At 30.0% G+C, this 72,089-nt stretch overlaps 2 protein-coding genes and 3 non-coding genes across 10 annotated transcripts; 1 reads left to right on the top strand and 4 right to left on the bottom strand.

The window, feature by feature from the left end:
• Window positions 1-37,286: 37,286 nt before the first annotated feature.
• Window positions 37,287-38,879, bottom strand: LOC119599977 (enhancer of split M1 protein-like). The gene is made up of 3 exons (XM_037949962.1): window positions 38,556-38,879; window positions 38,283-38,459; window positions 37,287-37,340 (listed from the first exon to the last, which is right to left on the bottom strand). Exons 1-3 carry the CDS (start codon window positions 38,845-38,847, stop codon window positions 37,303-37,305), a joined length of 507 nt encoding a protein of 168 aa, XP_037805890.1. The 5' UTR covers window positions 38,848-38,879; the 3' UTR covers window positions 37,287-37,302.
• Window positions 38,880-41,468: 2,589 nt separating this feature from the next.
• Trnas-aga lies at window positions 41,469-41,550 on the top strand. The gene has a single exon. It is a non-coding gene; the product is annotated as a tRNA-Ser (tRNA).
• Window positions 41,551-42,620: 1,070 nt separating this feature from the next.
• On the bottom strand, window positions 42,621-69,579 carry LOC119599971 (abhydrolase domain-containing protein 2). 6 transcript variants are annotated; one of them, XM_037949949.1, is made up of 7 exons: window positions 69,163-69,579; window positions 68,485-68,756; window positions 48,430-48,599; window positions 45,464-45,631; window positions 45,143-45,329; window positions 44,723-45,072; window positions 42,621-43,229 (listed from the first exon to the last, which is right to left on the bottom strand). In XM_037949949.1, the coding sequence occupies exons 2-7, from the start codon at window positions 68,637-68,639 to the stop codon at window positions 43,048-43,050; spliced, it is 1,212 nt and encodes a 403-aa protein (XP_037805877.1). In that variant the 5' UTR covers window positions 68,640-68,756; window positions 69,163-69,579; the 3' UTR covers window positions 42,621-43,047. The 6 variants fall into 6 exon arrangements, with proteins under 6 accessions (XP_037805877.1, XP_037805875.1, XP_037805879.1 ...); XM_037949947.1 differs by having other exon boundaries at window positions 69,194-69,578; XM_037949951.1 differs by having other exon boundaries at window positions 69,383-69,578.
• Window positions 43,337-43,418, bottom strand: Trnas-aga. Its single transcript has one exon. It is a non-coding gene; the product is annotated as a tRNA-Ser (tRNA).
• Window positions 44,467-44,548, bottom strand: Trnas-aga. Its single transcript has one exon. It is a non-coding gene; the product is annotated as a tRNA-Ser (tRNA).
• Window positions 69,580-72,089: the final 2,510 nt, after the last annotated feature.

Below are 72,089 nucleotides of genomic sequence, written 5' to 3'. Positions count from 1 at the left end.
CCAATTTTTATAACCATAAACTGGGTTTCTGTAAGAGCTGTTATATAGTAAATGCCTGCACAATTCAACAGTAAGACAACAATTTGCCAAATTACAATACCAAACAAACCTTACCTATGGAAATATTTGTCTAAAATTTCAACCCTCTAGATCTCTCCGTTCGGACTCTATCGTTTTTTAAACAGACAGACGGACAGATGGACGGACATGACTAGATGATCTTAGAATTTAATAAGGACTCAGAATATGTATATATAGAATATCAAAAATGCCAATTGAATGGCGAGAATGTACCAAAAGCTCCCCTTTTATAAATTTGAATTCAATCAGTATGCTGCTTGTTTAGTTGTGCATTTTCTGAAAAAGATTCAAAGGTTAAAGGACTAAAAGTACAAAAATTCCCTCTTATAGATTTTCACTCCATCAGGTTATATACATATATGTATGTCTAATTATATGTACCTAGCTCCAATATTACTTTAAACGATACTTGTCTAAGCTTGCACCAAAAATCTATTTTTTATGAAATTTTCAGAGGTTGTCTCGAATTTTTTCTCATATCTCCGTTAATTATGTACTGATGATGGCCTCCGGTAGTGGTTAGTGTTCTAGTCTGGTAGACCGGAGGTGGTGGGTTCGATTCCCACCTGAGGCACTGGTTAAGGAGCGCACAACAGGCCCGATAGAGGCCTAGGTGTATTTCTTCGGATTTGATGTATATTCATCCTCCTTTCAAACTAACTAACTATGTACTGATTTTGCTGAATTTAAGTAGTGATCTTCTCGAATGATATAGAATGATTGAAGATTCGGATCTCGCAAATATCTGAGGTCTTTTGAAAACTGATTTCAACATACTCGCGGACAGACAGACAAACAGACGAATGTCGAGAGCTCAACGTGAACACCTGCCTTGACGGCCTTATTTCACGGTGGTATTTTTCAACCACTGGGTGAACTTGGGACGGTTCACCAGGCGCCCCTGAGAAGCTTCCCGTAAAGAGAAGGTCAATATAGGTGGCAATTTTGTACATGGCTAAGCCGGTCCATATACATGCTCTTTGCTAAAGAGCTCGAACTATCTAATCTCTTGCCATGTGATTACGTTGCGGAAAGACAGGTAGCAAGCTACCCCGACAGGCTGAAAAGTACCAGACGAATCGAAAGAGAGGCGTCAACGCATCGCATCTATAATTTCGGGATCAACACCGAGATAGATCAACAGGTATATGCAAAGTCATGAGCGATGCCGTAGCGTCCCCATTCTCTAACGATCCGCCTAGTTAGTATTAACAAACATTAGTCGCGCAACCACATCACGAAGCTCTGTTGCTTCGGCAACAGCAACTAGGGACAAATTAGTAGATCGAATCACAGATTCCATAATAACTTGACAAGACTTATTGCAGTGGCCATTAGGACGTACTGCTTTGTGCTAAGCATGATTAGAATAAACTTCAAACACACCTAACCAATGAAGAAAAATTGCCGTTAAAACAAAGATTAAACATCGTCAGCAAACCGCTCAAAAACCATCAATCATACTTAAGTATGCAGCAAAACACCAATCCATAAAAACCATCTCCCAAACGCTTCCATCTCAACCGACACTTCCATCTCTTCCGACACTTCCATCTCTATGACTTCCGTCTCTTCCGACACTTCCATATCTTCCGACACTCTTATCTTTTCCATCAGATACATCATATCCAACAGTCAACACATCATTTTAATGATTAATCATTACATTATCAGCTCATTCCCAACATTTTGTTCCACAACCTACCCTGTGGTTTGTACCGATCAACCGTCGATAACAGAAACTTATCTTGAAGATATATTACTTCACCGTGAATCAAACCAAGCCAAACCAAACTGTCCCTTCCCGCGATTTTGGGTATAAACCACAGCCCCTACGTGGATCCCGAAGGAACCTCAACCAACTGACCAGACAGGACAAATTCCTGTGGGCAACTGGTTACCCGTAGTACGAGATTATGTGGTTCTCTGGTTAGACCCCATGTCAAATCATTCCAAGGAAAGGCCGAGGATACATTTGCTCATCACCAGTTTATAGTCCCGGCAGACTAGAGGTATTGGTAGCACCTCTATACCCCGGGATTGCAATACACCAAGATGGATATTTCATCAAGGAAACACGCCCCGGGTGGAGACAAACAGACAGGCGGACGGACTTAAATTCTTAAGCAACTCTTTTCAAGAAGTAAAAACTCAACCTTGTAGTAAGAGTTGGCTGTGCAACAAGTAGCTCCAACTTGCTTAAACCACATCTTGTCCAGAGCTATGTTGTTCTATTCGCACCAAATTGGTCGTTATAGATTTTAACCTTTAATGCTGATATGTTCAGTTTTCGAACAGATATAGATCAATAACAGATGTTATGAGCGAACTTTCTACCCATTGAATAAAAGAAAGCAACTCCAAGGTTTAGACATACAATACATATTCGTTATATATACAATCAATGAACATTAAAGTGATGCTTTACCTTTTATCCCTTTCAAATAATTGACAAGTCATTGTAGTTTGCCTTTATACAATAAAACTACTACAACCACTCATGCGTTTGTAAGTAGAACTTTTTATGTAATTCTAATCCAAAAAGTACTTTGTAGGGATCATTTTCCATAAGAGGCAACTTTGTACGAGTATTAAATAGCCAGGCAGTCTGCCACAACCACATTGTTAAACAAACAAAAAGAATTCTCTTTAAAAAAAAGAAAAACTATTTACGCACAAATAACAGTGGCCTAATCTAAAGACTGTGATAAGTCAAACTATGGAAAATGAAATGAAATACTATTGGGCAATAGTCGAACATAGAAAATGTAATTGCTAAATTCTCTCTAGCTTGCTAATATTACCGGAAATTTAGCATTAAGGGATTAATGCTTAATAATTGTGATCCCTATGCTAAGGATCTACAGCATTTTTTGTGCACGCACAATTTGGTCAAACATTCCTGATTAACGAAGTATTATAAAACCGGAGATTTTCGCTAAGGACTAAAAATACAATATTTCTATTATATGACTGATATCTATCCTTAATCCACTTTCTATGCAATTTATTTACTTTAGATTTCAACGTAGTTAGTGTTTCTTTATGTATAATAATAATCATGCGTTAACGTATCCATAGGGTGTTGTTCAACCATTAGAAAGAATTACATTATAATTGTTGTTTCCTTTTTTTCTCATTTCCAGTTTATCCTTTTAAGTTTAACTGTATGAGTAGAATTTTTAACTAATAATTGTAAAGTGTTTTAAAAGTTTTTCTTTTGTTAGCATTATTTTTATTAACAATTTCAAATTCATACTTAGTTACTCTCTGTCGTGTTTTTAGCTCGCTTAAGTGCATTGTAGAATTTTTTTTGCTTTTTGTTTTATAAAAGTCTAGTGGCAAAAATACTCGTATGCAGTTTGTTTTAACAACTGGAAATTGTTTTTGTTGCAAGGACATACATACATATGGATGTATATATGTATGTACTAACGTTTTTGTTACACACATACATATGTAGTTTAATGTTGACTATTTCAGTTTCAATACACAATACAATAATGCATTTGTTGCTGCACTTAACAAACAAGTAGAAAAAAAATGGCAACAAAGCAATGTTAACTGGTATCAGTGCTTTACCAGTGACGTATACAAATTATTCGAGATTTTGAATACAAATTGATAATGATTCAATATTTCTTATTTTTTATTGAAAAAGAACAACTACTTAAGTAGAAGTGATATATAAACTAAACCCCACCAAATACTTACTTATGCAGACAATACAAAGCGTTTGCATTGCTATTTGTAAAACCAATCGGTTCAACTACATTTTGAATTTGATTCTTTGAAGAATTTTGAAACCATAATCTATTACTTGATTTTTTTATTAATTTTTATACTTTTCCATTTTCACACACCAACAACATATTGTAAATCCTTTTCCTAACTTTTAAATCAAAAAAACCTTAAAACCCAGTATCACGTCTCTGTTCCTAATAAATACATGGAAAATGTTTGCATCACTTATTCATCGGTTGGTTGACTTTATTGATGATAAATGCATGGTTTGGCATGGTCTAATGACCATAAAGTTTATTGCACAGTATTCTTTTCACTATTTTTTTACATTTCTGTTTTATTTTTCTTCTTTCAGCTCTTATTTTCAATTTTAAATTGTTATGTGGTTTTCGATTGTAAAGTTTTATTTAAATGTTTTTATTTTGTTGTGAAGAATGTCCTTTGTTTTACTTTGTACTACCTTCATACATGTGTCTGTATTGGATTTTGTGACTCAATATTTATTTATTTATAAATAAATATTAATTATACGCCCCGTGAGGCAAGCCAATAAGTTCGTTTGTGTAAAAGAAGTTATGTAGCATAAGAGAGTAATTAAATATTCTGGTGTTATATTAAAGAGGGTTTTTATAAAGATATATTTTCTTTCATTAATTAAAACAATTAGGAAAGGCGGAAGATGATCCATTATTTACGGAATTATATTAACTAGTGTACTAGTGGTTTTATGATTTAAATCAATATAAATTGAAACACATAGGACTTTTTTGGAGCACTTAATATGTGAAAATCACATAGATACTTTTGCTAAATCCTAAACCAATTAAGATATCGATAAATGGTTTTGTACACATAAGTATAACCAGTAGAGACTCCATATAATACTAAAATTCAAAACAGTTACAATATTTTAGAAATTATTTGTTTTCCATAAAGATGATTTTATGTTGAAATTCCGATGCACTTAAGTTATTTATATATAAAAAACAAATTTGATAAAAGATTTAGGATCAAACATGGGCCGATCCTCAAACAATTGGGGCATCTATTTTATATGAAATTAGTTATGCTAAATTTCTTTGCGATAATAAGGGTTATAAGTCAATTTTGGACGTTTACGATATTTTTGAAAGAGGGGTTTGTATTGGGGCTAGGGTCGAAAAAGGGCCAATCATTACAAAAATCAGCAAGAGTCATTTATGCATATATAAAAAAGATTTAGGCTCAAACATGGGCCGATCCTCAAACAATTGGGGCATCTATTTTATATGAAATTAGTTATGCTAAATTTCTTTGCGATAATAAGGGTTATAAGTCAATTTTGGACGTTTACGATATTTTTGAAAGAGGGGTTTGTATTGGGGCTAGGGTAGAAAAAGGGCCAATCATTACAAAAATCAGCAAGAGTCATTTATGCATATATAAAACTTAATTATGCCAATTTTTAGCGTAGTTATTAGTTAAAAATTAAAAATCGAAAAGTTCGGTTGTATGGAGGCTAGGTGAAGTAATAGACCGATTTCAAACTTTTCAATAGGCTTAAACCTAAACCACCCCCCTATAGTGGTAGTGTAGTGTATAAAAACGACAATTTAAATGAAATAGATCATAGATGGAGATCGAATAATAATAATGAACTAACTAAACTAACTAACTAACGAACTAAACGAACGAACTAAAAACGAAAGAACAACGAAACAACGAACGAACGAACTAACGAACTAACGAACGAACGGAAACTAACGAACGAACTAAAGAACGAACGAACTAACAAGAAAAACGAACTAACAACGAAAGAACGAACAACTAACGAACTAAAACTAAAACAACGAACAACTAACGAACGAACTAAAGAACTAACGAACGAAACGAACAACTACGAACGAACTAACGAAAACGAACTAACGAACAACGAACGAATAACGAACAACGAACGAACGAACAAACGAACCAACTAACGAACGAAAACGAACTAACAAGAACGAACTAACGAACTAACAAGAACTAACAAAACGAACGAACGAACGAACGAACTAACTTAACTAACTATAACTAACTAACTACTAACTACTACTAACTAACTAACTAACTAACTAACTAACAACTAACTAACTAACTCACAACTAACTACCTAACTAACTAACTAACTACCTAACTAACTAACTAACTAACTAACTAACTATAACTAACTAACTAACTACTACTAACTAACTAACGAACGAACTCAACTAACTAACAACTACCTAACTAACTACTAACTAACTAATAACCTAACTAACTTACTACCTACTAACTAACTAACTAACTACTACTACTCTAACTAACTAACTACAACTAACTAACTAACTAACTAAACTAACCTAACTAACTAACTAACTAACTAACTAACTAACTAACTAACAACTACTAACTAACTACTACTACTAACTAACTAACTAACTAACTAATCTACTAACTAAACTAACGAACTAACTAACTACTAACTAACTAACCTAACTACTAACTAACTAACTAACTAACTAACTACTACTAACTAACTAACTAACTAACTAACGAACTAACTAACTAACTAACTAACTAACTAACTACTACTAACTAACTAACTACTAACTAACTAACTAACTAACTAACTAACTACTAACTAACTACTAACTAACTAACTAACTAACTAACTAACTAACTAACTAACTAACTAACTACTAACTAACTAACTACTAACTAACTAACTACTACTAACTAACTACTAACTAACTTAACTAACTAACTAACTAACTAACTACTAACTAACTAACTAACTAACTAACTAACTACTAACTACTAACTAACTAACTACTAACTAACTAACTAACTAACTAACTAACTAACTAACTAACTAACTACCTAACTAACTAACTAACTAACTAACTAACTACTAACTAACTAACTAACTAACTAACTACTACTAACTAACTAACTAACTACTACTACTAACTAACTAACTAACTAACTAACTAACTAACTACTAACTAACTAACTACTAACTAACTAACTAACTAACTAACTAACTAACTACTAACTAACTAACTAACTAACTAACTAACTAACTACTAACTAACTAACTAACTAACTAACTACTAACTAACTAACTAACTAACTAACTAACTAACTAACTAACTAACTAACTACTAACTAACTAACTAACTAACTACTAACTAACTAACTAACTAACACTAACTAACTAACTAACTAACTACTAACTAACTAACTAACTACTAACTACTAACTAACTAACTACTACTAACCTAACTAACTAACTAACTAACTAACTAACTAACTACTAACTAACTACTAACTAACTAACTAACTAACTAACTAACTAACTACTAAACTACAACTAACTAACTAACTAACCTAACTAACTAACTAACTAACTAACTACTAACTAACTAACTAACTAACTAACTAACTACACTAACTAACTAACTAACTAACTAACTAACTAACTAACTAACTAACTAACTAACTAACTAACTAACTAACTAACTAACTACTAACTAACTAACTAACTAACTAACTAACTAACAACTAACTAACTAACTAACTAACTAACTAACTAACTACTAACTAACTAACTAACTAACTATACTAAATACTAACTAACTAACTAACTACTAACTAACTAACTAACTAACTAACTAACTAACTACTAACTAACTAACTAACTAACTAACTAACTAACTAACTAACTAACTAACTAACTAACTACACTACTAACTAACTAACTAACTAACTAACTAACTAACTAACTAACTAACTACGAACTAACTAACATAACTAACTAAACTAACTAACTAACTAACTATACTAACTAACTAACTAACTACTACTACACTAACTAACTAACTAACTAACATAACTAACTAACTAACTAACTAACTAACTAACTAACAACTAACTACTAACTAACTACTAAACTAACTAACTAACTAACAAACTAACTAACTACTACTAACTACTACTAACTAACTAACTAACTAACTAACTAACTAACTACTAACTAACTAACTAACTAACTAACTAACAAACTAACTAACTAACTAATTTTGAACCACTATTTGATTGGAATAGTGGTTTTTAAAACATAATTAAAAAAAAATTCCATGAAATGACTAAATAAATATGTTTTTAATACATGTATACTAGTAGACCGACTTAGCTTGTATGAGAAGTAAAATCCTGGTTGTATTACCTCTCGTTGTTGTCGAATTTCTCTAAATACCCAAATTTTATTAACAATAAATTGATCTTTTTAAGAGTAGTAATATGCAGGCTAGGGTCAAGACTAATGAAAAAACTTTTTTCGGAAGTAGTTCAGCTGACGAACGGTAATTACTGAAAGCTAAATATTTTGAAGAAGTTACAAAAACACCTTTTTTGTGAGTCACTCTAATGGGTGGCGTGTCATAATGTCCAATGTCATAATGTCCATAGACGTTATGACGCACTAAATTGAGTCATAATGTCCATGGACGTTATGACAATTTCAAAAGTGTTACAATGTCCATGAGCAATGGGACATAAAGTCCATGGATTTCAAAGAGTCCATTTATCAAAAAAGGCTTAATTTAGCGAAGCCGGTGTTCGAAATACCCCAGAGTTTGAAACCCCTGCGCCCGGCCGAATGCCGGCTATCCAGGACACTTTTTAATAGGAGTCCAAAATGTAACAATTACCAAATTTAGGAGCAATTCTTTTCGGGATAAGAGCGTCCCTATCTTAAATTTTAAACAAATTTTCCAATACATTTCTGATTTCAAAGTGTCACAATGTCCATGGACATTATGACATTTTAAAAAAGTGACATAATGTCCATGGACGTTATGTCATTTTTTGGTGTGTCATAATGTCCATGGACATTATGACATTGGACATTATGACATGCCACCCTCTAATGTACAAATATATTTCTTATTTAAAAAAATTAAATCTAATGAATTTTAAATTTTAGAAAATTATTTAATAATTAAAGTTTATTTTATACATTTAATGGAAAAATATGTTTAAAGCACACTTAGGATCCATTTACAAGGCAAATAAATAAACTTTATGGCCTTTTCCATAAGTTTGAATCCTTCTTATAATAACAATTTAAAAACTTTGACCACATCTTTTTTACATCAAAAACCACAAAAGCCACAATACATACAAGCAAGCAAACTACTCAACTACATACATAAATAATACAAATTACCATTTCTACATACATATACATATATTCATACAAATGTTCATATACAGTTCCTTACATGGCATTATAAGGTATCGTTTACTTTTGTATAAAAGAGGATACATCCTTTTATATGTAAAATGTTTCTTTTTTTTTCAAAAAAAATGCATTATTATGACTTCGAGGTTTTGTCTCAAAAGTCATTAATGTCCAAAAATAAATTTATTTGGTCTGTTTGACACAGACATGGATAAAAATAAAGAACATTTATGAACTGTTTAACTGCTTAAAGAGGAGGAGGAGGAGGTGGCTATGCCAACTGTGGCCGGCAAGAGCCCAGGAATTGTAAAATGTATAACAATACGAGCAAACATTTAAAAACACATCCATCCTTCATGTCGTTAACTTTGTATTTGAACAGCAAGCTGTTTTTATGATGAGAATATATTCGGGTTAATTTATGCAGGGGCTTTAACAAGGCATAGTAATACCCTACATTATAATGAACATAAACATATTATAACAATGGATAGATAATTGTGTAAATTTTTTCTAAAATATATAAAACTTTTAACAAATAAACACTAACCTCCTTATGCACAAACAACATTTCCATTTTATAAAAGGTTTATAAAACAAAATTTCCATACAAAATCTAATTTATAAACTGTTTATAAAACAAAAATTTTGTTTGTGAATAAGTGGGTAAATATATGGAAGTATTTTATGTTAATTTAGCTGTATAGTATAACCCCCTTATTCACAAACAACATTTTTATTTTATAAAGGGTTTATAAAACAAAATTTCCGTACAAAATCTAATTTATAAACCGTTTATAAAATAAAAATTTCCTTTGTGAATAAGGGGGTAAAAATATAATATTCCTACTTTTTCAAAAATATATTAAAATGTAATTTCCAAAAAATTCCTAAAATGATGTAAAAATTTATGAATTTTTACAAATCTTTAACTTTTTATTAATATTCTTGCTCTTATATGGCTTAGACTTAAACTCTTAAAATTTCCCAACAGAAATCTTATAAAAATATTTTAAAATAAATATACTAAAACTAAACTTCAAAGCTTAAAATCAAATCTGTCAAAATGTCTAAAACAAAATTTGTTTAAATATTTCAAAGATGTTGATAAAACTACCAAAAGAAAAAAAGATTTTCTATATAACATCAGGCTAAATACAAATTTTTATCTATTATTTTTGATTTTAAATTAAGTTTCTTTCATACAATTTATTTTTGTGATTTCTTTTTCTCAATACTCTACATAAATTTCAAAACAATTTCCATAAAGTTTACTTTTTTGCTGTGTTTTAGAGTTTTACTAGCCAAAAGTGAACAAATTGAGTGCAAATGTTGTGTAAAAAACGTGTCTATGACCAAAGGAATAGTGTAAGTTTGTGTATGTGAGAATATATTCCTTTTCGTATAAAAACAACTAAAAACCTAGGACTAGTCATCATCATCATCACCATTCTATCAACAGCAGTAAAAAGAAAAGGACCCTAAAGGTTCATAAAGTACATTACATACATAGCCATACTCAGAAAGTAAAATAGAGTGTGTATAGAGAGAGTATATTTGTCGGTAAACAAATATCCTGGATGTGTATGTGTGTGTTTTTTAAGACATTAAAATAAGAATGTAGTTGTAAATATGTATGAGAGCAAATGTTTTCTTTTTTTACGGTTGCATTTTAGACCAGACATACTAACAGATGTGTATGAATAAATCTTCGACGAAAAAAAATACAGTAAAATAAACAAAGAAATAACCAACACGAACCAAATATGGATGTAAAATAGAAAAAAATTAACTGTAAAATATGTAAAATTGAGAAATCTACTCAAAAGTGTATAGAAAATGAAGAAAAAGAATGGAATTAAAAATTTCGAATAATGCATGAATATATAGTATCAAAGAAATGACACCCAACTTAGATAACACTACGAGAAATTATGATGCAGATTTTTACAAAATTGACTAACTTGATATGAACTCCCCAGTAAGTATAAACAAGACATGGCCGAAAAAAAGTGATTTTCTGAGGGAGAGGTTATATGGGGACAAAGGTAAATATGGTCCTATCCGTATAATACCTTTAATGTCATCGATTTACGATGATATTAAAGTTACTTATGCAGAATTTCATCGTGATACTAGTCTTTAAAAGAGAATTTTCACCATCTAGTTTTTTAAGTTGACTTTTTATGGGGACTATCAGGCCCGATCATTACGAATCATTAAAATTGTATAAAATCATTTAAACTTATATAAAACTAAAATTTGCCGATTTTTGTAGAGATTCTAGAAAATTTAACATAATTAGAAACTCAAAAGACCTATTAGGGGGGTACTGTTGTATTGGGGCTAGGCGAAATAATGGACCGATTTCAACCATTTTCAATAGGCTTCGTCCTTGGGTCAAAAAAGAGTAAATGCCATCATCAAACTATCTTGAAAAGTGTGAACTGTTGCGTGTGCACAAGATTTACATGGACACAGAGACGAAAAGACAGACAGACAGACAGACCTACAGACAGACAGACAGACAGACAGACAGACAGACAGACAGACAGACGGACAGAGAGACAGGCAGAGAGACAAACAGACAGACACACAAACAGACAGACGGGCAGAAAGTGATTCTGAGCCTCCCCACTGTAATGATGTAGGGTATAATGATACTACTGATGTTTGTAATGATCGGCATTTATTTAACCTTAGCCCCCATGTAGAAAATGCTTTAAACGTCCTTAGTTTACTTATAACCATTAGTAATAACTTTGTAGATCTACAACCAAAATTTAGATGTGTTACAAATGAAATGTGGGTGTATAAATGGTTCTACAAGGCATTTGTTTTAACGAGAATAATTTAAATGCAATATTTCATAAATTTTCGATATTGAAATATTTCTTGTTTGTTTATATAGCCTTTTCTTTAAGTGTAAATATAGTACTTGGGTTTTTTTTACAAGATTCATATAGTACAAAAAGAAAATATTAAAAGTATATTTCATAAAGTCATATGTTACTTAAACAATATTTCAACATTATGCAAATAACTAAAGCAATAAAGGAAGAATAACTAAAAACAAATTCTAGTAAATAGAATGACCAAACATGTTACAGATGTACATATTTTTTAATAATTTATTAAACATGTATTTTTACACGCTTTCATTCAGAAAGAGTCCGAAAAATATTAAAATTTTGGATTGATGATTGTGGCAGCCGAAAATAATGGTCTTTACAAGCAAATTTCAGTTCAAAATTTTGGCAGTAATTCGAAAATAAGATATTGATTTCAGATAGCGCTTACACGAATGTGTCCTCGAACTTTTCATTAAACAACTATAACATTCAGAACTGATCTATATATCACCCAAACTTTTATACTTTTGAAAACCACAATAATGTTGCTAATTAACTAAATTTTATAGTAAATTCAATAGAAATTCTAATATTAGGCCGCTTTTCAACATTCAATTAAAGATTTAATATAAATTCTATTTATAAAAATTAAAAAAATATATATTATTAAATTATTCCGAATTCAACCATCAATATGAAAAAAAAACCTTCACAAATACTTTTTCTTTATTTTGTATACAACATTTTCCCTTTGAAAAAACTCTCCATTTCAACATAATTTATTTTCCTATACAATAACATTTAAATACATTCATACGAATATAAATATATCTTTATTAAATTCAACTTTTATCCTTCAATATTCAATAAAAATTTTACCCTCGTTACACTTATTCATTTTCTAATAACGGTCATTGATTATTCATAAAAATAAAAGAAATAAAACGTATAAAAAAAAAGAAACAAACAACGATATTAACCCCGCAGCATTTCAGAAACATGTACGAACTTTAAGTACAAGTACGAGTATGTATAAATTATAAACATAAACGTAAATATCTCTTTTTTTCTATTTAAACATGAATTTATCCTTCGACCAGTAGCAATGTTAACGTTGTTCTCATTGTGTTGTATTATTATTTTCAAATACTTGACCCACATTAACCAAACATAAAGTACACCCTCTTAGAAAGAAAAAAAAAACGAAAAACCGAAAAAAAATAATAAAACGGAAAAAAATACACCAGTAGTAAATGCCCTCAAAAACATATAAATATACGTATACAAAACCGTGAAATGTAGGAGAAAAATTCCATATTCGTTAAAATACTTATAATAAAAAAAACTCTGGCCAAGAGCAAAAATACGCCATTCAATTTTGTATACAGAAATGTGTACATATGTATGTATGTTTATGTAGAATCTATTGTACCCGATATTAAAGTAGAATTTAAAATTTTTGGTTTTTTATTACTGATCAGCTAGCGTTTCAATCGTTACCTCTACTACCACAATATTTATCATTAAAAACCTAATTTAAAACGAAAATAGAGTCAGAACTAGAACCTACACCACTATAGTGGGGAGGGTTTTATGCGTTTGTGATGATGTTTGTAACACCCAAAAGTATTGGTCCTTTACCCACCTTAAAGTATATCAATCGGCTCAGAATCACTTTCTGAGTCGATTAAGCTATGTCCGCCCGTCCGTTCGTCGGGCCGTCTTTGTGTTCATGTAAACCTTGTGCGCATTCTACTGGTCGCAATTTTCAAGATAATTTGATAAAATTTTTCACCTAAGCCTCAGAATCACTTTCTCAGTCGATTTATATATGTCCGTCCGTCCATCCGTCTGTCTGTTTGTGTGTCCTTGTAAACATTGTGCGCACGCTACGGGTCGCACTTTTAAGATATTTTGAAAAAAAATTTCACCTAAGCCTCCCTTGGTCCAAAGACAAATGCTATTTAATGGTTAAAATCTGTCAATTTTTTCGCCTAGCCCGCATACAACCCGACCCCCGAATAGGGCTTTTGAACTCATAATTATCTTAATTAGTCCCGTATCTCTACAAAAATAAGCTAAACATTGTTTTATATAAGTATAAATAATACTGCCGATTTTCGTAATGATCGGGTCTCATTTGACCCTTGCCACCATACAAAGTCCCCTTCAGATAATGACTTGGGAGTAAAAATTTATTTATAAACACTAATATCACGATGAAATTCTGCATAAATAACTTTAATGTAGACGTAAACCCAAAATTTATAAGGATAGGACCATATTTGCACTTGCCCCCATATAACCCCTCTTTTAGAAATTCACTTTTTTCTCAACAAATTGTTAACATTTTTCGGAATTAAGGCAATAAACAACATAAATGTTTTATTATTTAAAATAATTTAAATTTTGTACATACTACCTATTAGTGTAGGGTATAATGTGATCGATCATGACCGATTATATATATATTCTTACTTGTTTCTCGTGCTTCTCCAAATTAGGCGTATACTTAATATTTGTAATATCAATAAATCATTAACACGTATACGTACAGGTGTCGCTAATAAATAAAGTGTAATTTTACAAATGTAAAACTTTTTACTTGAATTGAAAAAACAAATTAAGCTATGTTTATACAATATGTTTACAATTGTTGTTCTTTATAACAAGAGCTACAACTTTGCCTTAGTGAGTAAATCAAAATTCCGAACGATTTGCAAGATATGAGCCTGAGAAAATTAACATTTTTTTGTAAAAATAACTCCGAAGTTCTAAATCTTTAGAGAACTTTGTTCAAAACTGAGAGACTCGAGATATTTTATTTTGGTAATTTCTTACGGGGTGGTGTCGAAACATAGTTATATTTCCATAACACACAGTGTTATTATACTTAGACCTCATATAATGGACGTTTTTATACCCTACACCACTTTAGTGGGGAGGGTATATTGGATTTGTGCTGATGTTTGTAACATACAAAAATATTCATCCTAGACCCACCTTAAAGTATACCAATCGGATCGTTTTCTGAGTCGATTAAGGTACAGGTCGCAATTTTCAAGATAATTGGATGAAATTTGGCACGCACGTTTTATTTGAGCTAAGGACGAAGCCTATTGAAAATGGTTAAAATCGGTCCATTATTTCACCTAGCCCCCATAGAACAGAACCCCCCGAAAAGGGCTTCTGAGCTCATAATTATGTTAAATAACAGATATATCGGTAAAATACGGCACAACTAAGTTTTATAGAAGTCTTGATGACCCTGCCAAATTTCATAAAGATCGGGCCACATTTGACCCTAGCTCCCATACAAAGTCCCCTTCAGAAAATTACTTGAATGTCCCAAATTAGCTTATAAACACAAATATCGCGATGAAATTCAGCACAATAAAATATTATGTCAATAAAAATATATTCACAAAATTTTATCGGGCTTGGTCCATATTTGCCCCTAGCCCCCATATAAAGCCTCTTTCAGGAAATTAGTTTTTCATCCATAAATTGCTTAAATGTATCGGAACAAGGGAATATTGAAGATAAATGCTTTACTATGAAAAATAAATCACATTTAATATTCATAACTAGTGTAGAGTATCATATGGTCGGCCCCGCCCGACTATAATTTCTTACTTGTTAAAAAATTAATTCTTTATCAATCAATTTTATAAACCAAGAAAAAATTCAACATAATTCAACATTTGATACTAATAAATGGTGTAGGGTATCAAATGGTCGACCACTTCATCTATACTTTCTTAGTTGTTATGATTTTAGTTTCTCTATGAGTATGTAGTATATGTGTTTATGTGTCTGTGTGAATGTATTTTCAAATGGTCTACAGCAGCACACAAATAAAATAGAAGGAAAATACAAACTCTGAAGGTTAAATAAAAGTATTTAAAACTTGAAAAAATAATATTTTTTATTTGTGTTAGAATAAGTTTTTTTTTTTTTTTTTTTTTTTTGTTTTACCAAAAGCTTATAGTATTTTAAAAGAGGCTAAACAAATAAATGACCAATAGAGAATACACTCATTGCTACACATAAAAGTTGTCTCAAAATTCATAGAAAAAAGTTTTAAAGGATTTAAATGGCAGTTTTATTTAAAACAAATAGAATAATACTCGTATATAAGTAAATATAAAATTTTCTACAAGTTTTGCCATTGAAATTTTTACAAGTATTCTGTATGTATAAAAAGTAATTTCAACAAATTTGAGCTTTAAATGTTTGCACAAAAACGTTCAACAAAAAGTCCTTAAACATTAAAGGATTTACAATACAATTTAAATTTTTTTTAAATTCCACTTCATTTTTTATGCATATACCCTCATTAAAGGATAATAAACCTTTTTAAAGATCCACTTTAATCGAAATGAAAATAAAAAACAAAACTTTCAAATGAGTTTTGCATTTAAGATTGTAATACAAAACAACCAACAAACAAACATTTGAATACTATTTATTTATTCTTGAATTTATTAGAAATGCTATTAAATTCCAATAGCACAATAAATACGAACATTATTAAATATTATTTTTTTCATTTGTTAAGCTAAACCATTTACAAAAGTTTATATAACTTTGAAAGTTTTTAGAAGTTTTTGTATTTTTATTTTATTTGCTTAATTTCTGTTATGAAAAACCATTAATTGCTTTAATAAAAAAATAAGCCGAATTGGTTCTAAGGCTATAATATGAAAAGGACCTATATGCTAAAAAATGTTTTAAAAATCAACTTATAAAAATCATCTTGAAAATTATTTAATAGATCCAATTCAATGTTGAAAAAAGCTTTAAGTTTGGTTTCAAATCTTTTATTATATACATGGTACATAAGCCCTTTTCCATTTAATGTTTTCGTATTATTTTTTTGCATATCTAAATACATTACCACATTTTATTGTTATATCCGTTTTAGTTTTCATAAAATAAACCAAACTTGTTGAGTAGAAATCCATAAAAATGTGTGATTACTTAATTTGTAGAATAAAATAAAAAAACAAACATTAATGAATTTTTATTACAAACATTTATTTTTTATATAAAACCAATATTTGAGCATAAAATTTTATTACTTTTTATGGCATACAATATGTGGGGCATCAATATTTGCAATTTTATTATAGATTTGTTTTCAATTTATTTAAAATAACATAAAAACAAATCGCTTTAGTACATTTTTTTTTTTTTTTTTTTTTTTTGAAGAGAATATTGTTTTAGTTTACAATTAAACGTTTTCCGCCAATTTCAATTATTTTTAGAAAGGAAACAAGTTAGAGTGCTATATTCGGCTGAGCCGAATCTTAAAAACCCTCCACCAGCAACTTTTGTATTAATACATTTCTAATTAATAAAATATTTGTAGAAATAAGTTTTCTCATGTCTTAAATAGAAAAATCCCAAGATTTAAACAGCTTAAATCTACTACAATTCCAAGATTTATTGAACATTAGAAACGCCACTTTCATTTAAATTTTTATAGCGCCCTAAGATATGCTTTAGCGATATCTCATATTTGCATCTTAAATCTTTCACCTGTGTGTGAAAGATTTAAGGATTTTAAAAATACATACATATATATAATTTTGTTCTACACAAATTGATAATGCAAGTAGTTAAATACGGTTAAAGCGCTTTTAGGGGCAGGACCTAGTATGAGAGATATGACCAAATATAGACCGATCGTGAAAAATTTTTGAAATAGCATTAAGTGCTTTTTGCATTACAAAATAGTATTTATGAACAAAAATAGTATTTATTTATATCATTATTTGGTAATGAGTTATGTGCCTTTAAGTGTTTTTCTGAAAGGGACCTTCTATGGGAGCTATGATCAATTATGGATCGATAGGAAAACAATTTCACAGTAATATTTCTCTGTATATAAGCAATATTTTTGTCAAACTTTATATGGATATCTTCATTTAGTAATGAGTTATGTGCGTTTAAGTGATTTTCGGGAGGGGACCTTGTATGGGAGCTATGACTAGTCATGTAATATTTCTGTGCATATGAGTAATATTTGTACCATATGGGTATCTTAATTACGTAATAAGTTATGCGCGTATAAGTGATTTTCGGGAGGGAACCTTATATGGGAGCTATGACCAATTATGGACCGATCGAAAAAAATTTTCACAGTAATATTTCTGTGCATATGAGTAATACTTGTGCCAAATTTTATATTGATATCTTATTTTAGTAATGAGTTATGCGCGTTTAAGTGATTTTCGGGAGGGGACCTTGTATGGGAGATGTGACCAATTATTTTGTTGTGCAAAAAAATTTCACAACAAAATTTCTGAGCATATGAGTGATATTTGTACCAAATTTTATATGGATATCTTAATTTAGTTATGAGTTAAGCGCGTTTAAGTGATTTTCGGGAGGGGACCTTGTATGGGAGCTATGACCAATTATGGACCGATCGGAAAAAAATTTCACAGCAATATTTCTGTGCATATGAGTAATACTTGTACCAAACCTTATATGGGTATCTTAATTTAGTAATGTGTTATGCGCGTTTAAGTGATTTTCGAGAGGGGACCTTGTATGGGAGCTATGACCAATTATGGACCGATCGGAAAAAAATTTCACAGTAATATTTCTATGCATATGGGTAATACTTGTACCAAATTTTATATGGATATCTGAATTTAGTAATCAGTTATGCGCGTTTAAGTGATTTTCGGGAGGGGACCTTGTATGGGAGCTATGATCAATTATGGACCGATCGGAAAAAAATTTCACAACAAAATTTCTGAGCATATGAGTGATATTTGTACCAAATTTTATATGGATATCTTAATTTAGTTATGAGTTAAGCGCGTTTAAGTGATTTTCGGGAGGGGACCTTGATGGGAGCTATGACCAATTATGAACCGATCGGAAAAAAATTTCACAGTAATATTTCTATGCATATGGGCAATACTTATACCAAATTTTATATGGATATCTTAATTTAGTACTGAGTTATGCGCGTTTAAGTGATTTTCGGGAGGGGACCTTGTATGGGAGCTATGTCTAATTATGGACCGATCGGAAAAAAACTTTCACAGTAATATTTATATGCATATGGGCAATACTTACACCAAATTTTCTTTGGATATCTTAATTTAGTAATGAGTTATGCGCGTTTTAAGTGATTTTCGGGAGGGGACCTTGTATGGGAGCTATGATCAATTATGGACCGATCGGAAAAAAATTTCACAACAATATTTCTGTGCATATGAGTAATATTTGTACCAAATTTTATATGGATATCTTAATTTAGTTATGAGTTAAGCGCGTTTAAGTGATTTTCGGGAGGGGACCTTGTATGGGAGCTATGACCAATTATGAACCGATCGGAAAAAAATTTCACAGTAATATTTCTACGCGTATGGGCAATACTTATACCAAATTTTATATGGATATCTTAATTTAGTAATGAGTTATGCGCATTTAAGTGATTTTCGGGAGGGGACCTTGTATGGGAGCTATGTCCAATTATGGACCGATCCATAAAATTTTTCCTCTGAAAGAATTCTATTGATATAAGATTTCAATTTGTAAAATTTTGTGAAGATATCGACATTGTGGCGGAAGTTATTAACAAAAAACCCATTTTCCGGGAATATGTACTTTTGTATGGGAGGTATATGAAATTGTGGACCGATTCTGGCAATTTTCAGCAGAGATCAAGATCTTGTGCAGAAACGAATGTGTGGTGATTTCCATGGAATTATCTTGCATAGTTTTCGAGAAAACTACATCAGAATGTGTAAAAAATGCTTATTTTTTTCCGAGGTTGTTTTAAATTTTGATTCATAACTTTTCCCGGTGTGAACCGATTTTGCCCATTTGCAATACCAAACAACTTAGGAAAATGGAGAACATTTTGGGTGAATTTGGTTAAGCTCTATTCCTTCGTTTTATCGTGAGCGTGTTCTACACAGACAGACGGACAGACGGACATAGCTAAATCGACTCAGAATTTGATAAGGACGCAGAATATATATACTTTGTTGGGTCTCAGATGAACATTTCTTGGTGTTACACACGGAATGACAAAGTTATATGTACCCTCTATCACCACTGCACAGTGGTATAGGAAAAAAAAAAGAGGGAAATAATTCGGTAACTTCTAAACGGTTAATCCGATTTTAATGAAATTTTGTATGCACAAAGAGGAGGTGTTGTCGAGTTTAGGTTTTGAATTTGGACCTTATAGGCCAACCAGGGGCCCAGCGGGGGGTCCTCAAATTAGGACACCTCGGCTATGTTAAATTTTTAAAACGATCCTATTTCTTCATTTGAGTTCCGATTTAAAAAAAATTTCGTATATAGAATCTCCTCATCGAGCACTATAAAAAATGTCGTCGTAGCAGTAAATTATCTCTTATAGTTTAGGAGATATTCGCATTTGAATATTAAAATTTTAAAATTTTTACCGTCCTTACTTTAGTTTTTTTGATAATAGCAGGTCCAAATATTTCCGATTTTCGCCATTTTTTTTATTTGCTTAACAACAAGTTTATATACCAAGCAGTGAAAGAATTATGTAAAAATCATGACTGAGTCCAAAGTTATAGGCATTTAAATTTAAAAAATTAAAAAAAGGCGATTTTTTGTCATTTTTTTGGGAAAAAAGTATCTTTTTCTTTTTAAGTTATCTAAAAAGTTTCTAAGAAGATGTATATAGAATTTATACTTTTTGGAAAGCTGACTTTACATAAAATACGATAAATGAAACAAAACCTAAAAATTTTTGATACCGAGGGGACCAGGTCCATCCAAAAAAACCCTATTTTTTATGGAAAATTAAATTTTGAGCAAAAATTCTCAAATCGCATAGTCGATATCAAATTATAGTGACCTGTTTTATATGACCCAATAAGTTCTTAATCATTTTGTAACGGGTTTCGATAACCCCGCCCCTGGTATGGATATAATAGGCAAAAAACCAAAAAATCCCATTTTTGGGATTTTTTTAAAACTTTTTTGGGAATTCCGGGATTTCTAATAGGAAAATTCGAAATTTTTATTTAATTTTGGATTTTGAGTAAAAAAATCTACCTAACTGTAAAATTTCATCAAAAAATATTCATAAATAAAATTTTTATTGCAATTTGAAAAATTTGTATCTTCGCAAAAACTGAATAAAAAACATTTTTTAATTTTTTTTAAAAAAAGTATTCCGCGAATTTTTTAATTTTCAAAAATTATATACAGTTTTGAAAAATAGACAAAATTACCTTTCCATTGATATATAACATGCCTACCTAATGTTTTTTAAGTGACAAATTAATTAGGGAAAACTCAACATCTTTTAGAAAATTTACCTAGCACTATTATTTTCATCCATATATGTAACAAATTTAAGAGTTAACCTTATGGATGAAAATAATAGTGCTAGGCAAATTTTCTAAAAGATGTTGAGTTTTCCCTAATTAATTTGTCACTTAAAAAACATTAGGTAGGCATGTTATATATCAATGGAAAGGTAATTTTGTCTATTTTTCAAAACTGTATATAATTTTTGAAAATTAAAAAATTCGCGGAATACTTTTTTTAAAAAAATTAAAAAATGTTTTTTATTCAGTTTTTGCGAAGATACAAATTTTTCAAATTGCAATAAAAATTTTATTTATGAATATTTTTTGATGAAATTTTACAGTTAGGTAGATTTTTTTACTCAAAATCCAAAATTAAATAAAAATTTCGAATTTTCTTATTAGAAATCCCGGAATTCCCAAAAAAGTTTTAAAAAATCCCAAAAATGGGATTTTTTGGTTTTTTGCCTATTATATCCATACCAGGGGCGGGGTTATCGAAACCCGTTACAAAATGATTAAGAACTTATTGGGTCATATAAAACAGGTCACTATAATTTGATATCGACTATGCGATTTGAGAATTTTTGCTCAAAATTTAATTTTCCATAAAAAATAGGGTTTTTTTGGATGGACCTGGTCCCCTCGGTATCAAAAATTTTTAGGTTTTGTTTCATTTATCGTATTTTATGTAAAGTCAGCTTTCCAAAAAGTATAAATTCTATATACATCTTCTTAGAAACTTTTTAGATAACTTAAAAAGAAAAAGATACTTTTTTCCCAAAAAAATGACAAAAAATCGCCTTTTTTTAATTTTTTAAATTTAAATGCCTATAACTTTGGACTCAGTCATGATTTTTACATAATTCTTTCACTGCTTGGTATATAAACTTGTTGTTAAGCAAATAAAAAAAAATGGCGAAAATCGGAAATATTTGGACCTGCTATTATCAAAAAAACTAAAGTAAGGACGGTAAAAATTTTAAAATTTTAATATTCAAATGCGAATATCTCCTAAACTATAAGAGATAATTTACTGCTACGACGACATTTTTTATAGTGCTCGATGAGGAGATTCAATATACGAAATTTTTTTTAAATCGGAACTCAAATGAAGAAATAGGATCGTTTTAAAAATTTAACATAGCCGAGGTGTCCTAATTTGAGGACCCCCCGCCGGGCCCCTGGTTGGCCTATAAGGTCCAAATTCAAAACCTAAACTCGACAACACCTCCTCTTTGTGCATACCAAGTTTCATTAAAATCGGATTAACCGTTTAGAAGTTACCGAATTATTTCCCTCTTTTTTTTTTCCTATACCACTGTGCACTGATGGTGCACAGTGGGGCAGAATGGAAATTTTTTGGAAATAAATCTGGCATTTCTAAACGGCTGATCTTCACAAAATTTTACAAATTGAAATCTTATATCAATAGAATTCTTTCAGAGGAAAAATTTTATGGATCGGTCCATAATTGGACATAGCTCCCATACAAGGTCCCCTCCCGAAAATCACTTAAACGCGCATAACTCATTACTAAATTAAGATATCCATATAAAATTTGGTATAAGTATTGCCCATACGCGTAGAAATATTACTGTGAAATTTTTTTCCGATCGGTTCATAATTGGTCATAGCTCCCATGCAAGGTCCCCTCCCGAAAATCACTTAAACGCGCTTAACTCATAACTAAATTAAGATATCCATATAAAATTTGGCACAAATATCACTCATATGCTCAGAAATTTTGTTGTGAAATTTTTTTCCGATCGGTCCATAATTGATCATAGCTCTAATACAAGGTCCCCTCCCGAAAATCACTTAAACGCGCATAACTGATTACTAAATTCAGATATCCATATAAAATTTGGTACAAGTATTACCCATATGCATAGAAATATTACTGTGAAATTTTTTTCCGATCGGTCCATAATTGGTCATAGCTCCCATACAAGGTCCCCTCTCGAAAATCACTTAAACGCGCATAACACATTACTAAATTAAGATACCCATATAAGGTTTGGTACGAGTATTACTCATATGCACAGAAATATTACTGTGAAATTTTTTTCCGATCGGTCCATAATTGGTCATAGCTCCCATACAAGGTCCCCTCCCGAAAATCACTTAAACGCGCTTAACTCATAACTAAATTAAGATATCCATATAAAATTTGGTACAAATATCACTCATATGCTCAGAAATTTTGTTGTGAAATTTTTTTCCGATCGGTCCATAATTGATCACATCTCCCATACAAGGTCCCCTCCCGAAAATCACTTAAACGCGCATAACTCATTACTAAAATAAGATATCAATATAAAATTTGGCACAAGTATTACTCATATGCACAGAAATATTACTGTGAAAATTTTTTTCGATCGGTCCATAATTGGTCATAGCTCCCATATAAGGTTCCCTCCCGAAAATCAGTTATACGCGCATAACTCATTACGTAATTAAGATACCCATATGGTACAAATATTACTCATATGCACAGAAATATTACATGACTAGTCATAGCTCCCATACAAGGTCCCCTCCCGAAAATCACTTAAACGCACATAACTCATTACTAAATGAAGATATCCATATAAAGTTTGACAAAAATATTGCTTATATACAGAGAAATATTACTGTGAAATTGTTTTCCTATCGATCCATAATTGATCATAGCTCCCATAGAAGGTCCCTTTCAGAAAAACACTTAAAGGCACATAACTCATTACCAAATAATGATATAAATAAATACTATTTTTGTTCATAAATACTATTTTGTAATGCAAAAAGCACTTAAGCTATTTCAAAAATTTTTCACGATCGGTCTATATTTGGTCATATCTCTCATACTAGGTCCTGCCCCTAAAAGCGCTTTAACCGTATTTAACTACTTGCATTATCAATTTGTGTAGAACAAAATTATATATATGTATGTATTTTTAAAATCCTTAAATCTTTCACACACAGGTGAAAGATTTAAGATGCAAATATGAGATATCGCTAAAGCATATCTTAGGGCGCTATAAAAATTTAAATGAAAGTGGCGTTTCTAATGTTCAATAAATCTTGGAATTGTAGTAGATTTAAGCTGTTTAAATCTTGGGATTTTTCTATTTAAGACATGAGAAAACTTATTTCTACAAATATTTATTAATTAGAAATGTATTAATTACAAAAGTTGCTGGTGGAGGGTATTTAAGATTCGGCTCAGCCGAATATAGCACTCTAACTTGTTATAACCCATTGTTGTAAGTACTTGCCTCTAATGACAACACCTTGTTCAAATAACGACATAAAATGCTATTATATAAGCTTATTTTAGCATTTTAACCCCTAACCCGGTTAATGAAAGTATTGCTGGTTAGTTAGTAGTTAGTTAGTTAGTTAGTTAGTTAGTTAGTAGTAGTTAGTTAGTTAGTTAGTTAGTTAGTAGTTAGTTAGTAGTTAGTTAGTTAGTAGTTAGTAGTTAGTAGTTAGTTAGTTAGTTAGTAGTAGTAGTTAGTAGTTAGTTAGTTAGTTAGTTAGTAGTAGTTAGTTAGTTAGTAGTTAGTAGTTAGTTAGTTAGTTAGTAGTTAGTAGTTAGTTAGTTAGTAGTTAGTTAGTTAGTTAGTTAGTTAGTTAGTTAGTTAGTAGTTAGTTAGTTAGTTAGTTAGTAGTTAGTTAGTTAGTTAGTTAGTTAGTTAGTTAGTTAGTTAGTTAGTTAGTTAGTTAGTTAGTTAGTTAGTTAGTTAGTTAGTTAGTAGTTAGTTAGTTAGTTAGTTAGTTAGTTAGTTAGTTAGTTAGTTAGTTAGTTAGTTAGTTAGTAGTTAGTTAGTTAGTTAGTTAGTTAGTTAGTTAGTTAGTAGTTAGTTAGTTAGTTAGTTAGTTAGTTAGTTAGTTAGTTAGTTAGTTAGTTAGTTAGTTAGTTAGTTAGTTAGTAGTAGTTAGTTAGTTAGTTAGTTAGTTAGTTAGTTAGTTAGTTAGTTAGTTAGTTAGTTAGTTAGTTAGTTAGTTAGTTAGTTAGTTAGTTAGTTAGTTAGTTAGTTAGTTAGTTAGTTAGTTAGTTAGTTAGTTAGTAGTTAGTTAGTTAGTTAGTAGTTAGTTAGTAGTAGTTAGTTAGTTAGTAGTTAGTTAGTTAGTTAGTAGTTAGTTAGTTAGTTAGTTAGTTAGTTAGTTAGTTAGTTAGTAGTTAGTTAGTTAGTTAGTTAGTTAGTTAGTTAGTTAGTTAGTTAGTTAGTTAGTTAGTTAGTTAGTAGTTAGTTAGTTAGTAGTTAGTTAGTTAGTTAGTTAGTTAGTTAGTTAGTAGTTAGTTAGTTAGTTAGTTAGTTAGTAGTTAGTTAGTTAGTTAGTTAGTTAGTTAGTTAGTTAGTTAGTTAGTTAGTAGTAGTTAGTTAGTAGTTAGTTAGTTAGTTAGTTAGTTAGTTAGTTAGTTAGTTAGTTAGTTAGTTAGTTAGTTAGTTAGTTAGTTAGTTAGTTAGTTAGTTAGTAGTTAGTAGTTAGTTAGTTAGTTAGTTAGTTAGTTAGTTAGTTAGTTAGTTAGTTAGTTAGTAGTTAGTTAGTTAGTTAGTTAGTTAGTTAGTTAGTTAGTTAGTTAGTAGTTAGTTAGTTAGTTAGTTAGTTAGTTAGTTAGTTAGTTAGTTAGTTAGTTAGTTAGTTAGTTAGTTAGTAGTTAGTTAGTTAGTTAGTTAGTTAGTTAGTTAGTTAGTTAGTTAGTTAGTTAGTTAGTTAGTTAGTTAGTTAGTTAGTTAGTTAGTTAGTTAGTTAGTAGTTAGTTAGTTAGTTAGTTAGTTAGTTAGTTAGTTAGTTAGTTAGTTAGTTAGTTAGTTAGTTAGTAGTTAGTTAGTTAGTTAGTTAGTTAGTTAGTTAGTTAGTTAGTTAGTTAGTTAGTTAGTTAGTTAGTTAGTTAGTTAGTAGTTAGTTAGTTAGTTAGTTAGTTAGTTAGTTAGTTAGTTAGTTAGTTAGTTAGTAGTTAGTTAGTTAGTTAGTTAGTTAGTTAGTTAGTTAGTTAGTTAGTTAGTAGTAGTTAGTTAGTTAGATAGTAGATAGTTAGATAGTTAGTTAGTAGTAGTAGTTAGTTAGTTAGTTAGTTAGTTAGTTAGTTAGTTAGTTAGTTAGTTAGTTAGTTAGTTAGTTAGTTAGTTAGTTAGTTAGTAGTTAGTTAGTTAGTTAGTTAGTTATTAGTTAGTTAGTTATTAGTTAGTAGTAGTTAGTAGTTAGTAGTAGTTAGTTAGTTAGTGTTAGTTAGTTAGTTAGTTAGTTAGTTTGTTAGTTATTACTAGTTAGTTAGTTAGTTAGTTCGTTAGTTAGTTACTTTAGTTAGTAGTAGTAGTTAGTTAGGGTAGTTAGTTAGTTAGTTAGTTAGTAGTTAGTTAGTTAGTTAGTTAGTTAGTTAGTTAGTTAGTTAGTTAGTTAGTTAGTTAGTTTAGTAGTTAGTAGTTAGTTAGTTAGTTAGTTAGTTAGTTAGTTAGTTAGTTAGTTAGTTAGTTAGTTAGTTAGTTAGTTAGTTAGTTAGTTAGTTAGTTAGTTAGTTAGTTAGTTAGTTAGTTAGTTAGTTAGTTAGTTAGTTAGTTAGTTATTAGTTAGTTAGTTAGTTAGTTAGTTAGTTAGTTAGTTAGTTAGTTAGTTAGTTAGTTAGTTAGTTAGTTAGTTAGTTAGTTAGTTAGTTAGTTAGTTAGTTAGTTAGTTAGTTAGTTAGTTAGTTAGTTAGTTAGTTAGTTAGTTAGTTAGTTAGTTAGTTAGTTAGTTAGTTAGTAGTTAGTTAGTTAGTTAGTTAGTTAGTTAGTTAGTTAGTTAGTTAGTTAGTTAGTTAGTTAGTTAGTTAGTTAGTTAGTTAGTTAGTTAGTTAGTTAGTTAGTTAGTTAGTTAGTTAGTTAGTTAGTTAGTTAGTAGTTAGTTAGTTAGTTAGTTAGTTAGTTAGTTAGTTAGTTAGTTAGTTAGTTAGTTAGTTAGTTAGTTAGTTAGTTAGTTAGTTAGTTAGTTAGTTAGTTAGTTAGTTAGTTAGTAGTTAGTTAGTTAGTTAGTTAGTTAGTTAGTTAGTTAGTTAGTTAGTTAGTTAGTTAGTTAGTTAGTTAGTTAGTTAGTTAGTTAGTAGTTAGTTAGTTAGTAGTTAGTTAGTTAGTTAGTTAGTTAGTTAGTTAGTTAGTTAGTTAGTTAGTAGTTAGTTAGTTAGTTAGTTAGTTAGTTAGTAGTTAGTTAGTAGTTAGTTAGTAGTTAGTTAGTTAGTAGTTAGTTAGTTAGTTAGTTAGTTAGTTAGTTAGTTAGTTAGTTAGTTAGTAGTTAGTTAGTTAGTTAGTTAGTTAGTTAGTTAGTTAGTTAGTTAGTTAGTTAGTTAGTTAGTTAGTTAGTTAGTTAGTTAGTTAGTTAGTTAGTTAGTTAGTTAGTTAGTTAGTTAGTTAGTTAGTAGTTAGTTAGTTAGTTAGTTAGTTAGTTAGTTAGTTAGTTAGTTAGTTAGTTAGTTAGTTAGTTAGTTAGTTAGTTAGTTAGTTAGTTAGTTAGTTAGTTAGTTAGTTAGTTAGTTAGTTAGTTAGTTAGTTAGTTAGTTAGTTAGTTAGTTAGTTAGTTAGTTAGTTAGTTAGTTAGTTAGTTAGTTAGTTAGTTAGTTAGTTAGTAGTTCCTTAGTTAGTTCATCCAAGCAGAAGAAATACACTAGTACCTCACTACTTGCCATACCGCTGAATCCGGTTCATCACTGAGTCACGTCCACAATTAAGCTTCAAGGATCTAAGTCCTTTAATAGGGTCATCTATATCTGGACTAACAATGTACGCTGTTATGATTAGTATATTAGATTCGGCATATTATTGCGGAATATTGACGATCGATATCTGCTTCAATCTTTGATTTATTTTAATGCCTATAGGAATTTTTCGTTTAGTCTTCTGGCAACACTTTATTATACAACTTTACACCCTCACATTCTACAGGAATCATTGTATTTAAATAATCTACTGACATTTCTCAAAATCAATTAAATGTTCTCAGAAAAAAATTTGAATGAATATCCTCTATTTGCGTAATAATTTAAATTTTAAAAGCATTAAAATCCCGTCTTTCAAATGAAATATCAATTAGTAGTGCAGTATGCACAACATTAATATTTAATACTTTATTAATAACTTAACATTTAATGACATTAAAAATTAATTTCCATTTCAATTAAAACAGCATTTTTCTCTTTATATATTTGCAGATTTAATGATGGCTTCATTCGATTGTGAGGAACCAAATAATGCTGAAAAATTAATGTATGATTTAAATTAATTTGTTGAATGGTATTAATTAATTTGGTTTGTTTTCATTTTTTTACTCACTGAATAGTTAATAAATTAATTGCTGTGCAAATAGTTATGATAATTATAAAAATTTATTTAATTTGTTTAATATTATTTTTGTTGCTCTTTGCTTTTGGTTAGACAAACAAACAAAAAAGTGGATAAATAAATAACAACACAACAACTAAATAGTAAATGTTTTAAATAAACCATTGTTAAGGGTCAAACAAGAAAGAGCAAATTAATTTAATTATAAATTCATATTTATTTAAATTACAAATAAATTATGTTTTAATAACTTTTTTAGAGTTCATAAAAAAATATGTTTGTTTTATGTTATGGTTTTAACCCAGCTAAATGTTATTATTTAGACATATAGAGGTAATGTGGTCGAGTTTGGGTTTTAAACTTAGACCAGGGGAGCGAAAAGGGGTCCGCATTGTAGGACACTATCCTATTTCTTCATTTGCGTTCCGATTTCAAAAAAGTGGTTGCCATCAATTATCTCTTATAGCTTAGAAGAAAATTCAGTTTTCAATCCTACGGCAGTTTTTTGATAACAACGGAACCAAATGTTACCCGATTTTCTTCATTTATTTATACCCTACACCAACATTGTGAGGAGGGTATTGTGTTGGTTCTCCTACACCTACACTTTGGAGTATGCCAATCAACTCGGAAGCACTTCCCGAGTCGATTAAAACGTGTCCGTCCGCTGCAAACCTTCTTACCCCTCCTTCTCCAGTTTTTTGATAATAACGGTTCCAAATATTACCCGATTTTCTTCATTTTTTATACCCTACACCATTGTGTATTGTGAGAAGAGCATTATGCGTTTGTTCTGATGTCTGTAACGCTAAAAAATGTTGACCCTATATCCACTTTTTAGTCTACCGATCGACTCAGAATCCCTTTTGAGTCGATTAAAACGTGTCCATCCGTCTGTCCGGTTGGCTGTCCATGTAAACCTTGCGCATAAGGTACAGTCCACAATTTTCAAGATATTTTAATGAAATTTGGACTATACATGTTTTTGGGTAAAAGAACAAAATCTATAAAAATCCGTTATGAATTCACCTAGCCCTCATACAACCAGATCTTCCAGTTTTGGATTTTTATACCCTCCACCACCATCAGTGGTGATAGAGGGTATATATAACTTTGTCATTCCGTGTGTAACACCAAGAAATATTCATCTGAGACCCAACAAAGTATATATATTCTGGGTCCTTATCAAATTCTGAGTCGATTTAGCTATGTCCGTCTGTCCGTCTGTCCGTCTGTCCGTCTGTCTGTGTAAAACACGCTCACGATAAAACGAAGCAATAGAGTTTAACCAAATTCACCCAAAATGTTCTTCATTTTCCTAAGTTGTTTGGTATTGAAAATGGGCAAAATCGGTTCACACCGGGAAAAGTTATGAATCAAAATTTAAAACAACCTCGAAAAAAAATAAGCATTTTTTACACATTCTGATGCAATTTTCTCGAAAACTATGCAAGATAATTCCATGAAAATCACCACACATTCGTTTCTACACAAGAGCTTGATCCCTGCTGAAAATTGCTAGAATCGGTCCACAATTTCATATACCTCTCATACAAAAGTACATATTCCCGGAAAATGGGTTTTTTGTTAATAACTTCCGTCAGAATGTTGATATCTTCACAAAATTTTACAAATTAAAATCTTATGGCAATAGAATTCATTCAGAGAAAAAATTTTCTGGATCGGTCCATAGTTGGACATAGCTCCCATACAAGGTCCCCTCCCGAAAATCACTTAAACGCGCATAACTCATTACTAAATTAAGATATCCATATAAAATTTGGTATAAGTATTAGTCATATGCACAGAAATGTTACTGTAGAATTTTTTCCTGATCGGTCCATAATTGGTCATAGCTCCCATACAAGGTCCCCTCCCGAAAATCACTTAAACGCCCATAGCTCATTACAAAATTAAGATATCCATATAAAATTTGGTACAGGTATTGTTCATATCCACAGAAATGTTACTGTGAAATTTTTTTCCGATCGCTCCATAATTGGTCATAGCTCCCATACAATGTCCCCTCCCGAAAATCACTTAAACGCCCATAGATCATTACTAAATTAAGATATCCATATGAAATTTGGTACAAGTACTGTTTATATGCACAGAAATGTTACTGTGAAATGTTTTCCCGATCGGTCCATAATTGGTCATAGCTCCCATACAAGGGCCCCTCCCGAAAATCTCTTAAACGCGCATAGCTCATTACTAAATTAAGATATCCATATAAAATTTGGTATAAGTATTAGTCATATACAGAGAAATGTTACTGTGAAATTTTTTCCCGATCGGTCCATAATTGGTCATAGCTCCCATACAAGGTCCCCTCCCGAAAATCACTTAAACGCGCATAGCTCATTACTAAATTAAGATATCCATATAAAATTTGGTACAAGTATTGCCCATATGCATAGAAATATTACTCTGAAAGTTTTTTCCGATCGGTCCATAATTGGTCATAGCTCCCATACAAGGTCCCCTCCCGAAAATCACTTAAACGCGCATAACTCGTTACTAAATTAAGATATCCATATAAAATTTGGTACAAGTATTGCCCATATGCATAGAAATATTACTCTGGAATTTTTTCCCGATCGGTCCATAATTGGTCATAGCTCCCATACAAGGTCCCCTCCCGAAAATCACTTAAACGCTCATAGCTCATTACTAAATTAAGATATCCATATAAAATTTGGTACAAGTATTGCCCATATGCATAGAAATATTACTCTGAAAGTTTTTTCCGATCGGTCCATAATTGGTCATAGCTCCCATACAAGGTCCCCTCCCGAAAATCACTTAAACGCGCATAACTCATTACTAAATTAAGATATCCATATAAAATTTGGTACAAGTATTGCCCATATGCATAGAAATATTACTGTGCAAATTAAGCTATCCATATAAAATTTGATATACGTATTACTCATATGCACTGAAATATTACTGTGGAATTTGTTCCCGATCTGTCCATATTTGGTCATAGCTCTCATACTAGGTCCCCTCCAGAAAATCACTTAGATGAACAATATTCATTACCAAATAATGATATAGATACAGAATTTTGAAATTTTGTCTTTATATACATAATTGGTCATATCTCCCATACAAGGTCCTTTTACGAAAATCTCTTAAACGCACATTACTCATTACCAAATAAAGCTATACTAAATTACGATATAGATACAAAATTTGACTGAAATATAGCTTTTATGTACAGAAATTTTGCTTAAAGAATTTTTTACGATCGGTCTATAATTGATCTTATCTCCCATACTAGGAACTGCCCCTAAAAGCGCTTTAACCTTATTTAACTATTTGCATTATCAATTTGTGTAGAACAAAATTATATATATGTATGTATTTTCAAAATCCTTACATCTTTCACACACATGCATACATGCAAATTATTAAATATTGCTAAGCACTATAAAAATATAAAAGAAAATGGCGTTTATAATGTTCAATAAATCTTGGAATTGTAATAGATCTAAACTGTTTAAATCTTGGGATTTTTCTATTTAAGACTTATTTGTACAAATATTTGATCAATTAGAAAAGTATTAATATAAAAGTAGCTGGTGGAGGGTATTTAAGATTCGGCTCAGCCGAATATAGCACTCTAACTTGTTACCTCATAACTACGTCCAATTAGGATCAAAGGACCTTTTCAAACGTCGGCACAAATAAGTTTTAAAAGTGACTATAACCTATATAATCAACAAATAAATAGTCAGAACTGATGTCGGCTATCATATTATAGGGCATATGCAACAATTTTTACTTGCTTTTATTTTAAATTTTTATTATTTGCTGGGATATTAAATTCAACAAAATAAACCTATTTGTATATAAAACAATAGCATTATTGAGTGTTTATATTAAAGACTAAATAAACATATTTAAAATACATACTAAATACTTATAATCCAATAGATATACATAAGATAAATTTGATTTGTATGATGTTTTTATTTTCTTTATTAGATATGTATTAATTAAATTAAAAATATGTAAATCAATAGATTAAGAAAATAAATTGTACTCTTTTTAAAAACTGTATTAAAATGTATTACTTATTGATAAATATCATCCCATGAAATGTTAAAGGTTTCATAATTTTTTCTATAATTCATCATATTTTCGATATGAAAATTCTTAAAAATTTAACTAACAAATTTATTATTTAATTGTTATTTGTTTCAAAAATTTATATAAAAATTTGTAAAACCTTTTTGCATTTCATTTGACGATATGCATAAATACTTCAAATAAATATTTTCCACATACTTGTTATATAAAAACTTTAAATAATTTAATATTTTCATATTCCTTAAAGAATGCCAATTAAATTTTAATAAATTTTTATTGAGCCTATTAAAAGCTGTGAATCTTGTAAATACATTTATTTATGTTTGTGGTAATTAAATCATTTTTAAATAAATCTTATTTATTGAATTTTAGTAAATAATTGAAATTGTTTATTTTATTAAAATTTAATTTTATTTATGATAAGTAATTGCCAATTTGTTTCAAAATACATGAAATTGTTTGTATAAATTTTTATATTGTGGTATTTGACTTTAAATAAAGAAAAAAACTATATAAATTTATATATAATGATGTATTTAAGTATGTAAGCATAAGTATAGGATATAATCTATAAACTGATAAGATCATGAAAATTTCTTAGTTTGAGGTACTTTAGACTTCATTGCAGTGCAGCGAAATTAGCAATTCGATAACATTTTAATTTATTTTAAAATCATTTAACTTTTCCCCCACCACAAGATATCTTATAAGAGCTTTATTTAACACTCGGGACAGTTATGATTCTCACAGAAGTTAGCGTTATAACTGTTATCTTCGCTTTTACATCCAATTTTTCCTATGAAAGTGCTTTTTGAGAAATCAGTTGTATTTGCTGAGATAATTACTTATCGTCCATCGAAGTTGATGGTCGGACAGACATAGTTAAGTCGAATAAAAAAGTGATTTGAATATCACTACAGTAGTACAGGTTATAAAAACCATGAATATTCCAAAAAACATGAGTTTTTAAGCTTTAGATGAAGATATCCCGAAGAAGAAAGAAGATACATATGTCAGATCTTAAGCCTTTATTTTAAAGTTGTCTTGGCGCTGTCTCAAAAAGGGCCAAAAATAGTGCTTTCTCAAATTTCAGGACACGATATCTCAAATCCCAGATGTGATGGAAAAAAATCTGAGGTCTGAGCTATTCAATTCTTTCGAAACGTCTAACTTGGTCTCAGGGTTTCGACGGATCCTTATACAATTTAGTAGAGGGAGCTGGAGGTTGGGACAATTATGGACCGATCCTCATAAAATTGAGTAGAGAAATTTTGGTTCCTATATAACTTGTTTTTGTCTAATTTCATAACTAATTTATAGGTAGGGTCCGAATATGATACGATCCCCATAACATTTGGTGAAGAGATTTTTATTGCCATAAAACTTGTTTTGTATCATATTTCGTCACTATACAGATGTTATTAAGCCAGATATGAAGGATAAATTGAAGGGTTCCTTATATGGGAAATCAATTATGGACCGATCCTCATAAAATTTGGTAGAAATATTTTTCTACCAAAGTCAGTTTTAAACGTTAAAGAGATTTTCTGAAGGATTCCTTATATGGTGGATACGATCAATTATAGACCGATGTCCACTATAAATTACTATATAATTTTTGGTTGCAAAAAACTAAATTGATAAAAATTGTATATAAAATTTTTCTAATAATAATAATTTTATATTTTATGTATAATTACAAATGTATGACCCTTTAAACAGTATTTCGAGGGGCCACTTGTATGGGGCCGGGCAAAATCGTGAATCTATATGGTATATTTTCAATACAAAATAAACCTTATCTAATCATGCACAATTTTAACAGTCTATCTCCTCCCGTGTGGTAGCCATTATGATTTCAACAAAAAGGTCGGATAGAATTTAATAAGGAGCCAGAATATATATATTTGTGGGTCCACAACTAATATTTCAATGTGTTATCCATGGTATCAAGGTTCCGCATTTGGTGGCACCAAAAATGTCCGTCCTACCTATTATAAACTGTAGACATCTGACCACACCATCACAGGGAACCTGTGCCATATACAACTGATTATAAAACTCCCACAATATGTGACCAGATTGAAAGCGATGGAAAATTTCGATGATATTGACAACCGTCGGGCGTATGTTGCAATATCAGTTTAAAAGTATTTAGAAAGAAATGGTGGCGAATTTTTACCTCACGCGGCGTTATAGTCCAGGCCTTTATTCCGGCTAATATTTGTTTCGATTAGTCCGTCTGGATCCAAACAGAAATAGCTAGAGACACAAATATTCCACAATAGAACCTAAACGAAATGAAACGAATTTCTGCAAATATTATTTAATTATGCAGTTTGTTTTTGGTATCGAAAATGGGCAAAATCAGTTCACATTTGACAAGATTCGGCATAGTCGAATATAATACGTTAACTTATTAGAAGTAGTATGTAAAATATCGGCAAAATAATACATCACAATCGATGCGTATTCATGTACTGAATGTCTTGATCTCAGTAAGTACAATATTTTAAAAAAAATTCTTGTATCTTTTCGAAATGGGACTCAAAAAATTGGTAATTTTGATTATTGATTGCGGGAAAGATCATTTTAAAAAGTAATTTTTAGCTTATAAAGAGAAATTTTTTTGGCATTTGGATTGGAATTTTTTTAGATTATTTGGAGATTGCAGAAAATTTTTTGAAAATCTATATATATAAAAATGAAAGTGTGTTTGTATGTATGTATGTTTGTTTGTGCTTTATAGACTGCTAAACGGCTGGACCGATTTTCCTGAAATTTTCACAGTTTTTTCATGTATGTCTGGAAGGAACTATAGGCTACTTTTTATGTTGAAATTTCATGTGGGCGACGTGCCACGCCCATATTAAGAAAATATTAAATTAGTATATCTGAGATTATAGTTAGAGTCTTCAAATTTTGTCGGAGCAACTTAAGTATCAATATAATTATTTAAGACAAAAAGTGGGCGGATTAGCATTAAGGGGCGTGGCACCTCCCATATAAATTAAATACAAAAATTCGTTTATCTTGGAAACTATTATAGTTAGAATATCAAAAATTTGCACGAGTAACTTTAACATCCATGTAAACATTTTGGGAAATAAATTGGCGGACTACCCATGAGGGGAGCAGCACCTCCCATATTAATAAAATACACAAATTGGTTTATCTGGGAAACTAATAGAACTAAATTATTAAAATTTTGCACTAAGAACTTAAATATTCATCTGAACATTTTGGAGAAAAAAGAGCGGACTTTCGTCATGGGGGGCTTGGAGCCCCATATAAATTATATAGGAAAATTATTATATCTGAGAAACTATTAGAGCTGGAATCTTCAAATTTTAATTGAAGAACTTTGACATTCATGTGAACATTCAGAGAATAACGGGCGGACTTTCAATGGGGAGCTTGGCACCTCACATATGAATTAAATACAAAATTTCGCTTATCTGGGAAACCAATAAAACAAGATTCTTCAAATATTGCAAGAAAAACTTTATTATACATATGAACATTTTGGAGAAAAAAAGGGCGGACTTTCATCTGGGGGCTGTGAGTTCCCATATGAATTAAATAGAAAAATTCGTATATCTGAGAAACTATTAGAGCTGGAATCTTCAAATTTTAATTGAAGAACTTTGACATTCATGTGAACATTTAGAGAATAACGGGCGGACTTTCAATGGGGTCTTGGCACCCCCTATATGAATTAAATACAAAATTTCATATATCTGGGAAAATATTAGATTTTTTTTTTTAATTTGTCATCGATTACATTAAAATCTTAATTAACGTTCGGAAAAAATGCATCTCTGGAAAACATTACAGTTAGAATCTTCAAAATTATTTAGAAGATTTTTTATTTATATTGATTTTAGGTTAGCAAAGCACACTGGGTATAGCTAGTATTGTACAAAGATCAACTGAGGCTCTTTTCAAAACAATATTTTAAATAATGGTTTTCTTTTTCATAGTATTCCCAAGATTTAAATTATCATGTAAACAATTGTTTAATTTATTAAAAGTTTTCAACGATTTTCATTGCTATTTTTAAAAGAATTAAAGAGAAAACATAGATTTAATATAAACTAATTAAACATAAATCCATTAATTTCCATGAAAATGGTATGATAAATGCTGAAGACTTTCAAAGTATTTTTTTCTAATTTATTTTTTTATTAACACAAAGGAAACAATTAAAATATAAAATATTTAATAGCAATAAACAAAACAATTGAATATTAAAATAACAAATAACTTAACTATAGAAAAACACAAACAAAGAAATATTAATTAAATTAATGTAAATAAATGTATGTACAAATATCATTAGATGTAAAACAATAATAAATTACATATAAATACTCTGTAATCAAATTTAAAAATACTATTATTAATGATTAAATTTAAGTAGAAATATTATTTATTATGTATTTTTTTTTTTTTTTTCTTTAAAATAAAACAAACTAACAATTCTTAAATGTATAACATAAAGTACTAAATACAATTTTGATATAATTTAATAAAAATTATAAAATATATAAAATAGTGTTTTACTTTTAACGTCACATCAAAAACGGGTGAAAAATGTGAAATATTTTCGCACAACTTTAAATTTCATTTGATAGAAACCATCATCATAATTCAATTTTTCACAAACCACATTGTTCAGCGCGCACTTCCAACCATTCTAAAAGGGATTTGATGCACAACATCAAAAATAAAATAAAACAAGTAAGAAAGTATAGTCGGGCGTGGCCGACCATATGATACCCTACACCAGTTATGAATATTAAATGTGATTTATTTTTCATACTAAAGCATTTATCTTCAATATTCCCTTGTTCCGATACATTTAAGCAATTTACGGATGACAAACTAATTTTCTGAAAGAGGCTTTATATGGTGGCTAGGGGCAAATATGGACCAAGCCCGATAAATTTTTGTGAATATATTTATATTTACATAATATTTTATTGTGCTGAATTTCATCGCGATATTTGTGTTTATAAGTTAATTTGGAACATTCAAGTAATTTTCTGAAGGGGACTTTGTATGGGAGCTAGGGTCAAATGTGGCCCGATCTTTATGAAATTTGGCAGGGTCATCAAGACTTCTATAAAGCTTAGTTGTGCCGTATTTTATCGGTATATATGTATATTTAACATAATTATGAGCTCAGAAGCCCTTTTCGGGGGGTCCTGTTCTATGGGGGCTAGGTGAAATAATGGACCGATTTTAACCATTTTCAATAGGCTTCGTCCTTAGGTCAAATAAAACGTGCGTGCCAAATTTCATCCAATTATCTTGAAAATTGCGACCTGTACCTTGCGCACAAGGTTTACATGGACAGCCAGCCAGACGGACGGACGGACGGACATAGCTTAATCGACTCAGAAAACGATTCTAAGCCGATTGGTATACTTTAAGGTGGGTCTAGGATGAATATTTTTGTATGTTACAAACATCAGCACAAATCCAATATACCCTCCCCACTAAAGTGGTGTAGGGTATAAATACAAAAATTTGAAAAGAAAAATGTGATGAAACTTTTTAAAAGGTTTGTCATTTTAGATAAAAAAAAGTGAAAAAAACCTAAAAAAAAGAAGACCAACAAAAGGAATAAACTTACTGCCGCTGGCTAAGCAATTTTCCATGCCAAAACTGCATTGGTTGCCAAAAATTTCATAATTTTTTCCATCACTGGCACAAACAGGATTATAAATCAATGGACAGGCACGCATACAGTCATCACGTACCACCGGATCAATGTCCTTAATACACAAAAGCATCTGTGTGGGCTTCCAAGCTTAACAATTGAGAAGTTGCGAAAAAGAACAATATAAGTGTAATGTAAAAATATAACGTCTATTTTTTAATTAAATTGTATGAACATAACAGTTACCTCTACTCTGACGACAATTGTCGTATTCCATTAAGCATTGGTTATGAAAATATTTATGTTCTTGGGGATGCATTTCATCGACAGCACAAATGGGATCTAAGATGCGAGGACAAGCGCGTAAACAATTGTCATTGTAATCAATTAATTCTGGGAATTCCATAGCATTTTTGTCACCAGCTGTCTCTACCGATTCAAAAGATTCTTCTGTTACAGAATCTATTATATCGTAGTATTCGGCTGTAGTCATTTCCACTATAGTGATAACAAAAATTATATTCTTGATAGACAACATTTTTTTGTATTTAAATCTTTAATGCGCTAAACTTTAACCATAAATAAATGTTAACTGAATATGAATGTTGTAAACCTAAAAATCACTTTTTATATACTTGTTAAAATCTAGAAAAAAAGTACCTTATTTTCTTAGTATCTTCTTAAGTCATTGTACTTTATCTGTTGTTTATTTCCAGTGACCAGATCAGTCATTGTATCACACAAACATACTCATTGCAAGTTTGTAAGTACTTGAAAACTTGACCTTGTTTACATTTTTAAAGTTTTCCTTAAATTATGTTTCTGTCTATAGATTGGCAAGATTAAGAATAACACTGTGTGACAGAAAAAAATTATTCATTTTCAAATTCTTAAATTTTTGGGATCTATTTTAGTTTTTTTTTAATATTTCTTAGTTATCTGGTCCCTAGAAAATTTTTAGAAGCATCCAAAGTTGCACCATGTAAAAAGGGCCTTATTTTTATACCCACCATCAAAAAAAAAATGGGGGTATATTGTTTTCGTCATTCCGTTCGTAACACATTGAAATATTTTTCTAAGATCCATAAAAGTATATATATTCTGGATCCTTATTAAATTCTAAGACGATCTATCCATGTCCGTCCGTCTTTCTGTCTGTTGAAAATACGATAGAGTCCAAATGGAAGTAGCTAGCAGGCTGAAATTTTGCATAAATGTATTATTTTTATGAAGTTTGTTTGGTATTAAAAATGGGCAATATCGGTCCACGATTTCGCTTAGCCCCCACATAAGGTCCCCTTCACAAAATGACTTTAACGCACATAACTGACTAAAAGAGCCGCTATAGCGATGAAATTCGACAGGAACATATTCTATAGGAGCCTCAATATTCCATAATTGACCCTACCCCCCATACAAGGTCCCCTTCAGAAAATTACTTTAATGCTCATAACTGTCTAAGAGAAGTATATATTGATGAAATTCGACATGAACATATTTTATAGGAACCTAAATCGCTTTGTAAAATTTTATAAGGATCGGTCCATAATTGACCCTACCCCCCCATATAAGGTCCCCTTCAGAAAATTACTTTAACGGTCATAATTGTCTAAAAGAAGCATCTATAGCAATGAAATTCGACAAGAACATATTTTATAGGAACCTATAGGAACCTACCCCCATATAAGGTTCCCTTCAGAAAAAGACTTTATCGCTCATAACTGTCTTAAAGAAGCATCTATAGCGATGAAATTCGACATGAATATATTTTATGGGAACCTAAATCGTGAAATTTTATAAGGATCGGTCCATAATTGACCCTACCCCCCATATAAGTTCCCCTCCAGAAAATGACTTTAACGCACATAATTGTCTAAAAGAAGCATATACATATAGCGATGAAATTCGACATGAATATATTTTATGGGAACCATAATTGACCATATCCCCCATATAAGGTCCCCTTCTGAAAATGACTTTAATGCTCATAACTGTCTAAAGGAAGCATCTATAGCGATGAAATTCGACACGAACATATTTTATAGGAACTTAAATCGCTTTGTAAAATTGTATAAGGATCGGTCCATAACTGACCCTATCCCCTAAATAAGGTCCCCTTCAGAAAATTACTTTAACGCACATACATACATAAATGGCGTAAAAAAACAGTCTATCAAATGAAATTCGACATGAACATGTCTTATTGGAACCTAACTCTATTTGTCAAATTTTTTAAGGATCGGTCCATAATTAACCCTACCTCCATATAAGGTTCCTTCAGAAAATGATTTTAGCGGTCATACCTGTCTTTAAGAACAATAGTTAAATATAACGATGGAATTCGACATAAGCAAGCTTTATTGGAGCCAAATTATTTTATAAAATTTTATGAAGATTGTTCCATATTGAGCAATAGAAAATACCCCTCAGAACATGGCTTTAACGATCATAATTTGTTGTATATATATGGATAAGCCCAACAGAATATTTTGTGTATCGATAAATATCTTGTATAAAGCAACTAATAAATGATTTCTAAATGATAGCACCCTCATCACGGAATATCTAAAACTACTTATATGGGTTTTGATAAAAAGTAGATTACGGGTGGAGGGTATTTAAGATTCGGCCAAACCGAATATAGCACTCACCGTTAAAAAGTAGCTAATGATATACATAAATATAGGGAGAGAGTTGACAAAAGTCAACTCCTAACTGAAAATTACTAACTATATGTCTATCTTGGCAAAACCTCTTTGTAAAGTTAAAACTATTATAGGCAGTTGTTGTTTGCATTTAAATCACACTAATCATAGTAAATAAACGCGTTTTGAACACTTTTATTGAATTTTAATTTAAATAACTAATTTGATTTTAGAATCTAAAATCTAATCTAAAATTTAGATCATTTAACTTAAATTTTTAACGAATAATATTTAGGCTGGTATAATTTACATTCCAAATATATATATAAAAGCTCGTTTGTGTGTACAAATAATTTAATAATAAATGGTTCTGAGATTGACTATTAAGTTTTTACTAAATGGTAATGACGTTCAACCACATAGTCGATAACACAGTTAAATGGAAATGTATTGAATTTAGCAAAACATTTTCTTCTATATGTTAAATACTCTCTATGGCTTTGAAGTGTAACAAGCAGTCGTGGCCGAGCGGTTAAGGCGTCTGACTAGAAATCAGATTCCCTCTGGGAGCGTAGGTTCGAATCCTACCGACTGCGAGGAACTATTTTTTTAAGTTTTAAAATTTATTTTTTTTCTCATTATGAAGCAGCATATTTATTCAAAATTAAATCATATGTTCTGATATTCTAAAACATTTTTGTAATAAAATAAAACTCACTTGTAATTGTAGTTTTTTGACAAATATTTTTAATTTTATTTAGAATATATCGTTTCAACTTCTTTTACAAATTCCTCACAGACAACATTCATTTAATAATTATATATATTTTTTTTAATAAATATGATTCTATGTATTTATATTAAGAATTTCTTAAACTGTTCGTTTGCCTACTAGTTTAATTGTAATCTAGTATCTATCTAGTATGCAAATTTTGTATTGAAATTTTCCAAAACTAATAAAATTTTAACCAACTAGCAAACTTGCAAATCAGGATTACGTTTCTATTAAGAATTTTTAAATCTGTTTATTAGTCTACTATTGTTTTTCATTATTTGGACATTTCTAATAAAATTTAAAAAAAAAAAACTAGCAAACGAACATTAAATTTATTTCAATTTCCGTTGTTTCTTTAAACTATTATGCATTTTTATTTTATAAAATACACACACGCACACACTCACAATCGTTTGTATTTTTGTTTTATTAAATACCTAAAATACATTTAATTCCAAAAAAAAAATCGTAAATATTAGTTGCTGTTATTATTATTGTTTATATTATTTTATGTAAAAAATATTTTGAAAAAATTAACAAAACTATTTAATTTTAATTAATTTTAACACGTGAAAAGCAGTTATTTTTTTATATTATAAAAAGTACAAAAAATTTTAGTGTTTTTTTATTTGTTTAAATCTAAATTAAAATTAACAATATTATAATAAACAAATAAATATAAAGTAATATTTTTTTATAAATTAGTTGTTTTATTAAACCTAAAATTTATGTTTTAAATACACACAAATTTATAAAAATAATAAAAAAAAAAACAATTAAAAAATAAAAAAAAGAATGTTTATAATTCATTAAGTTAAACATGTAAATATTTCAAAAAAGTTTAAATATTTTTAATTTTATTTAGCATAAAATGCAGACTGTTGTTGTTGTTTTTTTTTTCAGTTTATATTTTGTAAAGTTATTGAATATTTTTAATATCTAAAAATCGTTTTTTGTCAAAATTAGTTTTCATAAAACACAATTTTGTTAATAAAGTTTTTGTTTTTTGGTTACTTCCTCTACATAACAATACGTTTTTGTTCCTTTTATGTCCTTTCTTCTCTTAAAGCACAATACATACTATTGGTAATTTATTTTGTTTTGTTGTAATAACTATGTTGTGTATAATTTAAGTGTGTTTATTATTTTAAGTTTATTGTTTATAAAATGTGTGCTTTTGTTGTAAATGTTATTTTATCAGTTTTAATATAAATTAAATTTTTTATTAAAAAAAACTATTTAATATATTCTAATATTTTCCCTTAAATGTTGTTTTGTATTTTTACAAATAAAGCTAAATATATTTTTGTAAGCTCTTTTAATGCGTTGCTGAGATCTGATGTTTTGTGGGATTTATGTGGATCATAAATAATGCTCCAATCATTGATATTAATGTACGATCTAACCAGGTAACAGGATTGGGATATATAAGACCACCTTCATAGAAACCTAAATGACCACCATGGGCCAATTCGACATAACAAGTCTTGTGACGAGATGCTGAAAATAGAAAAGATAAAATAAGTTTATATTAAAATTGTTATTAATTATAAAAATAATATTTAAAAATTTAAAGAAATTAAACTAAAAATATAAAAACAACTTCTCGCAGTCGGTAGGATTCGAACCTACGCTCCCAGAGGGAATCTGATTTCTAGTCAGACGCCTTAACCGCTCGGCCACGACTGCTTGTTAATTTATTTCGCCTAAGTTGAAACATCTACAACTAATTTGTTTAACCGCTACAAACACACATATACTATATGATGTATTTCCGCTTTGACAAAATTGCCATATGTTGAAAATTTATACGCATGTAGTTTAAAACCCGATTCGGTTTGCGTTAAACTCTTCAAACAGTTTTAATAGTAGAATTTTAGAATAAATAAATTCTTTAAAAGTCATATCGACAAAAAAGTAGAGTTTAGTTCTACTACCACTTCTTTAGTTCTAGTCTTGTTTTAGTCTAGTTCTAGTTCAGTGCAACGTTTATGTATTTCTCGAATTCATTAAAAAAATATTATAAAGTTTATGATCGTATTGTATAAAACGGGGTATTTATGTATATACAAGGAAGTAAAATATTTCTTGGAAAATGTAATTGTCTAAGTTTAAAAATAAAATAACTGTCATAGTTATTTAAACTTTTGTCAGTTCTAGTTCAGTTGTAGTTCAGTTCTAGTTCAGTTCCAGTTCAGTTCCAGTTCAGTTCTAGTTCAGTTCTAGTTCAGTTCTAGTTCAGTTCTAGTTCAGTTCTAGTTCAGTTCTAGTTCAGTTCTAGTTCAGTTCTAGTTCAGTTCTAGTTCAGTTCTAGTTCAGTTCTAGTTCAGTTCTAGTTCAGTTCTAGTTCAGTTCTAGTTCAGTTCTAGTTCAGTTCTAGTTCAGTTCTAGTTCAGTTCTAGTTCAGTTCTAGTTCAGTTCTAGTTCAGTTCTAGTTCAGTTCTAGTTCAGTTCTAGTTCAGTTCTAGTTCAGTTCTAGTTCAGTTCTAGTTCAGTTCTAGTTCAGTTCTAGTTCAGTTCTAGTTCAGTTCTAGTTCAGTTCTAGTTCAGTTCTAGTTCAGTTCTAGTTCAGTTCTAGTTCAGTTCTAGTTCAGTTCTAGTTCAGTTCTAGTTCAGTTCTAGTTCTAGTTCAGTTCTAGTTCAGTTCTAGTTCAGTTCTAGTTCAGTTCTATTTTAGTTCTATACAATACAAAAGAAATCCCTATTTGTTTTTTATACAAAAAGCATTGTTAATATTCGCAGTCGGTAGGATTCGAACCTACGCTCCCAGAGGGAATCTGATTTCTAGTCAGACGCCTTAACCACTCGGCCACGACTGCTCATAGCGGCCGTTGACATGGCAACAAATTTGCAAATTTGAATATTTAGCAACAACAAAAATAATAAATACACATTTAAATGAAAAATTAATTACAACTACAAAAGTATATCTTATCAATCTTTATCAGTTAACCGACCACACGGGTTGACAACAAATATATGCAGATACATACCGGCAAAATTCTTAATGGGCGGCAATAAATCTTCTGGTACTAAGGGATCGTCTTTGGCATTTATAAATATCATTGGTTTTTCAATTTTATCAAAATAGTGTAAAGAGGAACTCCATCTGTAAAGGTCAGTTGTTGTGGGGAAATTATGAACACGTCTTGTATATGCCTCATCCAGTTCAGGCAGTGTGGCGGCTGCAATTATTTCACGCTCATTTAAGTTATGACGCTGGCGTGTCTCCTCCGACAGGAGGACGTGACGATGTTTTAAAATGATATTTTTCATATTTTCAGTCATTATGTATAAATAGAAACGACGGAAATTTTGCCAATTTAGTAGCCATTTGGTGCCTCTGTAAATAAATATCACAAAGAAGATTAATACATAAATAATTGTTTAGAACTCACTTTAAATATACTTACTCTTCGGCATTATAGCCCTGGCATATTGAAATACCACCAATGATATTTTGTGGTTTTCTCTTGTCACTTTCGCCCATATATTTGGTAACCAAATTACCACCCAAACTAAAGCCCACCGCAACAATATGTGTATCTCTATATTTTTCCGTTAGATTCTCAATCATTGTGGAATAGTCATCAGTATGACCTTGAAATTTAATGAAATTATTAAAGTTTAAATGTCAGTTTAATTGATTTGTGTTTTGTTCTCTCTCATTGATACTTTTTCTAAATCAATTTGAAAATGCAACAGTGATAATTGAATTGTATAGAACTACTTACCATATGTGAATATTCTCGAGGCGGTGACTTGGACACTATTTAAGGCACCAATATGATTAAGGACTGCACAACGATAGCCATGACATTGTGCATAGTGAACGAATGTGCGTATATAAACACTTTCCGAGGAATTGCCAATACCAGGACATATGGCTACGGTGATGTCATCTAAAATAATGAAAAAAAAAACATACAATGATTTTTTATATTTACATAAAAATGCTATATAATTGTTAAAGTGCTTTTACATTTAAGGAAATAGGAAGTTCAAGGTTATAGCTTTCTTTGAACATTGTTATAACAGAAATAACCGAAAAGTTATATTTTTGATATGTGTATTAGAGGGTGGTTCATTTCAATTAGCGACCCTTGAATTTTTGCAAATTATATGAAAATTCTAATAATTTTTAACACTAAATGTATAAAAGCCAAGTTTATAAGCTGTGAAACAGACAATTTACAAATAAAATAAAAAAACATACAAAATACCCTAATTTAAATTGGCTTATAGTTAAAAACCATTAAAAATCAATATACAAATGTATGTATTTGTTCATATTAAATATAAATTAATAATTAAAGTAAAATTGGTAACAAATATATACAATGTACTATTTTTTTAAAACGTGTATGAATGCAAAATCGATTAGTTAATAAACAATGAAAAAACAAAACAAAAATAAATTTAAGTTCAATTCTAGTTCAGTTCTAGTTCAGTTCTAGTTCAGTTCTAGTTCAGTTCTAGTTCAGTTCTAGTTCAGTTCTAGTTCAGTTCTAGTTCAGTTCTAGTTCAGTTCTAGTTCAGTTCTAGTTCAGTTCTAGTTCAGTTCTAGTTCAGTTCTAGTTCAGTTCTAGTTCAGTTCTAGTTCAGTTCTAGTTCAGTTCTAGTTCAGTCTAGTTCAGTTCTAGTTCAGTTCTAGTTCAGTTCTAGTTCAGTTCTAGTTCAGTTCTAGTTCAGTTCTAGTTCAGTTCTAGTTCAGTTCTAGTTCAGTTCTAGTTCAGTTCTAGTTCAGTTCTAGTTCAGTTCTAGTTCAGTTCTAGTTCAGTTCTAGTTCAGTTCTAGTTCAGTTCTAGTTCAGTTCTAGTTCAGTTCTAGTTCAGTTCTAGTTCAGTTCTAGTTCAGTTCTAGTTCAGTTCTAGTTCAGTTCTAGTTCAGTTCTAGTTCAGTTCTAGTTCAGTTCTAGTTCAGTTCTAGTTCAGTTCTAGTTCAGTTCTAGTTCAGTTCTAGTTCAGTTCTAGTTCAGTTCTAGTTCAGTTCTAGTTCAGTTCTAGTTCAGTTCTAGTTCAGTTCTAGTTCAGTTCTAGTTCAGTTCTAGTTCAGTTCTAGTTCAGTTCTAGTTCAGTTCTAGTTCAGTTCTAGTTCAGTTTAGTTCTAGTTCAGTTCAGTTCTAGTTCAGTTCTAGTTCAGTTCTAGTTTCAGTTCTAGTTCAGTTCTAGTTCAGTTCTAGTTCAGTTCTAGTTCAGTTCTAGTTCAGTTCTAGTTCAGTAGTTCAGTTCTAGTTCAGTTCTAGTTCAGTTCTAGTTCAGTTCTAGTTCAGTTCTAGTTCAGTTCTAGTTCTAGTTCAGTCTAGTTCAGTTCTAGTTCAGTTCTAGTTCAGTTCTAGTTCGTTCTAGTTCAGTTCTAGTTCAGTTCTAGTTCAGTTCTAGTTCAGTTCTAGTTCAGTTCTAGTTCAGTTCTAGTTCAGTTCCTCGTCAGTTCTAGTTCAGTTTCTAGTTCAGTTCTAGTTCAGTTCTAGTTCAGTTCTAGTTCAGTTCTAGTTCAGTTCTAGTTCAGTTCTAGTTCAGTTCTAGTTCAGTTCTAGTTCAGTTCTAGTTCAGTTTCTAGTTCAGTTCTAGTTCAGTTTAGTTCAGTTCTAGTTCAGTTCTAGTTCAGTTCTAGTTCAGTTAGTTCAGTTCTAGTTCAGTTCTAGTTCAGTTCTAGTTCAGTTCTAGTTCAGTTCTAGTTCAGTTCTAGTCAGTTCAGTCAGTTCTAGTTTTTCAGTTCTAGTTCAGTTTTCTAGTTCAGTCTAGTTCAGTTCTAGTTCAGTTTCTAGTTCAGTTCTAGGTATTTCTAGTGTCAGTTCTAGTTCAGTTCTAGTTCAGTTCTGAGTTCAGTTCTAGTTCAGTTTTCTAGTTCAGTTCTAGTTCAGTTCTAGTTCAGTTCTAGTTCAGTTCTAGTTCAGTTCTAGTTCCGTTCTAGTTCAGTTCTATTTTCAGTTCTAGTTCAGCTTCTAGTTCAGTTCTAGTTCAGTTCTAGTTCAGTTTCTAGTTCAGTTCTAGTTCAAGTTCTAGTTCAGTTCTAGTTCTAGTAGTTCTAGTACAGTCTAGTTCCAGTTCTAGTTTCAGTTCTAGTTCAGTTCTAGTTCAGTTCTAGTTCAATTTTCATTTCCCCAGGTTCTAGTTCCAGTTCTAGTTCAGTTCTAGTTCAGTTCTAGTTCGTTCAGTCGTTCTAGTTCGTTCTAGTTCAGTTCTAGTTCAGTTTCTAGTTCAGTTCTAGTTCAGTTCTAGTTCAGTTCTAGTTCAGTTCTAGTTCAGTTCTAGTTCAGTTCTAGTTCAGTTCTAGTTCAGTTCTAGTTCAGTTCTAGTTCAGTTCTAGTTCAGTTCAGTTCTAGTTCAGTTCTAGTTCAGTTCTAGTTCAGTTTTAGTTCAGTTCTGGTTCAGTTCTAGTTCAGTTCTAGTTCAGTTCTAGTTCAGTTCTAGTTCAGTTCTAGTTCAGTTCTAGTTCAGTTCTAGTTCAGTTCTAGTTCAGTTTTAGTTCAGTTCTAGTTCAGTTCTATTTAGCATGTTTTCCATTACTACATTGGAATTATTCAACTAACGTAATATCGGTTACAAATATAAAAAGTTTGACTTATTTATTAAAAAATCGATTAATCATATCAAAACCAAAAAGGGTGAAACAAAAAGATTTCTGTAAGATAAGGAAATTCCCACATACGCAGTTAAAATATTTAAAGCAAAAACAAAACTAAAAAAACAAAACTCACCTTCAAATTCTTTTAGAGGTTGATACAAATCATACGTTAATGTAGAACCATCTTCCAGGGATAAGTAAACACGTTCGCCTAACGGCCAAGGGCATTTAACGCGTCCCACAATACTATGCAGGACAGTTTGTACATGACCACTAAAACCCCACAAGCGTGTTGGTATGTAGCTGAAATAGTAAATTAAAAAAAAAAAAACAAATTGATATAAAATTTAAATATTGTGGGAAAGTTAAAAACAAAATACACTTGTATCATACATATTTAATAGTAAAACAGCAGTTTAAGTTCCACTCCTTACCCATACAATGAGTTACAACTACAACAACAAGAATATAAACTATTAAATAAAGTTAATTTGTGTTTAAGGACATTTACGGTAAGCTTTACAAATCCAACCAAGTTATCTTTACGATGTCATGTGGTATTGAAATATTTACTAGTATATTATGTTTGTATGTATTTCATGTACTATCAACAAGTTAAACGCATTTATACTGTCCGTCAGTTAGTCAGTAATTTTCTAAATCTATTAAACTTTATTTGGCAATTATTTGGTGTTCAGTACAAACATGTGATTTAAATTTTTAATGCGAAAATAAAAAAAAAAATGTCATTTGAAAAATGAATAAACGTTAATCATTGTATCAAAAGACACGCAAACTTGCCAACCCTAAAGTTAAACAAATAAGAATGTATTGTCGGACATGGCCGACTATATGATACCCTACACTCACTGGTGTGAGAATTATATTTTAACCTTAATTTTGAAATATTTTTATACTTATGTCATATGAGACCCGATCATTACGAAAACCAGCAGGGAGTATTATTTAGACTTACATAAAACTAAGTTGAACCCACTTTATTAGAGATACTAGCAAATTTAACATTATTGTGTATTATTATAAGCTTCAAAGTCCTATTCGGTTGTATGTGGGCTAGGTGAAAAAATGAACCGATTTCAACCGTCCCTGGATCAAGAGAAGAGTATTTGCTAAATTTCATAAAATTTTCTTCAAAATTGCGACTTGCAGATTGCTCTGAGTCGATACTATAATTTAAGGCGGAATAGGAAAGGTGTATATATATGTGCGCACAAACGCATAATACCCTCCCCATAATAGTGGTGTAGGGTATAAAAAAGAACATGTGTGACTTTTGTCTTTAAGTTGATAAAAGTTTTGCAAGACTACCTATAAAGTTGACATCTGTTAAATGATTTGAATAAATTGTATGTTACATACAAAGCAAAAAAATCAATAATTAGTACTTCCGTTTGGTAGAAGATGGTTATATTATGTGGGGTTTTAATCTAACTATGAAGGCAAATAATTGTGCGTGTATATATTTAGCAGTCAGTTTTAAGTTCTCAAAAGTCGAAACTTTCATAGGATTCTCTTCAAAATACATATTAAGATCTGTCACTGTCAAGTATTACAAAATATAATAAAACTAAATAAATAGGTAAAATCAATTAAAAATGTTCATACAAAAGCACTGAAATCTTTGATCGTGTTGCTACCATTATTATACCCTCCACCACCATCAGTGGTGATAGAGGGTATATATAACTTTGTCATTCCGTGTGTAACACCAAGAAATATTCATCTGAGACCCAACAAAGTATATATATTCTGGGTCCTTATCAAATTCTGAGTCGATTTAGCTATGTCCGTCTGTCCGTCTGTCCGTCTGTCTGTGTAAAACACGCTCACGATAAAACGAAGCAATGCAGTTTAACCAAATTCACCCAAAATGTTCTTCATTTTCCTAAGTTGTTTGGTATTGCAAATGGGCAAAATCGGTTCACACCGGGAAAAGTTATGAATCAAAATTTAAAACAACCTCGGAAAAAAATAAGCATTTTTTACACATTCTGATGTAGTTTTCTCGAAAACTATGCAAGATAATTCCATGGAAATCACCACACATTCGTTTCTGCACAAGATCTTGATCCCTGCTGAAAATTACCAGAATCGGTCCACAATTTCATATACCTCCCATACAAAAGTACATATTCCCGGAAAATGGGTTTTTTGTTAATAACTTCCGCCACAATGTCGATATCTTCACAAAATTTTACAAATTAATATCTTATGTCAATAGAATTCTTTCAGAAGAAAAATTTTATGGATCGGTCCATAATTGGACATAGCTCCCATACAAGGTCCCCTCCAGAAAATCACTTAAACGCGCATAACTCATTACTAAATTAAGATATCCAAATAAAATTTGGTACAAGTATTGCCCATATGCATAGAAATATTACTGTAAAATTTTTTTCCGATCGGTCCAAAATTGGTCATAGCTCCCATACAAGGTCCCCTCCCGAAAATCACTTAAACGCGCTTAACTCATAACTTAATTAAGATATCCATATAAAATTTGGTACAAATATTACTCATATGCATAGAAATATTGTTGTGAAATTTTTTTCCGATCGGTCCATAATTGATCATAGCTCCCATACAAGGTCCCCTTCCGAAAATCACTTAAACGCGCATAACTCATTACTAAATTAAGATATCCAAATAAAATTTGGTGTAAGTATTGCCCATATGCATAGAAATATTACTGTGAAAGTTTTTTCCGATCGGTCCATAATTGGTCATAGCTCCCATACAAGGTCCCCTCCCGAAAATCACTTAAACGCGCATAACTCAGTACTAAATTAAGATATCCATATAAAATTTGGTATAAGTATTGCCCATATGCATAGAAATATTACTGTGATATTTTTTTACGATCGGTCCATAATTGGTCATAGCTCCCACACAAGGTCCCCTCCCGAAAATCACTTAAACGCGCTTAACTCATAACTAAATTAAGACATCCATATAAAATTTGGTACAAATATTACTCATATGCACAGAAATTTTGTTGTGAAATTTTTTTCCGATCGGTCCATAATTGATCATAGCTCCCATACAAGGTCCCCTCCCGAAAATCACTTAAACGCGCATAACTCATTACTAAATTAAGATATCCAAATAAAATTTGGTGTAAGTAATGCCCATATACATAGAAATATTACTGTGAAAGTTTTTTCCGATCTGTCCATAATTGGTCATAGCTCCCATACAAGGTCCCCTCCCGAAAATCACTTAAACGCGCTTAACTCATAACTAAATTAAGATATCCATATAAAATTTGGTACAAATATTACTCATATGCACAGAAATTTTGTTGTGAAATTTTTTTCCGATCGGTCCATAATTGATCATAGCTCCCATACAAGGTCCCCTCCCGAAAATCACTTAAACGCGCATAACTCATTACTAAATTCAGATATCCATATAAAATTTGGTACAAGTATTGCCCATATGCATAGAAATATTACTGTGAAATTTTTTTCGATCGGTCCATAATTGGTCATAGCTCCCATACAAGGTCCCCTCCCGAAAATCACTTAAACGCGCATAACTCATTACGTAATTAAGATACCCATATGGCACAAATATTACTCATATGCACAGAAATATTACAGATAATTTTTTTTCCGATCGGTCCATAGCTCCCATACAAGGTCCCCTCCCGAAAATCGCTTAAACGCACATAACTCATTACTAAATTAAGATATCCATATAAAGTTTGGCAAAAATATTGCTCATATACAGTGAAATATTACTGTGAAATTGTTTTCTTATCGATCCATAATTGATCATAGCTCCCATACAAGGTCCCTTTCAGAAAAACACTTAAAGGCACATAACTCATTACCAAATAATGATATAAATAAATATTATTTTTGTTCATAAATACTATTTTGTAATGCAAAAAGCACTTAATGTTATTTCAAAAATTTTTCACGATCGGTCTATATTTGGTCATATCTCTCATACTAGGTCCTGCCCCTAAAAGCGCTTTAACGGTATTTAACTATTTGCATTATCAATTTGTGTAGAACAAAATTATATATATGTATGTATTTTGAAAATCCTTAAATCTTTCACACACATGCATACATGCAAATACTAAATATCGCTAAAGCATATCTTAGGGCGCTATTAAAAATTTAAAAGAAAGTGGCGTTTCTAATGTTCAATAAATCTTGGAATTGTAGTAGATTTAAGCTGTTTAAATATTGGGATTTTTCTATTTAAGACATGAGAAAATTTATTTCTACAAATATTTTATTAATTAGAAATGTATTAATACAAAAGTTGCTGGTGGAGGGTATTTAAGATTCGGCTCAGCCGAATATAGCACTCTAACTTGTTTCATTTATTAATGGTGGATATATAACATTTCGCACTGCTAAATATATCACATTCTTACTTCTTAAATAATAGTTTATTGTTTCATGCCTTAATGCACAAAGTATAAATAAATCCATTTTTAAATAATTCAGTATTTTACTTTTCATTTCTTTTCTTTAAATGTATTAATTAAGGTTTGTGTCATTAATCAAGCAAATATTTTGATTTAAATTAGAAATTAATCCCAATTAGTTTGATTAATTGCTTTTTGAAAATGAAATATAAATGAAAATTTAATTATGCAAATGTTAAATTCAAAATGGAAAAGTGCGAATGGTATGAAGTGGAGCTTACAAAATTATTCACACCTTTAACAGTGTTCTATTTCGATTAATAGGGTTTTTTTCGTAATGAAAACACATTTCCACTAAATAATTTTCCGACCCCTAATAGATAGGGAAGTCGATTTGATGGTGGTCCGTATGTATAAATCGAAGTAATTTACGTGAACACTTGCTCTGATTGCGTTATTTCACAGTGGTATCGTGAGCTGTTAGACGACTCACCACCGCCCCTTTGAGCCTTACGAAAAACCCGCAGTGGCAGTTTTTGTAAATGGTTCCGCCGGTCCAAACACATTGCTCATGCAAACATTTGCTACCCCGTTGCGTAACTTTCGAAATGCAAAAACATCACTTGAGTTTACAACCACGTAGATGACATAGCAAACCCTGAACATACCCTATACCCAAGGAAGAGAAACTCAATGATGACACTTATATAAGATACCGTACATATGTACATTAAACCAAGCACACTTCTCATTAATCCGACATATTTATTGAGAAAAACAACCAACACTCTTATTCTAGGTATAAGGGCATTCTAAGTGGGTATACACCTTTATTCTGCATGTCATACATTTAACACCAAGCCATTCTCAACGCTTTAGCCCGAAGTTACTCCTCTGAGGATATCTGTTGCCTTTTTCGACAACATTACCTTATCCCGAGGTATATATTAGGGTGATCGAATCGATTTTTCAACCGGTTTTAAAACCGGTTTTTTCTGCTTTACCAGTGTCGGTTTTTTCTTAATGTTGATTTTTCGAATATCGAATAACCCGGTTTTTTCACTTTTTAAAAACCGGTTTCGAATACTTTTATTTGCTTTGTATTCAAAGATTATTTAAATGAAATTTTTAAGTAAATAATAATACAGTCCGTCTAAATTTTAAAAATATTCGAGTCGAGGAACTAGAGTATATTTTTCTAAAGCTCCTTTGGTTAAATTTTTTTGATTTTCCTAATTAATTAAAAAATTTATTTGTAAAATTGATAACTGTTTGATAAAATTTTATCAATCTTAAGATTATATTCCAATTAATTTACGTCTGAAATTTTATGGAAGTGTTGGAATGCCTATGCAAATTTCCTAAACAGGGCTTTTAAAATAAGATAGGATTACATAGTACCTTATGTTTAACAGAAGTGTCCCACTTTTTTCCAGTTTTTTTATATTAAAGAAATAATGTAAATCAGACGACTAGATCTAAAGTTATAATCTTTTAAACTGTTAAAAATCATTTCGGTCCATGTTTTATTAATCAAATTTAAACATAAACATAAAGTTTTTCAAATTAAAATATATATTTTTATTTATAATGAAAAACCGGTTAACCGGTTTTTTCTGAATTTGAAAAATATCAACCGGTTTTTTTTAAATGTCAACTATTCGAACTATTCGAAAACCGGTTTTTGGAAAATGTCGAATAATCGATCACCCTAGTATATATACAGCCACCACTTGTACACTGAAGAGACCTTTCCAGTTAACGGGTTTTACCCCAGATCAAATCATTGCAAGGAAAGGCCGCGGATACATTTTACACCTCCAGTTAACTGTCCCTGCAGACTAGAGGTACTGCTAACGCCTCTTTTCCACCGGATTATAATCACACCAAAATGGGGGGAAGTTGAAATCAATTTTCTGATGACCCCAGATATCTCTGGAATCTAAATCTAAATTATTCTTTCACAGATTTTTGCTAGAATTTTAATATTGAAAACAAAATCGGTTATTAAATAACGAAGTTTAAACCATGATCTTTCCTAAATTTTGAATATATTTCGTCGACAAAACAAATATTATCCGAAAGTTTTTTCCCCCGAATGAACAGTGGAACTAATACAACTACATACATTCCATGTACTGCTTAGAGTATTTTTCTAATCGGTTCTAAGCAACCTTAAATTTCATAAAATTCTTACACACTCAATTAAATACAAAAATAATACACTTGTTTATTTCTAAAATGTTTCGTTCTATATAACAAGAAATAGACAAGACAAAGGAAGTAAGTTTTTGCTACCAAAGCAATTTTATTTAATATGATTACAACTATAAAACACAAGTATATACTACTTCAAAATATGATTTAATTTCTTGGAAAATATTAACTAAAACGTAAAAAATACTTTATTATATTACGTAGAATAAAAAACTTGGCAACAAAACCAATGTAATATGTATCCTTCAGTTATATACTTATTACATTTTATATTTTATTGAACTCAAGGCAGTACTTTAATCCTTCGCCGCCAGAAAAATCATATATAGAGAAAAAAAAAAGGTCAAGGCAAACAAGAAACATAGCAGAGTTCAATATACATATTACATGATTTCTCATCTAAGAGTCAAGAACACCAGCAACCAAAAACTTGTTACACTTTTTGTAATCTTTTATAGAGAAATGTTAATACAGTAAAATCTCGAAATAACATATTTTGTATATTTCGAAAAGTATGTATTTTCAATTTCATTAACATTAAATGAATATAAATAAGAATAAGTAATATTTCCTGTAATTAATTTATCTTATCGAGTATCTACTGTCGATTTTTTTTTTAAATCATATTCATAGTTACTCTGTATTCAACACATGAATTGTGTGAATGTCCTTTACAGGATAACCACATTATGTATATGAATTTGTGAATAATTTTTACAATGTCATTCATTTATTATATATTTTCCGTTAAATGTTTATGGCAAATTTTCATTTGAATGTTACCATTATAATTAAGATGTTAACATATAATAAATACTTTTTAATATGAATTTTCAAAGTATTATTTATTGTATAAATTAACATATGAAATGACAGAGTGTTTAACAAATAATTTGTAAAATCTTAGAAATTCTAATTTAATCATTTAATTATTCTAGAACACATACTTCATTAAATGAAGAGGTTTGTTAATAGAAAAAATAGAGAATTAAGAAAATGTGTTTTAACTTATAAAAGGCAAAGGATGGCAAGACGTCTAATTAAGTTTATATGGCAACGACGATATACAGCTAATTCAAAACATGTTACTGCTACTACCTATTTTATTCGATTTGCAATTCCTGAATATAATTTTGCGACGCTGTTATATATGAACTCACATATCCAAACCTTTCAAATAACCAACAATTTCTTTCCATAAATATCGGAGAGGTGATCAAACCTGCAGGAATACCAAGATTATATACATATGTTGAATATATCGGAGATGAGACCAGACGCTCAAAAAAAAAAACTACTTGTTATCGGAAGATGCTTAATAAAGCTCAAAAGTGTGTTTCTCTTGGTATTACTGTCTTTCAAGCAGAGATCATAGCGATCTGAAAAGCGACGGAATTGATGCGGAAACATATTGATCTAGGGTCGGTTGTGTGAATTTAAGTCGATAGTGAAGCTATTCTTAGCATACGGTACATTAGCTTCTGATTGTCGAATACTATTAGGGAAATTATGAGACTTTTTACAATAAGACTGTGTTGGAAATCGGGGCGCACGAAATAGGTATATTATGTTCGAATCTTGATATAGATGGCAGGGAATGGAGGTCAAAAACGACATCTGCCCCTATTATTAGCATACGATACATTCGCTTCTGATTGTCGAATATTATTAGGGAAATTATGAGACTTTTTACAATAAGACTGTGTTGGAAATCGGGGCGCACGAAATAGGTACATTATGTTCGAATCTTGATATAGATGACAGGGAATGGAGGTTAAAAACGCCATCTGTCACTATTATAGGCTGATATTAGAGAGAATCCGTGACATCATCAACCAGTCCTGGAATAGTGACCAACAATTGAAGTAAGGGCTACCAAAATACTTATAATACTGGAAAACGAAGTCTAAGGATTCTGACAAGGATCCAAACGGAGCATTACTCAATTAGGTGGGATATTAATATACGGTACTGTTACAGGTTATGCGAAAATGCAGAGGAACTAAGATAGGATCGAGCATATAATATGTCGTTCTCCTAAAATACAGAATCTCAGGATAAAATGAGTAGCAAATAGGTTACATGACGAACTGGGAGAATTTGAGGTCTATCAGGTTTTATCAGGGAAATTAGTAATTTCTTCGGCTGGGTTTTATAGGGGGACTTAGATTCTCTCACATTTCTTTCTTTAGAACATCGACTTGATAAAGCTTCTGGATTGGAACTCCTTAGAGATCGACCTGTTTCATTCCTCTCTCCTCTTAATTTATGTCCTTTTTGTTTTTTTATATAATGTTTTGTTCTCTATCTTTGGATCTTCACTTTCTAAGAAGGGAGAAGGTTGTACCTTATTATGCAGCACAATCTTTCTTAACCTAAACTTAAACACAAGTACAGAGAACTTTCGTTGTAACGAATCTAAAGGGGATCGAAAAAATACTTCGTTATAGAGAATGATTCGTTATAAATATGTATGTATCAGTGAAAATTATATTTCTATTTCTCTATAAACAGGGGTTCTCAGCAACAAGTTCGTTATATGGAGTTATTCATGAGGACAACTTCCAAAATCTACAAAACTTGTTTGAATGTTTGATAAGAGAATTTGAAATAAAGTTTAAACAAAGGGACCGTCTTTCGCCCACGTCCAAAAATATATTCCCAAAAATTGATCTGAAAAGAGCATTACAAGGAGTTTAAGAAGCCTGCAATCTAAGAATTACATTCATAAATTTGTATTTTTGGAGTTTTGGAAATTTTTTACACCAATTTTCTCAGATTTTTACATTAATCAAAAGTTAAATACATACATTTCTCAGGTGTTCCATGGTGTATAAAAAGATGAGTTTATATTCAAAATAAAAACAACGAAAAAAAGTTTGTGAATCTCTGACATAGTATATTACTCATCCACAACACAAAATATACTCGTGTTAACAACAAAACAACTGGTTTTATAAAATACTACTCTATTATTACTTTTTGGTATACAAAGTCCAAGTCTTGATATTTATTTGCTAATATTTTTGTTAGATAAAAATAAATATTTTAAACAATTAAGAAAGTTCTTTGAATTCTAAGTATTCGCATATATGATAAATAAACAATAAATAAAATGTTTGTTTATAACAGGAAAAATTTTCTTTTTTTTTTAATTCATTTGCCAATCAATAATATTTCGTTATCTAAACTTTTTTATTTGTATCATAACTATAATGATAAGTATTTTAAATAAATGAAATGTCTACAGTAATGGGACTATTATTTGCAAAAAACTAAATTATAAAAAAATATTACGCCATAATTACGAAAAAGAAAGGCGGCATTAGTTTGTGTGTGTGTTTTATTGCCAAAATTATATTAAAGGCATTTACTTACATTAATTTAATACTACTTTTTTTAAGTACTTTAACTATAAATAATATTTATATACAAAAAAAAACTAACAGGTGTCGGTTTATTAATTTCATTACTTTAATGAAGGAATAGTTTTAGTTTATTGACATTATGATTGAATGTCAGATTGTTGAAATACCAAAAGAGCTTTAATTTAATAAAACGCAATAAATATTTTAGTTTTTGTAATAATTTACAAGTAATTTTGTAACAAAGAATTGTAAAAACTAGTACTGAAGGGAAATAAATGTTTGTAAATAAATCACAATTAGATTTTATGTTTTCTGGTTAAAAGCATTAGTCCGTTTTTAGGTAATTTTTGAACATAAATGAAATATGGATCATCTTGCCTTCAACAGACGGACTGATGGACATAGCTAGATCGTATTATGGGGTCCATGGCCGAAATTTCGATAGCTTAAAAAATATTTTTTTTAGATTTTAATAAAATCATTTTATCGAATTCATTAGCTATAAGGATTCCGAAAATTGTGAAAATTACAAAAGAAATGACACTTTCCACTAAGGTGAAGGGTATAAAAAATAAATAGTTCTTCTACACAATAAAAAAAACACTTATCTTTAAGTGAATCCCCTATTACATTGTCATGAATCACTAGTATAAATACTTGTTGTGCAAAAAATAAATCATTGGTTTATTGCAAAATAAATAAATGAAACAGCCACAAAATATTATAACAATATTTTAAATAATTGTCTTTCGAAATACACCCACAAGATGAATTATAAATATATTTTATAATATAATTATTTAAACTTAAACTTGAAAAAAATTGCAACGCAAAGGACTGTTAAGTGGAATATTTTTTCAAATAAATGTCAATAAAAACTATAATAATTTCTAAATATTTAATAGAATTCTAGAAGCGGAAGAAAAAGAAGATTTAATTCATGTTTTATGGCATAATATGCATATTTTGAAAATAATTTTTAATTATTAAACCTGTTTTAAAATTTCTTAGACTTGATGTCGTTTGCAATAAATAAAAAAACAAACTTGTTAATGAATTCCTTCAATTTATATTTTTAGTATAACAAATCAAAAAAAAAACTTTCCTATGATTGATTTAATATTATAGCATTAGTAATATTTCTATAGAAGATAGCTCAAGTATAAATTTATTATTTAACTGATAATAGAACTGTTTATTAAAAAAGTCTGATTATTTCATTATTAGGAAGGGATATTTGTTTGATATACTTGATATTTCTTATCAAAAATTTCTATCGATTATATTTAAAATATTTTCTATAAAGTGTTAATAAATTTAGTTAATTGTTAAACAGAATACCGTTTTATTTTGAAATAGAAGTAAAATTATAGAAGTTACTAAAGGAAAATATTATTCTACTGCTATAAATAATAATAAGTAATAAAAATATATGTAAATATTTAAAACTATTTATTAATAAATACAAAAACTAAAAATAATTTTTGAAAACATAATTATTTTTATTATACTAATTTCTATACATACATATAAGACTCATTTGTAATTTGAACAATTCTTAAATTAAATCTATTACAAATATGTATACAACATTATCAGAATATTTCTATCGATTAATTAATGTGATACATTACGGTGAATGAGAGCCATTACTATTATTTTATTTTAATAAAAAAAAATAATTAGATGACGTCATAAATGTTTCACCCTAAGTCTAGTCATAATTAAAGTGGACATGGAATGTTATTACACCATCAAAGGTGAACGTGTGAATGAATTAACCAGTACGATTCAAAAGTTTTCTTGAATTGTTATAAACATTCACATGAAATGATCTTGAACTAGAACTGAACTACAACTGAACTAGAACTTAACTAAAACTGAACTAGAACTGAACTAGAACTGAACTAGAACTGAACTAGAACTGAACTAGAACTGAACTAGAACTGAACTAGAACTGAACTAGAACTGAACTAGAACTGAACTAGAACTGAACTAGAACTGAACTAGAACTGAACTAGAACTGAACTAGAACTGAACTAGAACTGAACTAGAACTGAACTAGAACTGAACTAGAACTGAACTAGAACTGAACTAGAACTGAACTAGAACTGAACTAGAACTGAACTAGAACTGAACTAGAACTGAACTAGAACTGAACTAGAACTGAACTAGAACTGAACTAGAACTGAACTAGAACTGAACTAGAACTGAACTAGAACTGAACTAGAACTGAACTAGAACTGAACTAGAACTGAACTAGAACTGAACTAGAACTGAACTAGAACTGAACTAGAACTGAACTAGAACTGAACTAGAACTGAACTAGAACTGAACTAGAACTGAACTAGAACTGAACTAGAACTGAACTAGAACTGAACTAGAACTGAACTAGAACTGAACTAGAACTGAACTAGAACTGAACTAGAACTGAACTAGAACTGAACTAGAACTGAACTAGAACTGAACTAGAACTGAACTAGAACTGAACTAGAACTGAACTAGAACTGAACTAGAACTGAACTAGAACTGAACTAGAACTGAACTAGAACTGAACTAGAACTGAACTAGAACTGAACTAGAACTGAACTAGAACTGAACTAGAACTGAACTAGAACTGAACTAGAACTGAACTAGAACTGAACTAGAACTGAACTAGAACTGAACTAGAACTGAACTAGAACTGAACTAGAACTGAACTAGAACTGAACTAGAACTGAACTAGAACTGAACTAGAACTGAACTAGAACTGAACTAGAACTGAACTAGAACGACTAGAACTGAACTAGAACTGAACTAGAACTGAACTAGAACTGAACTAGAACTGAACTAGAACTGAACTAGAACTGAACTAGAACTGAACTAGAACTGAACTAGAACTGAACTAGAACTGAACTAGAACTGAACTAGAACTGAACTAGAACTGAACTAGAACTGAACTAGAACTGAACTAGAACTGAACTAGAACTGAACTAGAACTGAACTAGAACTGAACTAGAACTGAACTAGAACTGAACTAGAACTGAACTAGAACTGAACTAGAACTGAACTAGAACTGAACTAGAACTGAACTAGAACTGAACTAGAACTGAACTAGAACTGAACTAGAACTGAACTAGAATTGAACTAGAACTGAACTAGATTAACTGTTCTAATTTCAAGCACTAATGCATTTCGATGATTAACTTGCGCATACCTAGTTATGGTAATGACCTATAATGCTAAATAAATTTGTTAATACATTGTAAAATATTTCGATCACTCTTCAGCTTTTCATTTTCACTTTACTTGTTTCATTTTTCGCAATATGACTGAACTCATAAATTAAATCAATTTGCTACGTTTGGAAATAAAAATAAGTCAGTCACTTAGTAAAATGTGTATGTTTGTATGATATATCACACAAACATATCATACATAACATACAGACATATTTACATTTATAATAGAAAGTGTTTGTAAGCATAGATACAATTTGACTGATGTTTATATTAAAAGTTACTTAAGTACAATTTTCTTTACCAAGTTTAGCGAACCAAGTATTATTTTTTTCAAATATGTTAAACAATATTTCAAAGATTTAATGAATAATACTAATATAACCAGAAGTACAAATCTTTAAAGAACTCTTGTGCATTAAAAGATACTGAATAATAGATTAAAATATATGGCCACAATCGGTATTAGAAATTTAATAAAAAAAACCTTTGTTTTAAAGCTAACAAGTAAAACTTTTCAAAAAATAACATTCCTAAATTAATAATTATCTTAACCCTATACAAAACTTAACATATCCTACTTTTAAAATGGTTTATTTAAAATTAAAATATTGCGGATATAAAAGAACATATTTTTTCTACATTTTAGTACATTCACTTCATTTAAACTATTTACTGGCAAAAAAAAAGTATTTGTTCCCATTTCATTTTCACAATAGTGATAGTTGAGATCGTATTTCACAAAAAGAATACACACATTTCTAGCTATGTACGTGTGTACTTCTAGTATTTTATGAGAAAATACAATAAGCTTGAAAACTACTTTGTATATACAAAAATATGTATATTAGGGTCATAACTTCGATAATATTTTGGAAAATTTTAAATCGGTCCTATCCATTCCACACAGAGTGTAAAAAAGTACGTCGAAAAGTAGATCACCTTTTCTCGAGCGTCCCAAAAGTTTCCGCGGCTTAGATTTTTGCACAAAAATGACCCAAGAAAAATGTATTCGTTATTAAAATACCACTGGCTAGTAGTGATAGAGCCTAATATTGGTTATACCCTAATGTATATACTTTTATATTAAAATTTGTGTTGTTTGCCGGTATATTTAATAAGAGCTGATTGCTAAATCGTTTTAAATGACGTGAAATATTAAACATTTTTTTATTTTCGAATATCACGTGTTTAGGCAATCAAGAACTGCTTAAAGTTCTTTATATGCCAGTATCTATAAAGATATGGAAATCAATTTATAATGTGGTATCATTTTTCATACAAAATGTATGCTATTTTTGGTTTAAGTTTATGTTTTAAACTTAAATATATTCCAAAAGTGAAATATTTGAATCAAAACTTTTAAAAGTTTTTCAAATAACTTAAATCCTTTCACAGATACTTTTGTAAATTTTCTTTAAAACCTTCAAATATGACGTTATTTTTAAGTGATGCCTACATTGTGTAGCAAATAAACTGCAACACAGTTTTTTGCATATACAAATGAGTCATTATAAATATGTATGTACGTTTTCAAATCATGTAGATACTTTGTAAATGAAAACTAAAATTATTTAAACACGCTTTAAACTCATGAACTCCCTCTCTTTTTGCATTTAAGTAAATGTGTGTGTGTGTGTGTTCATAAAGAATTAGAAAAAAATGTGTATCTATAGAATTTTAAAAATAGCTAAATAAATAAAACGACTTTTTGATTTGCTTGAAGTATTTTGAGAGAAAAATTCAAAACAAAAGAAATAATAAGAATTGGTTTTCCATACACTATATTGGGAAATGTTTAAAATGAGCCCGATTGGAAGATGATTTTAAGATCAAATCTTCAACAATTCTATCAAACTAAATCTTCAACAATTCTATCAAACATCACTTCATTTTTAGAAAATAGACCTTATTCATAAAAGAATTTATATTTTATAAATTTTGTTGGAATTTTTTTTTTTTTTTTTTGTTTATGAATAAGGGGGAATAACTTTATTAAAAACAATTAACAGCTTTATTCGTTTAATAATTGAATTGCTATAAAATTTTAAAATTTTCACTGCATACCACTAACGAAATTCCCAGCAAAAAAAGTGTGGAAAAAGATGTACAATTTTCATCACAACTAGTAACCCGAAGTGCTTCAAATTCAGGTGAAAAACCTATGAATTTTACATTAACGTGACATTGGAGGGATGTTGTTCATTTTTGACAACTTTGAACTACATCTAATCTTATTTTTAGAAGCAGTAAAAATCCGATATTTGGATGTCAAAAATAAAACACATTCTCTTAATGACACGCTTATGTAAATTTCACTACTCTTTCACCAAATCTTGATGTACTTCAAATATGTTATTTGTAATGACTTTTCCACATCTCTTTCCTCACTTTTAACTGGGGTTTCATTTGTAAGGAAATATTTGGTTTATAAAAGTGAAAAATATGTAATCGCATTTTAAGATGTGATTAAGATGTAGTTTGTAAAGTATGACATCAATTATTTTTTGCTGGGAACTAGTAACCCGAAGTGCTTCAAATTCAGGTGAAAAACCTATGAATTTTACATTAGCGTGACATTGGAGGGATGTTGTTCATTTTTGACAACTTTGAACTACATCTAATCTTATCTTTAGAAGCTGTAAAAATCCGATATTTGTATGTCAAAAATAAACCACATTCTTTCAATGAAACGTTGATGTAAATTTCATTGGTTTTTCATCAAAATTTGAAGTACTTCGAATATGTTGTTTGTAGTGACTTTTCTACATCTCTTTTCTCATTTTTAACTGTGTTTTAATTTGTAAGTATATGTTTGGTTTATAAAAGCGAAAAGAATGCAATCGCATTTTTAGATGTGATTAAGATGTCGTTTGTAAAGTATGACATCAATTATTTTTTGCTGGGTTGTTCTACTGATTCTAAATTCCGCAAGATTTTAAAATAGTTACTTTAATATTTCATTAGGAATATTTTGTAACATAAGCATGTATTATTTATTTAAACTTTATTAATGAGCAAATAAATAAAATATATAAAAATGTGTAAATGAAATAAAATTTGAAAATTAAAACAAATGATCCAAAGTTTGGATTCCAAACATATAAAATTACTTGCAATTTGAAAAAAATATAAAATATACATTTTCCAATCTACTCATGTGTGATGATGAACTTAACTGTATAAAATAATACGCAGTACAATAATAGAATAATGAGAATAGAGTTGAGTTTATTTCATTCTTGCTATCATAAAAATATATTTTAATATGAATAATAAACATTTTAATGAGTTAACATCAATCTGTAGGGAGAAAATAGCGTGATTTTAAAATAAAAAGCTTATTAAATGCAAAAACATAGACAAAATGAAATTATTTAACAAAAATATTGACCCTATTACGAGTTTAAGATAATGGCAATAAGATTGCTTTGAAAAGAAATAATTTATGTGTATGTACATATAAAATAAAACGAACATTAGGGCAATACGGACATGGTTGCGGCATATTGATATTTAAAGAAAAAATCGTTATGTTATGTATGTCCCTAATATACAAACATACATTTACATTTGTATGTGTGGAGATGAACTGATTGAAATCATTTCAGAATTTATAACTAAAATCGTCAGAGTACAAGGTACAGATGAAAAATAAAAATTATCAATATAGAAACACTAGACAATAGCAAAAAAATGAATAATTAATACAAATCAAATGAAAATAATTACTTATTATACAATAGGTATAAATTAATTTGCAAAAAATAGAATATTCAAATTAAATTGTCATTAGACATATTCTATAAATACTTTTACCAAAGTATAACACTTTTACAATAAACTTTAAATGAAATAGATGTTTTTTATGAAGACAAATATATGCAAATGACATGTTAATGTTAAAATTAAACGTATAGATACCTACCATAAAAAAATATTTGACTTGTATATAGGGGACCTAATTTTTTAAATAAGATCGGTCAAGAACTCTTTGAGTTACAGTGCGTCAAGTTTTGGCATTTTTGTCAAATAGGTATTATTTCCCACCTATGTGACTTATTACATATTAGCAAAATTTGTCATAAATAGTTCAGATATGTAGTTATTTCTTCAATCTTACAGAAAAGTATTTAAAAATAAAAACAAGTAAGAAAGTATAGTCGGGCGTGGCCGACCACATGATACCCTATGAATATTAAATGTGATTTATTTTTCATAATAAAGCATTTATCTTCAATATTCCCTTGTTCCGATACATTTAAGCAATTTATGGATGAAAAACTAATTTTCTGAAAGAGGCTTTATATGGGGGCTAGGGGAAAATATGGACCAAGCCCGATAAAATTTTGTGAATATATTTATATTTACATAATATTTTATTGTGCTGAATTTCATCGCGATATTTGTGTTTATAAGTTAATTTGGGACATTCAAGTAATTTTCTGAAGGGGACTTTGTATGGGAGCTAGGGTCAAATGTGGCCCGATCTTTATGAAATTTGGCAGGGTCATCAAGACTTCTATAAAACTTAGTTGTGCCGTATTTGTCGATATATCTGTATATTTAACATAATTATGAGCTCAGAAGCCCTTTTCGGGGGGTTCTGTTCTATGGGGGCTAGGTGAAATAATGGACCGATTTTAACCATTTTCAATAGGGTCAAATTCCTATTGAAAATGTCCTTGGGTCAAATAAAACGTGCGTGCCAAATTTCATCCAATTATCTTGAAAATTGCGGCCTGTACCTTGCGCACAAGGTTTACATGGACAGCCAGCCAGCCATCGACTCAGAAAACGATTCTAAGCCGATTGGTATACATTAAGGTGGGTCTAGGACGAATATTTTTGTATGTTACAAACATCAGCACAAATATTTTTTTCTAAAATGGGCTTATTTATTTTCATTTAAAGGCTCAAATGAGCTCCGATTCAATTCGGAAAAGCTATTGCATATACATACATACATATACATACAGTGTCTCTCATAAGTATTCGAATTTAGGTAAACTATGAAAAGAAACCAAATTTAATAATATATTTTGTGTGGAAAATAAATAAATTAATTTGTTATATTGTCTAGATAGTCCTTATTTTTGATATCACGCTTTTTAAAACTTGAAAAATTTGCATTGATTTAAATTAATTGTGGTTTTAAAAAAAAGTCCATGAAATTGCCTCACAAAAGTATACGAATTTTTCCTGTATTTCATATTTGATCATATTATACGCAACACAAATTTTAGAATCGAATGGTTTTATGCTTAATATTGTTTTAAGGGGTTACTATCAACCACATGGATATATTTTTGACCCATTTGGTCCACAATTTTGGGAGATTTGTACCCTCTGTTAATGTAATATCATTAAAATGGCGATTTTTGGCTATATTTGTAATGTTTTCACCATTTTTTCAGAGATAAAACTAAAATTTAATATTGGAATTTAATAGAACCCATAGGGTATCTAAAAATTATATTTTTTGTTATAAGGATCTGTACTTAAACGTTCCAAGATGTATTTTTGGTATCGTTTTTCAGTTTCTAATTGAATTATCTGGATCATAAGTCCCTTTTCGTACCTCTAGGGACGATATTTTCCGACAAAGTTGTCTAGTGTATATTCATGCACATATTGGCACTAATGTATTTTAAATTTTCAATATATTATAGCGGTATACAACCCCAAAACATGCCTTAACAAAACGTCATCCTATATAGTAGATTTCAGTTTTTACTACTCGTAACTTTCACGCTTATGTTGCCCGTTACAATAACACTGTAAGTCCTAAATTTTGGTTTTAATTTGATCATAGTAAATAATATTTAAACACATATCAACATTTTTGATGTGATCATAATGATATCGTGCCATGCAGCATGGAGGCCATTGGTATATAAAAATAATGATTTTACTATTTTGAATGGTGCTTCTTCGAGGCATGTTTTGGAGTTGTACACTTCCACAACACATTGAAAACTTAAAATGTATAAAAGCTGATATCTAAAAGAATATATACCAGAAAACTTTCCCCGAAAATAGTTGATCCTAGTATTATAAAAATGGACTTAAGTTCCAATATATTGAATTAGCGACAGAAGAATGATCCGAATAATTTATCTTGGAACGTTCAAATACAGATTATTGTAACAAAAAATATTATTTTTAGATACCCAAGGGGTCTTTTAAGTCCCAATATCAAATTATCTGGAAAAAAGGAGAAAAATTTACAATTATGGAAAAAAATCGCCATTTTAATGATATTACATGAAAAGAGGGTACAAATTCCCCAAAATTGTGGACCAAATGGGCCAAAAATATATCCTTTCCGTGGATAGTAATGCCTTAAAACAATATTACGCATAAAAACCATTCGATTCTAAAATTTGTGTTGCGTATAATATGATCAAATATGAAATACAAGAAAAATTCGTATACTTTTGTGAAGCAATTTCATGGCCTTTTTTTTTAAAAACCACAATTAATATAAATCAATGCAAATTTGTCAAGTTTTAAAAAGCGTGATATCAAACATAAGGAATATCTAGACAATATAACAAATTAATTTATTTATTTTGCACACAAAATATATTATTAAATTTGGTTTCTTTTTATAGTTTACCCAAATTCGAATAATTATGAGAGACACTGTATGTATATAAATTCTATCCCGATGTCATTAATTCATGAGTTATTTACGATAAAGTGAATTTCGGATGTAGACTTTCTATGGATGATTTGGAACTCGCAGATATCTGGGGTTTTCTAAAAACTGTTTCAACATACCTACGGATAGATAGATGGAGATAGCTAAATCGACTCCGCTATCTATAAGTATTGTAGAAATGACAAACGTTATACCTATACTCTTCTCTCAAAAGTAAATGGTTACGAGTTATGTATATTAAAAACTTACGGCAATTAACCAATTGCTATTTATAGTGTTAGTATATAGAATAATAATATTCAATACTTACGGTTCCTTTAAAACTGGAGCAATCTTATATAGACAATCTAAAAACTGTTGATCCAGACACCAGACACTGGGTTTCAATGGTTGACTGTTGACGTTTAAAATGCGAAATAGAATGCAGAGTATAACCGCTATAGCGGTCAGGAATGCCGTCGACATGGCAGTTAAAGTTTGTACCAACTGTTGGCGTTCGAATGAGATAAATGGAAATTCAGCGGCAAATAGTTGTACGAAATTCTGTGGTGATGTCAATAATTGGTCATAGATATAAGAACACTGCAATATGGGATAATAAAGGAACAACATACAGGTGTTGGGATAAGGATTAAAATAAACAAAAAATATGTAATAAATAAGAATTGTAAAAAAGACAAATAAACGAAATTCAAGAAAAACACACGTACTAACAAAAAGAGGGACAAAACAAAAATTCGCAATAGGAAGCGTTTGAGGAAACCGGTTGGTAATTTGTGCAAAGTTTTGTTGATGAATATTTAAATTATTTGATTGGTTTGAATTTGGTTTTTATTCTATCTATCTTTCTTTTTTTTTTTTTTTTTTTTTTGTTTTTGAGTTAATTTGTATTAAATTTATTTTATTTGCTTTATAATACAATAATGCTTTTTTGCTTCGTTTTTTACTGTTTTTATTGCTTGTTTTCTATCATTTGTTTTGAATTTACTTTGTTTTTTTGCAAATTTGTTGTCACCTACTTTTCTTCTTGTCTACGTTGGTTTTGTTTTTGTATATTTTTTGTATGTATGTATCAACAAACTATGATGTATAAAGGCGTTTTTTTATTGTACTAGAAACTTCTTGAAGTTGTTAGAAAAAATCCGTCTTATTTGTTTAGAATTATCTAAATGTTTTTTGTTTAGATTTCTATTTAATTTTTTATATACTTAAAAATTTGAAATCCAAAAGTTTTACTTCAATCACTTAGTTTTTTTTTGTATCGTTTTTATTTTGACAACTTATTCAGTTTTCATTTATTTCGGTTTTTTCTTTTTCTATGTATATGTAAAAAAAAATATTGTATATTTAAAAAGGAGAATCACGTCCTTATTCGCTTAGTTCTGTTTTGTATCTGAATTTAATTCAAACTCGATGATAATGTTTTGTATCTTTTGTTTTGTTTTGCTATTCGTATGTAGTTCTTTTTCATAAGTGATGATAATTCAGCGATTTTCTTAAACAACGCAGTGTTGCCACTCGATTGTGTACGAGAACATTTACTTCGTTTTTCTCTGGTAGCACTTCAAACAAAAAAGTGTTTGCTACAAACACGAGATACGAAAAATACATTGCTGTTTGTCAAACCAAAATATGCTAGGTCGTCAAACATACAGTGGCGAGCATATGGGTTACATATTAATCAAGTTTATATTAAAAACCCATTAAAATCCAGAAAATATTAAAAAAAAACTTAGATGTTTGATTTAAAATAAGCAATAGAAGAATAAGAAAATAAAACAATAGAAAATTCGCGAATATTGAAAACTTTATCTCAAGTTTTAGCAAATTTTATTACAAAAGTCAATGTATCCACTTTTGCACATTTAAATTTAATTAATCTAGCAACACAAATAAATTTAATAATAGCAATGAATTTTAGTAGTACTAAATTAGTACTGCTACTTGATTTACCTTTGAAGAAAGCATCAAAACAAACAGTTACCATTTTTGTGTCATATTTGTAATTTTTTGCAAAGATTTTAATATAAGTTTTAATAAGAAAAATATCAAGTTTATTGCAAAACCAAATGGTCGAAATGACAATAAATAATTACTGTGTTCGTCAAATTGCCAAGAATTTAGGAATTTGCTACCGAAGAGTGCTACAAGTGCGAAAAAGAAAAAATATAAGCACACCAGAAGTTAAAAAAGGTCGATCGTGCTTGCATTCGGAGAGAGATGCCAGAACTGTGGAGCGTTTATTGACATCCAAACAGGTTAAAACACCAAAAACAGGCTACTGTTGCCATAAATAAGCCCTTAAGTGAATGGACAGCCCGGAGAGCTCTTCATAGAATTGGCCTTATATCAGCAGTAAATCAGAAAACACCAGCGTTATCAGAAAAAAATGTGAAGGATCGTCTTAAATTTTGCAAGAAGCACACAAATTGGAGTGTTGATGACTGGAAGAGGGTTATATGGTCCGATGAACCGAAGACTAATCGTTTTCAGTCTGATGGCAAGGAATATTACCTGCACCGCCCTTATGAAAGCTTAAAAAAGCTCCAAGTAAAAGTCAGTCCTTTAGTAAAATTAGATGATATAATGAACAAGTAAGAGTGTTATATTCGGCCATGCCGAATCTTATATACCCACCATCAAATCATCCTTATAAATAAACTTTGATATTATCGATCTATGTTGAATCATATGTCGATATTAATATGAACATCAGGGAAATATTTGGTAGAGGGAATTTAATAAGGGCTTAAGCATTAATTTTGTTTGATCCAATATTTATAACCATAAACTGTTTTTTTGTAAGAGTGGTTATATGGAGGGTAGAGTCAATTATGGACCTATCCTTGTCGGTTCATACAATAATTATTTGTATCTAATGTAGCTGTACTTGTATCTTTAATTCAGTCATGAGGTTTAAAATATTTATCTGAAGGGAACCGAAAATGGGTGTTTGATTAGTTATCCTCATCAAATTCAGTTGAAAACTTCCAGTTCCTATAAAACTACCGTAACGATTTTTAGTTTTTGGCTAGTACAAAACTTGTTTACGTAGATTTTCACTGCTGTAATCGCATTTTTGAGTCAGTAATGAGCGTTGAAGTCATTATCTGAAGGGGACTTTATAGGGGGGTAGGCTCAATTACAGACCGATCCTCATAAAATTTAGTGGGAGATTTTTGCTAATACGAAAATTGTTTATGTCGAAATTCATCGATGTACTCACATTTTTGAGTCAGTAATAAGCCTTAAAGTCATTTTCTGAAGGGGACCTTATATGGGGGGGTAGGGTCAATTATGAACCGATCCTTATAAAATTTTACGAAGAGATTTAAATTCTTATAAAACACTTTTGTGCCGAATTTCGCCTCTATTGATGCTTCCCTTAGCCAGTTATGTGCGATAAAGTCATTTTCTGACGGGGACTTTATATGGGCGGTAGGGTCAGTTATGGACCTATCCTTATAAAATTTTACAAAGAGATTTAGGTTCCCATAAAATTTGTTTGTGCCGAACTTCACCGCTATTGATGGTTCTCTTAGCCAGTTATGGGCCATAAAGTCATTTTCTGAAGGGGACTTTATATGGTGGGTAGGGTCAATTATGGGCCTATCTTATAAAATTTTACAAATAAATTTAGGTTCTCATAGAATATGTTTGTGCCAAATTTCACCGCAATTGATGCTTCTCTTAGCCAGTTATGGCCGATAAAGTAATTTTCTAAAGGGGACTTTATATGGGGGTTAAGGTCAATTATGGACCGATTCTTGTAAAATTTTACAAAGAGATTTAAGTTCTCATTAAACATGTTTGTGACAAATTTCACCGCAATTGATGCTTTTCTTAGCCAGTTATGGGCGATAAAGTCATTTTCTGAGGGGGACTTTATATGGGGGGTAGGGTCAATTATGGGCC

This window comes from Lucilia sericata, unplaced genomic scaffold (genome assembly GCF_015586225.1).
Source record: "Lucilia sericata isolate MDLA Ls3-8-SP2 unplaced genomic scaffold, ASM1558622v1 Contig000098F_arrow, whole genome shotgun sequence".
Classification (NCBI taxonomy): Eukaryota; Metazoa; Arthropoda; class Insecta; order Diptera; family Calliphoridae; genus Lucilia; species Lucilia sericata.
The sequence above is the reverse complement of the archived record's forward strand: the minus strand, read 5'-3'. Positions and strand labels throughout refer to the sequence as shown.

Excerpts from the sequence above, each read along its gene's own strand:
- LOC119599977 (XM_037949962.1), bottom strand. The coding sequence starts at position 38,847 with ATGTTGTCTATCAAGAATATAATTTTTGTTATCACTATAGTGGAAATG. Across the intron at positions 38,460-38,555 it reads CAATTGTCGTCAGAGTAGAG|CTTGGAAGCCCACACAGATG; the intron begins GTAACTGTTATG and ends TCAATTGTTAAG. Across the intron at positions 37,341-38,282 it reads AAATTGCTTAGCCAGCGGCA|AATGGTTGGAAGTGCGCGCT; the intron begins GTAAGTTTATTC and ends AATCCCTTTTAG.
- LOC119599971 (XM_037949946.1), bottom strand. The coding sequence starts at position 68,786 with ATGTTGTTCCTTTATTATCCCATATTGCAGTGTTCTTATATCTATGAC. Across the intron at positions 48,600-68,484 it reads GCTCCAGTTTTAAAGGAACC|CTACATACCAACACGCTTGT; the intron begins GTAAGTATTGAA and ends TTACTATTTCAG. Across the intron at positions 45,632-48,429 it reads ACCTCTAAAAGAATTTGAAG|ATGACATCACCGTAGCCATA; the intron begins GTGAGTTTTGTT and ends TCATTATTTTAG.